General features: G+C 37.8%; 1 protein-coding gene and 1 long non-coding RNA gene across 2 annotated transcripts; both read right to left on the bottom strand.

The window, feature by feature from the left end:
* Nucleotides 1-2,458: 2,458 nt before the first annotated feature.
* ADH4 (alcohol dehydrogenase 4 (class II), pi polypeptide) lies at nucleotides 2,459-22,189 on the bottom strand. Its single transcript, XM_030313390.1, has 9 exons — nucleotides 22,090-22,189; nucleotides 20,429-20,530; nucleotides 19,235-19,376; nucleotides 17,719-17,806; nucleotides 15,130-15,361; nucleotides 10,968-11,228; nucleotides 7,094-7,229; nucleotides 6,232-6,370; nucleotides 2,459-3,244 (listed from the first exon to the last, which is right to left on the bottom strand). The coding sequence occupies exons 1-9, from the start codon at nucleotides 22,105-22,107 to the stop codon at nucleotides 3,220-3,222; spliced, it is 1,143 nt and encodes a 380-aa protein (XP_030169250.1). The 5' UTR covers nucleotides 22,108-22,189; the 3' UTR covers nucleotides 2,459-3,219.
* A 26,562-nt stretch (nucleotides 22,190-48,751) lies between these two features.
* LOC115511567 lies at nucleotides 48,752-50,296 on the bottom strand. Its single transcript, XR_003968102.1, has 3 exons — nucleotides 50,261-50,296; nucleotides 49,678-49,798; nucleotides 48,752-48,814 (listed from the first exon to the last, which is right to left on the bottom strand). It is a non-coding gene; the product is annotated as an uncharacterized LOC115511567 (long non-coding RNA).
* Between the last annotated feature and the right edge of the window lie 10,652 nt (nucleotides 50,297-60,948).

Here is a 60,948-nt window from a genome sequence, read left to right as displayed (position 1 = left end):
TTCTCAACAAGATACTAGCAAATTGAATTTACCAGTATATAAAAAGAATTATTCACCATGATCAATTGGGATTCATTCCTGGGCTGCAGGGCTGGTTCAACATTCACAAATCAATCATTGTGATACATCGCATTAAAACAAGAAAAGATAAGAACCATATGATCCTGTCAATTGATGCAGAAAAAGCATTTGACAAAATTCAGCATCCTTTCTTAATAAAAACCCTCGAGAGAGTCAGGATAGAAGGAACATACTTAAACATCATAAGAGCCATTTATGAAAAGCCCACAGCTAATATCCTCCTCAATGGGGAAAAACTGAGAGCTTTCCCCCTGAGATCAGGAACACGAAAGGGATGACCACTCTCACCACTGTTGTTTAACATAGTGTTGGAAGTTCTAGCATCAGCAATCAGACAACAAAAGGAAATCAAAGGCATCAAAATTGACAAAGATGAAGTCAAGCTTTCACTTTTTGCAGATGACATGATACTATACATGGAAAACCTGACAGATTCCATGAAAAGTCTGCTAGAACTGATACATGAATTCAGCAAAGTCACAGGATACAAAATTAATGTACAGAAATCAGTTGCATTCTTATACACTAATAAGCAACAGAAAGACAAATAAAGAAAATGATCCCATTCACAATTGCACTGAGAATCATAAAATACCTAGGAATAAACCTAACCAAATATGTAAAAGATCAGTATGCTGAAAACTATAGAAAGCTTATGAAGGAAATTGAAGAAGACACAAATAAATGGAAAAACACTCCATGCTCATGGATTGGAAGAATAAATATTGTTAAAATGTCAATACTACCCAAAGCTATCTACACATTCAATGCAATCCCTGTCAAAATTGCACTAGCATTTTTCTCGAGGCTAGAACAAGCAATCCTAAAATTCATATGGAACCACAAAAGGCCCTGAATAGCCAAAGTAATTTTGAAGAAGAAGACCAAAGCAGGAGGCATTGCAATCCCAGACTTTAGCCTCTACTACAAAGCTGTAATCACCATGACAGCATGGTATTGGCACAAAAACAGACACATAGACCAATGGAATAGAATAGAGAACCCAGAATTGGACCCACAAACGTATGGCCAACTAATCTTTGACAAAGCAGGAAAGAATATCCAATGAAAAAAAATACAGTCTCTTTAACAAATGGTTCTGGGAGAGCTGGACAGCAACATGCAGAAAAATGAAACTAGACCACTTTCTTACACCATTCACAAAAATAAACTCAAAATGGATAAAGGACCTGAATGTGAGACAGAAAACCATCAAAACCCTAGGGGAGAAAGCAGGAAAAAACCTCTCTGACCTCAGCCACAGCAATTTCTTACTTGACACATCTCCAAAGGCAAGGGAATTAAAAGCAAAAATGAATTACTGGGACCTTATGAAGATAAAAAGCTTATGCACTGCGAAGGAAACAATCAACAAAACTAAAAGGCAACCAACGGAATGGGAAAAGATATTTGCAAATGACATATGGGATAAAGGGCTAGTCTCCAGAATCTATAAAGAACGCACCAAACTCCACACCCGAAAAACAAATAATCCAGTGAAGAAATGGGCAGAAAACATGAATAGACAGTTCTCTAAAGAAGACATAGATGGCCAGCAGGCACATGAAAAGATGCTTAACGTCGCTCCTCATCAGGGAAATACAAATCAAAACCACACTCAGATATCACCTCACGCCAGTCAGAGTGGCCAAAATGAACAAATCAGGAGACTATAGATGCTTGTGAGGATGTGGAGTAATGGGAACCCTCTTGCACTGTTGGTGGGAATGCAAATTGGTGCAGCCACTCTGGAAAACAGTGTGGAGGTTCCTCAAAAAATTAAAAATAGACCTACCCTATGACTCCGCAATAGCACTGCTAGGAATTTACCCAAGGGATACAGAAGTACTGATGCATAGGGGTGCTTGTACCTCAATGTTTATAGCAGCACTTTCAACAATAGCCAAATTATGGAAAGGGGCTAAATGTCCATCAACTGATGAAAGGATCAAGAAATTGTGGTTTATATACACAATGGAATACTACATGGCAATGAGAAAGAATGAAATATGGCCTTTTATAGCAACGTGGATGGAACTGGAGAGTGTGATGCTAAGTGAAATAAGCCATACAGAGAAAGACAGACACCATATGTTTTCACTCTTATGTGGATCCTGAGAAACTTAACAGAAGACTATGGGGGACGGGAAGGACAAAAAAAAAGTTAGGGAGGGAGCCAAACCATAAGAGACTCTTCAAAACTGAGAATAAACTGACAGTTGATGGGGGGTGGGAAGGAGGGGAAAGTGGGTGATGGACATTGAGGAGGGCACCTTTTGGGATGAGCACTGGGTGTTGTATGGAAACCAATTTGACAATAAATTTCATATTAAAAAAATACTTAGTGCAAATTACAGATCATTAAACTCTAAAGCTCTAGATATTATATGTTTAATGATTATCAAAGATGAAAAGGGCATTTAATACAGATGGAAATTTGAGAGTGTACATGTGTTTTTGCTTTTTAAAAATCTTCATTTTAATATATCTATATTCATTTATATAGCTTCTGATATCCCACTATTGTGATTATAGTTCAGAGTGATAAAGTAGGACTAAGAGAAAAGAAATTAACAGATGTTAAAAAGGAAATTATTTAGTAGTTTATTAAAGAAGATTAGCTTGTAGCTTATTGAAACCCAGAAATTATGTGACAGCAATTTATATATATAACATATTTCAATGATGTATGTACCTTATGTATATGTATATAATAGTAATTTTTTCTAGTAAAAATTCTTTGATTATGGAAAATTTTAAACATATACAAAAGTACAGAGAACAGTATAATGAAACTTTGTATATTTATCACCCAACCTTAAAAATTATAATCATGTAGCCAATCTGGCTTTACTTCTTACCCTTCATTCCCCATTCCCACCTCTCCAGAATGAGTTTTAAGCAATTCTCATCATATAATTCTATTCATAAACACATCAGTTATCATAGTTGCTAAATAGGAAATATTAATGCATTTTATGGATACAAATGCCGTAAATATAACTATTTGATATTGAGATGTTAATTGTAAATAGTTGTTTAAATTCATGGCAATTCTTGGCTCATCGTTACAGGATATAAATTAACCAGACAGGTGCAGATTCAGTCAGATAGGATTCCAGTTTGTTCTTCGTGTCTTCAAAAGGTCAGGACTATTCGAATGCTGTTAATAATAATAAAACAATAGTCAGCATAGTTTTTATGGTAAATGTAACTAAAACCCACAAATAATTTCTGTATTTTCATCTCAGCATTTGGTTTTAATCTTTCTTTATAGACATCTACTTTGCTAAGCCTAATTGCTTTTATCTTGTCATCCTCTCTCATTCGTGGAATGAATAATACCTTGCAAATGGTGCTAGTAAGCTGGGAAAAGTTCGGAACTCTCACCTGACCCTGGATGAGGTCCATGCTACCGCATGGTAAGGTTGTAGTGAGGTTTCTGTGTTGGAATAGTCACTGCTTGTTGTGTTGGAGTGATGCTTTCTGAAAACCTAAATATTCTAAATCCTGGGTAATTCCTTCAACATGTAGAAGCAAAGAAGGAGATAATCCTTGGGGACCGAGAATTCCTTATGTTGGACCTTACTGCTGGAACTGTGGAAGCCCTGGCATTAGCAGTTTGCCATGCATAAATGTTTTCTTCACCCAGGGACTAGAGCTACATCTGTCTACCTGTGGAAGGAGAACCTCTGTGTCCTTTTACCAGGAGTCAAGGTCATTGCACCTTAAAAGACCAACTGGGCGTTGCGTTCCCTCTGCTTTCTTACTGCTATGTAGTTGGTATGGTAGGAGGGCCTATCCTCAGTTGTGCTTCCTACACCCACGTGGTAAGTGCCATCCTCTGTTTTCTCCATTGTCATCTTTCCATCTGTGTGGGCAGGAATGTGGTCTTCTCAGTGAGCTAGAGGCCAAGTAGGAAGCGTCATTCAAGTATCTACCCCTCAGCCTTTCATTCTACCACTGATTACTAGGCCTACTTTAAGAGTACAGGGGACTTGCCCAGCTATTAATAAAGTAAATCACCATTTTCCATTTGGCTGCCACTTAGCAACTCCCTATGGGTATATTCCGTGACTGAAAACTCTAGGGGAAAAGGGGCAATGGTGGAGGAGCTATGAGTTTTAGGTTCTAAGGCTCCAAACTCCAACCAAACTCCTTACTTAAGGACCACTCTTTATGGGGATACTGAGATTGTGTGAGATATTGCAGAGTTTATACACTAAGTTACTTTGTGTAGCCTAAGTAATTTTTTGTTTTTATTGAACTTCTTTTTGATATATTGCAACTAATATGTTTGCAGATTAGACAGTTCATGTCAGTAGAAATAATTTCTCAGGTTTCTTTCCCAGGAAGTAGCTTGGGTCCTCACACCATACACCTGTTTTCTTCTGCAACGTTTATTTTCTCCTTCAAACTCATGTCACTTAACTATAGGTCCTCCCTCCCCCCCTTCCCATTTTGTGATGTCTTCTCAGGTGCTTTTTTGTCCTGCATCTCCTCTATGAAAGAGTGGTCCTGGTGTTTTTGCCTATTGTTTCTATTGACCAAGGTTGTGCCTGATCATTTGAACCAAAATCATTGATCCTAGTCTCTCCTGCTCCCTAGCTGCTACAGATCCCCCAGTTGGGACATTTCTATAACTTAGTTCTCAGGGTCTATGCCAATGTCAATGCCAAGATAGCTAAAATTGTGGGTCAGAGACAGTGGACAAAGCATGAGGATAAGAGTTAGGGCATGCTTTAAGTTTCTTTAAGTGAGCCACTCACTGCTCACATATCCATGGTTTTCACTTGGTTCTGATAATGAAGGGCCTAGAGTGGGCATCTTTTGTTAATTGCAGAACATAATGATGCCAGACCCAGGGCTATATTGCACCAGAATGACCCGACATTATACTATGGAAACCTTTCTTACTAGGGAGCAGCCCCAACTGAGTTAACAATGGTTTTTGAAAGGGAAAATCTGTGTCAGTTTGTATCACCACTCTATGTTAAAATAGTGTATGGGAGTATACATTATGGGAATAGAGCAGGAAGCTTTTCTTTTCCCAGATGGCCACTATTTAATCTTTTAAGCACATCTAGTATGTGTGATGTTGTGGAAAGTGTCAGAAAACAAAGGGCTAGTATCTAAAATCTATAAAGAGCTCACCAAACTCCACACCCGAAAAACAAATAACCCAGTGAAGAAATGGGCAGAAAACATGAATAGACACTTCTCTAAAGAAGACGTCCAGATGGCCAACAGTCACATGAAAAGATGTTCAGCGTCGCTCCTTATCAGGGAAATACAAATCAAAACCACACTCAGGTATCACCTCACGCCAGTCAGAGTGGCCAAAATGAACACATCAGGAGACTATAGATGCTGGAGAGGATGTGGAGAAACGGGAACCCTCTTGCACTGTTGGTGGGAATGCAAATTGGTGCAGCCGCTCTGGAAAGCAGTGTGGAGGTTCCTCAGAAAATTAAAAATAGACCTACCCTATGACCCAGCAATAGCACTGCTAGGAATTTACCCAAGGGATACAGGAGTACTGATGCATAGGGGCACTTGTACCCCAATGTTCATAGCAGCACTCTCAACAATAGCCAAATTATGGAAAGAGCCTAAATGTCCATCAACTGATGAAAGGATAAAGAAATTGTGGTATATATACACAATGGAATACTACGTGGCAATGAGAAAAAATGAAATATGGCCTTTTGTAGCAACGTGGATGGAACTGGAGAGTGTAATGCTAAGTGAAATAAGCCATACAGAGAAAGACAGATACCATATGGTTTCACTCTTATGTGGATCCTGAGAAACTTAACAGGAACCCATGGGGGAGGGGAAGGAAAAAAAAAAAAAAAAGAGGTTAGAGTGGGAGAGAGCCAAAGCATAAGAGACTGTTAAAAACTGAGAACAAACTGAGGGTTGATGGGGGGTGGGAGGGAGGGGAGGGTGGGTGATGGGTATTGAGGAGGGCACCTTTTGGGATGAGCACTGGGTGTTGTATGGAAACCAATTTGTCAATAAATTTCATATATATAAAAAAAAAAAAAAGAAAGTGTCAGAAAAGACAAACTGATTGGTTCTTAACATGAAGTAAAGAGTCATCGTAAAGGTTTTTTGAACCACTTATCCCTCTGTTTGTTAACTTACCTTTTGCCTTGGTTCATTAGGTCAAATGCCTCATTGATTTTGTCAAAAGGCAGGGTATGGGTCACCAATATATCCAGATCAAATATCTTATTCTTGTAGTCAGTAACCAGCTTTGGAATAGAATCAATGCTTTTCCAACCTGTAATTTGGCCAGAATGCCACGTAAAGACATGGTTTTTGACAAGAAGTGGTTTAATCAGTTTGTTGAGTGAATGAAATTGCCAAGCCAGATTTGGGTTGCTTCAAATAGATTATCCCTCCCATCTTTGATTTTCTATACTTTTATTGATTTTTTTTTTTTTTTAATTTTTTTCAACGTTTTTATTTATTTTTGGGACAGAGAGAGACAGAGCATGAACGGGGGAGGGGCAGAGAGAGAGGGAGACAGAATCGGAAACAGGCTCCAGGCTCTGAGCCATCAGCCCAGAGCCCGACGCGGGGCTCGAACTCCCGGACCGCGAGATCGTGACCTGGCTGAAGTCGGACGCTTAACCGACTGCGCCACCCAGGCGCCCCTATACTTTTATTGATTTAAAAGTTTTTCTTAACAAGGAATGTTAAGATTAGTTTCTATTTCTAGATAAGGAATTATCTCAGTTTTGTCGAAGTTTACCTTTTGTTCCTCTTGTGTTGGTTAATTTTAATGCAAAATGAACTTAACTTTACAAATTGTAGTTATCCATTTATACAAATTCTGTTTATTCTCAAATAATTGCTAGAATAGCTTTTATGCAGTCTCTAGATATGTTATTAGGCACTCGATATTTAAACAATATATTTTTTCCTTTCCATTCAATATTTTCATTATAAGAATTTGAGTACTACTATGGAGATAATTAAAAGAGGGAAAAAAAAAACTGACCACCAAAGCATGTTCCATTTATGGTACGGCCCATTATGAGCTCCACTGGAGATATAGTCAATCCTCTAATTTCAGAGTCTACCCCGATGAAAGTACATGTTCCCCAACCTGCTGTTGTACAGTCCAGGGCTGCTCTCTGGAAGGTCAAAAAAAAGATTAGTTGAGTAAGTAGAAAACGTAGAACATGAACCCTAGTGTAGGTATGCACAATGCTTTAGGGAAAACGTATGCAACTCTGCATATAAGATAAGATTATTCAAGCTAAAATGATCATAGTATTGTTGATTGATACTTGGGGTGCCACTGTTCTGTTTCAGATAGAACATTCATTAAAATTTTGAGCGTTACCCAAAAAGATATTGAAAAGAAACAATATATTATTTTGTTTAATACCATAGTTATGGTGAACTGGAATGCGTATCATTGCCTGTCAAGAAAAGTAAACATGTGAAGTTAGGAAAGAACTCTAGAAGGTATTATAAACTCTTACCAAGTTTTCAGTGATCTGTTGTGGATATGTAGTAAAACATTTGCAGTTCTACATGCATAAAAACAATCTTTGAAGTCATGAAGAGAGGAATGAATAAGTATTTATTAGAGCCCAGGAAATGAGGTACACACCATAAACTTAGTAGATCCCAAAGTAAGATAATTAAAAAGTGCTACTTAAAACAGAGGACAAAACAGTTTCAACAGAATCTGACACTGGCTGCTGGTCATAAAACATTTCATCTCCTTCCCTACATTATTTAGCTCTCACAGTTAGGTAGAGTTATGTAACTAATTCTGGGTCATTGGCTATGGGCAGAAGTGATGTGTGTTATTTCATAGGCGAAACAGAACCTGCCAGCTCTTCCTTCTCCTGCTGTAACAACCAAGATGATCTTGTGGTGAGATTGTGAAGCTACAAATTTGAACTTGACTGAGCCTTGATTGCTGGCTGAATAACTACATGGAAGACAGTGGCCCAGGGGAGTTGCTTTGATATTCCCATGAGAGAGAGTTATGTTAACCTACTGCAAGTTTGGGGTTAAAAATGCCAAGGATTGAAAACATAAAGAAGTTTGAGAAAGGTATAAATTTGTGGGTGGCCATTCCATAAGAAGCCATATGGTAACTAGATGAACATTTACAATCCTTTGAGACTAATCTTAAGAAAAGTGTAAACTTTATTTTATATCCCTTGCCATAGTCAGTGCTCAACTTAATTCTGACCTGTTGGGGCAATTTTTACTTTCACAAAAGTCCCAATAGGAAGAACAGCTTTTTTCATCACTGATCACTGTGTGAAAGAAACAGTTTAAAGTACAGTAAATTCTCCCCCTCTCTCCATGTCTTACGAGTGATGGAAAATGCAATGACCTAGAACTTTTAGAATGTGTTTTGAAATTTTTATTTGACTACATATTTATTCTTTTGAGAATTCATAACATTTCTAAATAGCAACTCTTCTACTGTGTGGACTTTTTATTGGGAGGAAATACTTTTGTTTATGCTGTATGGAGAGATCTATGGAGAGGGGAAAATCCATAGGCACTATTTGTTACCTGAAGGTAGCTATTTACATTGACTCTTACTTACTATTTTATTAAAAAAAATTTTTTTCCCTGTTTGCCTTTTCTACGTTTCTGGAGCTTTGCTCCAAGCAAAGAATTAATTTCCCTAATGATGACTTAAGTAAAAATGAGCATTATATGCAGGTTTATTTAGAAGTCTCTGAGAGGTTTTGATGAGAATTACTTTTACTTTTCAAAACTTTATAATATTGTTAATTATTGTAACTTTCTGATTATTCTGTTGGGTTCTTAAGGCTGCTTTAGAGCACTAGTGGTCATTGAATTCAAGTTCACACCCATTGCTGGAATCTCCTCTACAACCAAGACATTTAGCTTTCCTTAGTAATGGAAACTTGGTGGATGGGTAGGTAGCTGATGTTTTGTGATTAAATAAATCCATCATTTATTTGGGTTCTCTGGTATAATTCTATTCCATAATTTAAAATAATAATAAAACCTGTCAAGTTTTAGTTCAGATGGTTCTCAACTTGAGTAATGTAAAAAATATTGGTATCTGGGCCTTAGACTCTTGAGACTATCCTGGAGTATGGTCCATTCATTGGTATTAAACAATGACAATAACAACTCCCCACGCGTTTCTAAAGTGTAGCCGGTGTTGAGAATCTCTATACTAGAAAGATAAAATCAATAGGCTGAATTTCAATGTTTGTAAAAAGTTTGAGCTATGGAAAGTGGAAGAATATTGTGGCACAATGCAAGTTGCAGATGCCAAGGACAACGTCTGAAGCATTGAACACAGGGGAGCACGTGCAGGATAAGGAGCCTTAATGCACGAATTTTCAGTAATAGCTGATATTTATTGAGTACTTATTACCTACCAGACCCTCCTTTAAGCAGTTACATTATCAATGAAGGCATTCTGAGAGGAGAGACCGAGGTAGGGAGCCTGATGCTCTCAGCACCTCTTCCCCATCTCCATTCTCTTCTGGGAAATGCATCAGTAGGGTAAGAACCAAGGGGAAGAACTGTTCAAAGCCTGCCACTGGGAGGCTGAAGTACAGAATTGTATTGTTTAAAAATTTTTTTTTTGTAAAAATCATTTTAAGAGAAAGAGAGGGAGAGAGAGAGAGCACATGTGTGTGTGTGAGTGGGAGACGGGCAGAGAGAGGGAGAGAGAGAATCCCAAGCAGGCTCCACACTGCTTTATTTTGAGTTTGGCCAGTGCCGAGTCCAATGTGGGTTGAAACTCACATGAGAGTGAGAAACTCTCAATTGGACCCGGAGTCCAATGTGGGGTTGAAACTCACATGAGTCATGAGATCATGACCTGGGCTAAAATCAAGAGTTGGGTGCTTAACTGACTGAGCCACCCAGGTGTCCCCAGAATTCTATTTTTTTTTATCATCTCCCTAGAGGAGGGTTTGGGAGCCATGTTGAATGAAGTCATAATTAAAAGGGCATAGTGTCATAGCTACTCCACAGATCTCACTCACGAAAAACACTCCATGGCAGATAGTTGGCGAATTTTTTTGTCATCTCATAAAACAAAACAAAACTCTGCTTAGTGTATTTGCACAAACGGGTATGAAGTGAACATTCACTGGAAGATGAGGCTGGGCATTCTGGCAGGCTAACTTCTCCATGTGTTGTCTGTGTGGTTGATTTACCCCACTTTCTCAAGTAGAATAGACAGGGCTGGCTTTGTGGGCCTGCAGCCAATGCAGTCGTTCAGGGCCCTGTGCCTAGAAGGGCCTGCAAATTATGTAGCTCGTCTTGAGAGAAGAAATCTGAATGATACAGAATTGTTTAGGAAAAAAAGATCTACTTTTTAATTTTGCAGTGTGTGTGTGTGCGTGTAATATATTGAAAATTTCACATATATGATTTGGATCTAATTGTGCAGCTCATTTACTGAAATCTGATGGACAGAACTCGATTGCTTGTAAATTGCTAACCTCTCTCTTCTCTGATTTTAGCTGGGAGTGGATACTTCCAGCTGTTAGGGGTGACACGTGTCCTTCTGTCCCCTTCCCTTCTCTAAATCTGCCTTTTCTGTTGTTTCTTTGTCATTTCTCATAGGCAGAATTATTTTAAAATTTTCATTTCTAAGTTTTTTCTTAACTTTTTGCTGAATTTCATGTGGAAGAATATACAAAAATATTAATCTATTAAGTAATACTTGTAATTAAATATTAATACATGCAATCTAATAGCTAATATTTTCTATATAAATATATAATATATACATATATGTATATAAAGTATACAAAGTAACTATATTGATACACACATTGCCAATGTTTATTAATGTTAATAAATAATAATTTATTATATACTATCATTAAAAATATACATACCATGGCTTCAGGTCCACCTGCACAATCAAGGGCAAAATCCACCCCTCCTTTGGTCATTTCAATGATGACCTCCTGGATGGGTTTATGTAGGTTTCTAGGATTGAGGCAGTCAGTGGCTCCGAGGGCTTTGGCCTTTGTAAACTTCTCGCTGTTGATGTCAATAGCTATAATTCTGGAAGCTCCTGCTACTTTACAACCCATTATAGCAGAAAGACCAACACCTCCTAGGCCAAAGATGGCACAAGTAGAACCAGGGGTGACCTGCAGGCAGGACAATTTATAAATTAACTTTTTAAAAAATTTATTTTTTAATTTTTTTAGAGAGAGTGCATGAGCTGGGAGAGGGGACAGAGAGAGAGAGAATGAATCCTAAGCAGGCTCCACACTCAGGATGGAGGCCAGTGAGGGGACTTGATCCTACGACTGTGAGATCATGACCTGAGCTGAAATCAAGAGTCAGACGCTCAGCTGACTGAGCCACCCAGGCACCCCTAAGTTAACTGTTAATGGAAGTGAACTTAACTTTTTTTTAAATGGAGAGAGTGAGGTGGGGGCAGGAACATATAAATAAAAGACTGTCTATCATAAAACTAAATGATACAGCCAATAGGGGAAATCTGCCAATATAAAAATGGATTACTCACTGGCTAAATTTGGAGAATCATTTGAATGCCATTAGAATGATCAGCTAATAGTAAGGAATAAGCCCAAGTGAAAATAATCCTCTTGTTTTCCTGTTCCCTTTTAGTGTTGTCAGCACAAAAATTTAAAACCCACACATTTTAAAGGGTTTATTATTTTCCTTTTTAAATAGATCATAAATAATTTATATTTTTAATGGGCCTTATTTGGTTGTATTAGTGTTATAGTCGGTTTTGAATGAGCACTAATGTTTCTCTAAGTGTGAATTAACTCACATCCCAAATCACCAATTAATTTGAAAGGCATGAAATACAAATTTCTTTTGGTTTTCCATATTTCCTTTTTGTTTTTTCTATATTGCATAATTTATGATCTACCTTGATTTGTTGATTTTGTATTTGTGTGCGTGTTTCTTCAAAAGACTGTAAGTTCTTTGAACTCATATTATCTTTCACATTGCTATTAAGAGTGTTCTATGTGTTGGGTCTTTAATAAATGTTCATTGCATCGAATGAAATAGAAACTGAATATACAAGATGATAAGGAAAGTTGCTGTATCTGGATTATGTTATTCTGTAGAGTGGTATAGTGGCAAAAAAAATACTACACAGATGCTTAATTAATATTTTCTAATGATGATGGGAAACTGTTAGAATTAAAGCATAAACAAAAGGGAAAGAGGAATCTGCCCAAGGGAAGTACTGATATATTCTAAATTGGAAACCAAACTATTAAGGAATAGAGAGAATGTATATCTCTTACTTTAATTTATGCATGATATTAGGCAGGCATACAGTGTTTGACTTTTGCTACTCAGGGGTAAATAAAATATATTTTTTACAAATATTCATAATGTTCTCTATACACAGTGTGATGTTTACAATGTTGTGGCACATGTTTAGTATATATCCAAATATATCTCCTTAAAGACTGTGTTTAAAAGTTTACCTCTAAGAGTCATTGAAAGTAGAAATGCATCTTCCTTATTGAGGCAATGTTATACACAGCTTCCAACAGTATAAATTGAATACACTATATTACTTGTGTTAAACAACTAGACTGCTGCGTGTAAAAGTGCCCTTGATTATGGTCCTGGGGGGAGTGGTCACTATAAACTACCCCGCCACAATTTGAAAATAGAATAATTCATAGTGGATGATTATCTATTTGCAGACAACACGGTTAAAAGACATTTTCATGCTTCCAAAGATCTCTGTGAAACGTGATTAATTTGGCAGTAAAGGATACAAGCTGATTAAAAAGAATTAGGACTGCTGGTAATGCTGGGTGCCAGTCTCCCACTAATTATACAAAGTTGTGTCATCGCTTTTCTTCCCAGAAGGAAATTAAACTTTATTAAAACTCTTGCCTTTTGGCTAGAATTAATGATATTTCACTTCCCTTAACTTGTTCCTATCAGATTCATTTCTCTTCTCTAAGCATCCTATGAGGTGGTTTAGGTGTTCCTCAACCGCGAGAACAGGTCCTGGAAATTTGGATTGGATTTAAAAGAAAATTGTAGCTGAATCTCTAGTGTTCATATCCCTGAAGAAAGACTAGAGTAGTAGAAGGTGACAGTCTTCATGGAGTCCAGACAGGAGAGAGTGGCCCAAAGAGCAATAATTCTGACAATACTAGGTACAGGAGAGTATGCCTTGACTGCCAAGGTTACACCTGCTTTTAACTTCCCTCAATTAACCCCCTTCCTCCAGGAGCCTTCAGAATGTAGTCTGACTTCACATATGATTTTTAATTTTTATTAATGAATGAATGAATAAATGAATGAATTTTTGGAGGGAGATAATACAGTGATAGCCAAAAGTAGCATTCCTGTCTGCTTGGTTGACATAATTCTCAGTGAAAAGTCTTCTCTTCATATTCTGCCTACTAGATCACCCTGTTATTTTGGTTAGGCTGAGTTTATTTCCTTGACACTCTAACACCTCTAGGTAACCTGACAAAAAGGACTATTTGGATTGCAAAGCTGAAAACCAAGCCTTATCAAGATTTTTAGGGGTTGGGCACCTGGGTGTCTCAGTCGTTAAACATCTGACTTCCGCTCAGGTCATAATCTCAAGATTTGTGAGTTTGAGCCCCACATTGGGTGAGCTGGAGCCCCGTATTAGGTGAGCATGAGCCCCACTTTGGGTGAGCCTTGATTCTCTCTTTCTCGCTACCCCCCCACCCCCCCACCGCTCCTCGTGGGGCTGCCCCTTGAGGATTCTCTCTCTCTCTCTGCCCCTCACTAACTTGCGCTTTCTCTCTCTCTTTCTTTCTTAAGAAAAAAAAAAAAAAGATTTTTAAGCGTTGCACTTGAATCTGGCTTTATTCACTCATTCATTCATTGAAAAATTATTAAGCTCCTACTCTGTGCTAGGCATAGGGCCTAGAGTGATTGTTCACATCACAATGAACAAGAGAGAGTTGTTGCCCTCAAGGAGTAAATAGTCTAATAGGGAGAAGAAATAAATGAGAAATTTCTCCATAGTGTGATAGGAAGGAAGACAGGGATAAGCACAGATACTTTTGGGAAAACTGGAAGGAATACCCAATGCATGCCCAAGAAGCTGAAGGGTTTCTGATAGGAGGTGGGAAAAAAATGGAGTCAGCCAGAAGAGGTAGGGGAGCTTTCCAGGCACTGTTGTTGGGAGCTGGGTGTGGAAAGCCCAGGAGACACGGTGATTAGAGCCTGGAGACTGAAGGTCAGGCCCGGGGGAACAGTGAGCCTGCAAAGGGAGAATTAGGGAGAATCACTAGCTCACTGAGGGAAAAGGGGAGTAATGAAAGGGGAATGAAATCTTCAGATTTGTTGTTTAAAAAGACCACTCTGGTTGCACTTTGCAGTTTGAACTCAAGGGATGAAGAGTGATGTCAAGGAGGTTTAAATAAAGGGGTTGTTTGAGGCATCCAAATGATAGTGACATCTCTCCAGTCTCTCATTAAAGTTTTGTGAAAGCTTCTAAATTCTAACATGGGATCCCAGGGATGCATCTTGCCACCATCGGGGCTGTCACTTGAGACATTCCCTTGGAGCCACAAATGGGCACGATGAGAAGCAGAGGTGAATTACCACAGTCTGAGGGAGAGAAATCTGCAGGGTCAAGGAGAAAGCAGAGGTGGCTATATGGAGATCGCTGGGAGTTTCTGTAGTTTCTGTTGCCTCTTGACTGGATCTGCTGTCCCAGGATGAACATTGCTATTTAGGGGACATATTTGAGCATGCTGTATTTAAGGCAGGGATGGTCTATAAAGTAGCATATCAGTATAGAGACAAGAAAGTAACCTCATCCAGGTGCTAACTATATGCCAGCTGCTGGGCTAGATATCTTATGTATGTAATATGATTTAATTATCCCCATAACTATTTGTAGGAAATATTAGTGTAGAGAGGTTAAAGAACTTGCCTACAGTCACAGAGGTAATAAATTACAGAGCTAGGACTTGAAGGTAACCAGCTGATTTATCACGCTATTTCCTAGTAAGTTCTATTTTATGCAACCTGGTGATTAAACACTTTTACCTTGGCAGTGTTGATTGCAGCTCCATAGCCAGTTGAAAACCCACATCCTAACAGACAAACTCTCTCTAAATTTGCATCATCATCAATTTTGGCAAGATTAATATCTGACACGACGGTGTACTGAGTGAAGGTGCTGGTTCCCATGAAATGGTAAATTGGTTTTCCTTTGCAGGTAAACCTGCTGGTTTTGTCTTGCATTAGTTCTTGATCAACAATAGGATTTTTGACTAGACTAGAAAATTACAAAAAAAAAAAAAAAAGACACAAAAAAGAGAATGTAAATGGACCTCTGATTACATTCCTGAAAAAATTCCTGGGCATTACATGTTTATTACGACAATTTTATGAGAGAAAAATTGAGAAAATGACTTGAGACTTTTCACATAAATATAATCAGAAGTAGTTTAAAGATGATAAACTTTAAAAAAAAATTTTTTTTTTCAACGTTTATTTATTTTTGGGACAGAGAGAGACAGAGCATGAACGGGGGAGGGGCAGAGAGAGAGGGAGACACAGAATCGGAAACAGGCTCCGGGCTCTGAGCCATCAGCCCAGAGCCTGACGCGGGGCTCGAACTCACGGACCGCGAGATCGTGACCTGGCTGAAGTCGGACGCTTAACCGACTGCGCCACCCAGGCGCCCCAAAGATGATAAACTTTTTATTGAATACTCTTTATGGGCCAGAAACTCTCTTAGGAGTTTACATGTATTAATTCTTAAAAAAATTGTAATGGAAAACTCAACTATATATGAAAGTAGAAAGTCTAGGTTGTTGCATATCTGTGCAACCATATCCCAGCTTCTGTAGTTATCAACTCATGGCTGATGTTCTGTCATCTATTACCTGCCACCCCTACCAGCACCCACTCTCCCTCATGGGACTATTTTGAATTAAACCCCAGACATTACTATTTCATCTGTAAATATTTTAGTATGTGTCTCAAAAAGATAGATTCTTTGGGGTACCTGGGTATCTTAGTCAGTTAAGCATCCAACTTCTGCTCAGGTCATGATCTCGCGGCTCATGAGTTTGAGCCCCAGATCGGGCTCTTTGCTGTCAGCTCGGAGCCTGGAGCCTCCTAAAGATTCTGTGTCTCCTTCTCTGTGCCCCCTACCTCCCATCTCTCTCTCAAAAAATAAATACACATTAAAAAACAAAGAGATTCTTTTAGGTTGACATATTGCATTTGGTTGATATGTCTGTTAAGTCTCTCTTACTTTATAGATGCTCACTTCTCTCCTTATTTTTTTCTTTACAATTTGTTGAAGAAACAGTCATTTGTTCTGTAGAGTTTTTCTCATTCTGGATTTTTCTGATTACATTCCTGTAATTAGGTTTAACATGTTTCTCCATGCTTGTATTTCCTCTAAACTAGTGTTTTCAATCTAACTGATTGTTTTAATTTGGTTTTATATTTTTGTAGGAATATTTCAAAGGCAGTGTTGTGTATTTTCATCTGGAGGCACATAATACTTTATTATCTCTCTTTTTGTGATGTTAGAAAGAACTTATGGTCATTGCCAAAATCCATTATTTCATTAAGAGTTCGCAAAAAGGTGTATTAATTCTTTAAATATCTACCACAACCCTGTAAAATAAGCATTATTATCATTCCCATTTTATAGACAAGGAAATTGAGTAATAGTGATTAGATGTAAGAGTAGTATAATTTTAGCTTCCAAAATAACTAGCTTCAATTAGTATTAAGGACAAATAGATTTTTCTGTAGTCTCATTAAAGAATAAGGTGATAAAGGGTTTGGACTCTGGAGTCCAACTGCTTATGTTCAAAATCTAGTTCTTTTTTTTAAAAAAATGTTTAATGTTTGTTTATTTCTGAGAGAGAGAGAGCGAGACAGAGTGTGAGTGGAGGAGGGGCAGAGAGAGAGAGGGAGACAGAATCTGAAGCAGGCTCCAGGCTCTGAGCTGTCAGCACAGAGCCTGACATGGGGCTCGAACTCACGAATCATGAAACCATAACCTGAGCCAAAGTCAGACACTCAACCAACTGATCCACTCAGGCACCCCTCAAAATCTAGTTCTAAGACTTTTATCTGTGTGGCCTTGGAATAAATTACTGAGCCTCATTTCATCCCTCTCTCTTCTGTGGAAATAGCTACTATTTTGATTTCGGCATTTATCATTCCAATAGTGTATTTATACTTTTACTACATGCATATGTAACCATAAATTATACTGTCTATGGTATTGTTTTGTATATGATATCTTACTAAATATATTTGTCAGCAACTTGCTTCTTTCCCTTAACATTATGTGAGATTATTCTCTGTTGTTGTATGTAGATCAAGTTTAGCCCTTTTCATTGTTATATAGTATTCCATTGTGTTACTACATAGCACTTTGTTAATCCGTTCTCTTATTGGTGGGCATTGGGCTATTTTTAATTGCTGTTATAAATAATGTTGTAGTGAACATTCTAGCATGTTTCTTTGGGTAATTTTGCAATAGTTTCTTGTATACACCAAGGACTAGAATTGGTGGATAGAAACTTCATCTACGTATTGCCAGTGTACTTCCCCAAATACGTATACCAATTCATATTCTTACTAATAGTGTATAGAGCTTACCTGAGTTTTGTACAGAAATTTGTGAGTGGACTCAGACAGAACTTGCATTTTCCACATTGAGCCATGTAGAGTGGAATTACTTTGTCACCTGGAAAGAAAGGCCATATGTTGGATGGTGCCTAAGATACAGCTTATAAATAGTTTCTACCAGATGTATCAGTGGAAAACACCATTCTTTATGGTATATATATGTTCAGCAGAAAGTATAGATGGCTACAATATTTTGTTGCTCTACAAGATTCCCCAAGTATTGAATATACTGTATTTTTAAAATTTTTAAAAATATTTATTTATTAATTTAATTTAATTTATTTTGCTGCTGGGCGCTTGGGGAACAAATCTGCATTGATACCACTAGCTGCAGAGTCCTGTCTGAGGCTATGCTGTCACTGAAACTCTCTGCATCATGACTATTACTTTTTTTTCTTAACATTTCTAAACATCTTGTATGGAGTAGAGCATCCTTATTAAAGGTGGACAACAACAGGCAGGATATGGAGATTAAACTTTACATCATTGCCATGTTTCACCATTTAGTTCACTTCAAATTCTATATTTTTCTATTTTTTTACTCAAATACAACTTACTTATGGCTTCTTTCCTCTGATGATCACAGCCCAATAATGATAATTAACATTTTTTCAACATTTAGTATGTGCTAGGCATCCTTCTGTTTACCCATATTATCTCATTTACTTCTCAGAACTGTCCTTTGAGATGGGTACCTTTTCTCTCCACTTTAGAAAACAGAAATCTGAGCTGTGTCACAAAAAAGTGACTTCACTGGTGGAGGTCACACAGCCAGTAAGTGGCAGAGCTAGGACTACATTGGCCAGAGCACTTCATGGATGCAAAGCTTATGGGAGCAATTTGTTTCTCTGATCTTGTTTGGAATGGAATCTAATATACTCCTATGTTTGGAGCATTCTCATTAAAGGAGGAAAGAATGATACAGTTCATCCCACTTGACAAGTGAGTATTACAGAGCCCATATTCCAGTATTTTGTGAATGTTATAAAATGGGAAGTAAAAAATTTCAGCCCATTGGCATGTTCCATTCACATATTATTTTTATGTTACAAAGTTTCAAAAAGGCACATAAGCTAATACTGACATATATAATATTTCTCACTTAGGCTGACTGTATATCCTCATTCTTTAAATTCTTTGTAATATTCAATTGGTTCTCTGTTTTATTTAGAGGAGGTTGTTATAAATTTTCTTTTGTGCCCCACTTTCTGGGTTGCTTCACAGGACCGTTTCTCAGTGCTACATGTGAATAAAGTGACCATATTATCCAGATTTTATCAGTTCTGATTTCAAATATTCTGCCCCATTGTTATCTGTGATAGATAAGGTATTTTAGTTTGTCTTTGGAAAAGATGGTTCCCATATATAAATAGAGACCAATATAATATACATCCCCTATATATAAATAGCATGCAAAAGCCAAGATTGTATCAGTCCCTGAAATATCCTGACATTTCCATTTAACTGGAATCAGGAAAAGACGTACCTGGTTTGAAACTGGTCACTCCTGGCCCAACACTTTCCACAATTCCTGCGCCCTCATGGCCAAGGATCACTGGGAAGAGGGCCTCTTTAAATTTAGGATTGATCGGATGGGCGTCAGTATGGCACAGGGCAGTGGCGATTATCTGCAAGGCAATCACAGACTTGAGTCCTGTTTCTGTCATTATGTCATTAGGGTTAGGATAATTTTAGGCCCAATGTCACCTTGACACTTTACAACATTCCTAGAGCTCAATAAAAGAGTTACATTTTGAGGGGGGGCACAATTAAAAATATCAGCATATATTCTTTTCCTCTAAATAACAAACCTTTGTTTTCTAACTTTCACTGTCACTGGAGAGTCATACAAAGAGATAGAATTGGCAATTACTGCCTCCAGGAGAGGAGAAATCAAAGGTAGTAGGGAAAATTAAACAAAATCTTCTAGGCAGAGGTAGTGGAGGGAACACAGGTTTCTAGGGCTGGCGCAAATTTTGTTGAAACTACATGAAAGGAAACAGAGGTAATAAAATCTTTATAGTTAAAAGAGGTATCAGATAAAGGAATGTCTCAATAGCTAACATATCCCTTACTATTCAAGATTCTCTTGACAAGGATGTCTTATTCATCCTCATGTATAAACCCATACTGTGGTAGTCCTCAGGAGAAGTGTATAAGCCGGGCCAGCTGGGGGGAAATGGAGAAGTTTTGCCAGCTTTCAGTCTGTGGTCTCTGCTCAGTGCAGTGTCTTTTCCCTGCTGACCCACGCCTGTCCCTCCTCTGGGCATTTTAGACCCTCATACTGCCCTGGACAGCACTTCAGGTCTTCCTTCTACCTTGTGTTGAACCAAATTTTCTATCTTTCTTTTAATATCACTTTGTAATACAGCAAAAGAAAGAAAGCAAAAAGAAAACCTAACTAATTCTAATCTCAAGTGAATTCCTTTGTCTGATTCTCAGGGCTAATGGTTAATGTAAAGATAGTTGAATTAAATTTTAAACCTGTTATTAATAACAACTGATATTTAATAATTTACCCCTCCTGGGATAATTCCTGTTTCTATCTGGACCTAAAAATGAAATTCTGCTACAGGTGACACTCCAGGTGCTCTCGGTCATGCCACATAGGCTTGACCCGAAGAAGCCAAACCTGCACTGAGTGTCTTCTCTGTATTATATAGGAAAAGTCTCCACTTACCTGGACGCGAACTTCATGAGCCTTGGGAGGAGCTACCTCGACCTCTTCTATGCAGAGGGGCTTGCCTGCTTCCCAGGCAATAGCTGCTTTGCATTTAATAACCTGAGAAAGAGGGATAGATGGGGAAAGACAGGGAGATTAATTGTGTAATTAATATGTAACTATATAAGATGTAATTAATTAATATTATATTTAAAAATTTAAATATATGTAACATTGAAAGAAGGTGGAGGGGAGCCTGGGTGGCTCAGTTGGTTAAGCATCCGGCTCTTGTTTTCAGCTCAGGTCATGATCCCAGGGTTGTGAGTTCGAGCTTTGTGTGGGTCTCTGCACTGACAGTGTGGAGACTGCTTGGGATTCTCTCTCTCCCTCCCTCCCCTGCTCACTCTCTCTCAAAATAAATAAATAAACTTAAAAAAAAAAGACATAAAGTGGAAGGAAACAAATCTATAATCTTTGTTTCTAATGCTATTATTATTTTTTTTTTAAAATTTTTTTTTCAACGTTTATTTATTTTTGGGACAGAGAGAGACAGAGCATGAAGGGGGGAGGGGCAGAGAGAGAGGGAGACACAGAATCGGAAACAGGCTCCAGGCTCCAAGCCATCAGCCCAGAGCCTGACGCGGGGCTCGAACTCCCGGACCGCGAGATCGTGACCTGGCTGAAGTCGGACGCTTAACTGACTGCGCCACCCAGGCGCCCCCTAATGCTATTATTTTTGCTTTTGGTATGCTTTTCCCAGTCTTTGACCACACAAATACATAATTTTTGATAGCTGTTTTGCAATTTTGAACATCTATATATATACATATATATGTATATATGTATATGTATATATATATATATATATACATATGTGAATCATATGTATATGTGTGTGTGTGTGTGTGTGTGTGTGTGTGTGTATATATAGTGTGTGTGTGTGTGTGTGTGTATATATATATATATATATATATATATATTTAAGTTTATTTTTTGGGAGAGAGAGAGCACGTGTGAATGGGGGAGAGACAGAGAGAGAGGGAGAGGAAAAATCCCAAGCAGGTTCCACACTGCCAGTGCAGAGCCCCATGTGGGGTTGATCCCACAAACCATGAAATCATGACGTGAGCCGAAATCGAGAGTCAGTTACCCAACCGACTGATCTACCCAGTCACCCCTTGAGTTTATGTTTTTGAATATCATTAGTCTTATTGCACATACAACATAAATTATAGAAAGTTTCAAAGTACAAATAAGAACAAAAGAAACAAATCTACCTATAATTTCATCGCTCATTTTATGATTTTGAGGTAAATTTTTTCAGTATTCCTAAATGGGATCATATTTTATATAACATTTTGTAATTATTTTTCTACTTATTAATATACTATAAATATTTTCTATATTTTTCTCTAGCTTTTTTTCTAACAAATGCAAATTGTATTTTGTTGTTACAGCATAGTTACTCAAATCTGTCTGTTTTTTGCCTTTGTAAATAATATTTAATTGACTACTCTTGTAGTAAGCATTTTGGCACATCCTCAGTAATTTCCTTAAATTTCTAGCAGTTCACTTAAATCCTTTTAAAATGCTGCTTTCTGAGAGTAATTCTGAAGGAAGCTTCTCTTAGCAAAATAATAAAAAGACAAACAAGAATAAGAAATAGTGTATTTGCTTACTTTGCCCTTGGTGCCCATTTTTCTCTGGCAAACTAGCCTTGGAAGTTTCTTTCTCACTTAAGAATCTCTTCCACTTCTATCCAGGGTGCTCAATGTCCTATAATGATCTGTCTGAATAAATACCATTCCTGCCCTGTTATTCTCCAATCACTTTCCTCTTTTGCTGCTGTGATACATAGCTCTGCCCATTTCTCATGTGATTTGTACTCTCATATTTTAGCTGCCAACTGCATTGCTCCCAGCTCTTATTTGAAGAAGGTTTTTGTTTACTTTTTTCCTTTTATTGCATAATATAAGATAGTAGAGAAAAGTTCATTAAGATTATACAGATGCATTAACACATAAAGGATATTTCTACTGCCCCAGAATCCTTCCTGTACCCAGGCTTCTCCTTTATAAGCCTTGTAATCATTCCCTTGCATTTTTAAAAAAATTTTAATGTTTATTTTCAAGAGAGAGACAGCATGTGAGTGGGGGAGGGACAGAGAGAGAAGGAGACACAGAATCTGAAGCAGGCTCCAGGCTCTGAGCTGATAGCTGATGTGGGGCTTGACCTCATGAACTGTGAGATCATGACCTGAGCCAAAGTCAGACACTTAACCGACTGAGCCACCCAGGTGCCCCAATTTCCTTGCATTTCTTTATGTTTTATGGTTCTCTCTGTAGTATAGTTTCGTTTTAGCTGTTAAAATCTTTATATGACATGTGATAATTGTTCCTGGAAACAAAGGTACAGTGAAATTGTATTAATTGTACCAGATGTGTCTATTTAGTAGGTTAAGGGTTTAGAATCAGTCTAAATTAAAGATAATTTTGTATTGATCAGTAAGAAAACAAAAAAACCACAAAAAAACAAACAAGAAAACATTTATATGAATGGAATCACAGTATATGTATTATTATTTTTTTTAATTTAAATTCAAGTTAGTCAACCTATAGTGTAATTTTAGCTTTAGGAGTAGAACCCAGTGATTCGTCTCTTACATACAACACCCAATGCTCATCCCCAAAAGTGACCTCCTTAATTCACATCACTCATTAAGCCATCCCCCCACCCACCTCTCCTCCAGTAACTCTTGGTTTGTTCTCTGTATTTAAGAGTCTCTTATGGTTTGCCTCCCTTTCTGTTTTTATCTTGTTTTTCCTTTCCTACAGTATATGTATTCTTTTCTGTCTTTTTTTCCTCTCAACTCCATGTTTGTGAGATTTATACACATTGGGCTATTTCATTATCATTCACTTTCCTTTTTGCTTTTTTTTTTTCCTTATAATTTGATTAATCATTGGTTGCATAAAAATTCTTTTAATGTATTGTTGTATATGTGCTTAAGTTTCCTTGGGGAAAATTTAGGATTAATATGCAGCCAGTACACACTATTAAGGTGATGCCAAATGTTAAAATAGAGAAATTTTTGTTCCAGTTGGTAGAAAACCACTGCTCCAAATTCCTAAATTTCCTTTTAACTCTGTTGTAGCCCTAAGGAGCCCTGTTTAGTCACTGCTGAGGAGCTACTCTCATGCCCCTCCAGATGTGTGAGCCCATCACCCAGCCCCCAAAGGTTCTGGGGTGTGTGTAGTAATCTTTGGACCCCGGTAGGCAAATACCTACTGCTCATGTGACACCCTGGAGCTGTTGACCTATCGTGCTGTAGGCCAGAACTCCCCTGAAGTCTCACTTGCTTGGCTGTTTGTGGGAAATGGAATGCTCCATATTGGCTGTTAAGTATTTTGACTAGGAGTGGAATTGCTGGGTCTTCAACTTTGATAGACAAAGTCAAAGAGTTTTACAAAGTGCATGTATAAGCAGCAATGAATCAGAGTTCCCATTGCTTCATATCCTTGCCTGTGCTTGGAATTGTTGGGACTTTAAAACTTTTGATAGCCTGTGGGTGTGAATGGTATATATTGTGTTTTAAATTTGTATTTCTCTGATTATTAATGACAATAATAAGCACCAGTGGTGTACCAGAGCCAGCTCATACTGATTTCTGGTCTGTTTATTCTATTAACTACTGAGAGATATTTAAAAGTTATTATTATGGGGGCACCTGGGTGGCTCAGTTGGTTAAGCATCTGACTTCGGTTCAAGTGATGATCTTGTGGTTCATGGGTTCAAGCCCTGTGTCGGGCTCTGTGCTGACAGCTCAGAGCCTAGAACCTCCGTTGGATTCTGTGTCTTTCTCTCTCTCTCTGCCCCTCCCTTGCTTGCACTCTCTCTCTTAAAAATAAACATTGAAAAATTTTTAAAGTTATTATTATGAATTTGTTCATTTCTTATAGTTATTTTCTTTTCACTTTACATATTTTGAGGCTTAATATTCGTGCATGTAAGTGTTCTGTGTTCTATGTGTTTTAAAAGGTTTAACAAGATATTTTACCATCTTTGTCAGTATTTTTAAAAATCTATGTCATTTCTTTTAATAGCTCCATAGTTTTCCAGTATCTCCTACAGACTTTAATATTTTATTGATTATTTAAGTTGTCCTATTACACTTTGTGGAAGTATAATTTGTGCTTCTTGTTTCCACTTTCTTACTACCCACATTTCCTTCCTAACTTACCTGGTTTCCATCTTTATATTATAATTGAAACTTGAAAGTTGTTAGTAGCCTCATTAAAAAAAAATGGCCTTAGAAATTCCTTTGTAGCGTAAAAATTTCTGGCCTTTCTTTTCATATTTTTATGACTTTTTCCCCTTTACTCCAAGCTGTAGACAAGAGTTTCTGTTTGCTCCTAGACCTATTTTAACAATGTTTACATTCACACAACAACCTTATTCTCATTTACAACTCCAGATGCCTTTCTTGGACTTCCCTATGGCACTAGCATCTCCATTCTTTTCTTTACTGTTCTGAAACCTCCCTTGACCTTTCTCTCTATATTGTTTACAAGTTCTGTATATTCTACCTGCCTTTCATTTCCTTCTTTCCATTTTTATTATTATACTGTAGATAAGCTTATTACTGCTTTAAAAAAATGTTTTTTTAATTGCAGTATAGTTGACATACAATTAGTTTCAGGTACACAGCATAGTGATTCAACATTTGTATGCTATGAGGTGCTCACCACAATTAGTGGAGTTACCATCTGTCACCATACAAAGTTATTACAATATTTTTCACAGTATCCCCTATGCTAAACTTTACATCCCCATGACATTTTTTTTTATAACTTGAAATTTATACCTCTTAATCTCCTTCACCTATTTTGCCTATCCACTCATTCCCCCCTTCCTCTGGCAATCACATTTGTTCTTTGTATTTATGAGTCTTTTTCTGTTTTGTTTGTTCATTTGTTTTGTTTTGTGGATTCTGTGTTAATTGAAATCATAGGTATTTGTCTTTCTCTTTTTTTTACTTACCATAATACTTTCCAGGCCCATCCATTTTGTCACAAATGGCAAGATTTCATTCCTTTTTATGGCCAAATAATATTCCATTGTGTATATATACCACATTTTATTTATGTATTTTTTCAAGGTATATCTCTCCATTTATTCTGTGTTAAATTTTTTTTTGTTTTAGGAGTGAAAATTAGTGATCAGTCAGTTAATATAACATCCAGTGCTCATTACAAGTGCCCTACTTAATAATCATTACCCATTTTTAGCCCATCCCCTGCCCACCTCCCCTCCCTCAACCCTCAGTTTGCTCTCTATAGTTAAGAGACCCTTATGGTTTTTTTCCCTCTCTCTTTTTACCTCCTTTCCCTATGTTCATCTGCTTTGTTTCTTAAATTCCACGTATGAGTAAAATCATATGGTATTTGTCTCTCTCTGACTTGTTTCACTTAGCATAATGCACTCTAGTTCCATCTGCGTCATTGTAAATGGCAAGACTTCATTGTTTTTGATGACTGAATGATGTTCCATTGTGTATATATACCACATCTTTCTTATCCATTTATCATTCAATAGACATTTGGGCTCTTTCCATAATTTGGCCGTTGTTGGTAATGCTGCTATAAACATTGGGGTACATGTGCCTCTTCTAATCAGTATTTTTGTATTCTTTGTGTTAATACCTAGTAGTGCAATTGCTAGAACTAGGATAGTTCTATTTATAACTTTTTGAGGGAACTTCACATTGTTTTCTAGAGCGGCTGCACCAATTTACATCCTACCAACAGTGTAAGAGAGTTCCCCTTTCTCTGCATCCTCACCAACATCTGTTGTTTCCTGTGTTGTTAGTTTTAGCCATTCTGACAGTTGTGAGGTGATATCTCATTGTAGTTTTGATTTGTATTTCCCTGATGATGAGTGATGTTGAGCATCTTTTGATGTGTCTGTTAGTCATCTGGATGTCTTTTTTGGAAAAATGTCTACTCATGTCTTCTTCCCATTTCTTAACTGCATTCTTTGTTTTTTGGGTGTTGAGTTTGATAAGTTCTTTATAGATTTTGGGTACTAACCTTTTATCTGATATGTCATTTGCAAATTTCTTCTCCCATTCCACAAGTTGTCTTTTACTTTTGTTGATTGTTTCCTTTGCTGTGCAGAAACTTTTTGTCTTGATGAAGTCTCAATAGCTAATTTTTGCTTTTGTTTTCCTTGCCTCAGGAAGTGTGTCTAGTAAGAAGTTGCTGCAGCCAAGGTCAAAGAGGTTGCTGCCTGTGTTCTTCTCCAGGATTTTTATGATTTCCTGTCTCACATTGAGGTCTTTCATCCATTTTGAATTTATTTTTGTGTATGGTGTAAGAAAGTGGGCCAGTTTCATTCTTTTGTATGTTGCTGTTCAGTTTTCCCAGCACCATTTGTTGAAGAGACTGTCTTTTTTCCATTGGATATTCTTTCCAGCTTTGTTGAAGATGAGTTCACCATATAGTTGTGGGTCCATCTTTCGGTTTTCTATTCTGTTCCATTGATCTATGTGTCTGTTTTTGTGCCAGTACCATATTGTCATGACTACAGCTTTGTAATATAGCTTGAAGTCCAGAATTGTGATGCCTCCAGCTTTGCTTTTCTTTTTCAACATTACTTTGGGTATTCGGGGTCTTTTCTGGTTCCACACAAATTTTAGAATTGTTTGTTCTAGCTCTGTGAAAAATGCTGGTATTATTTTGATAGGGATTGCATTAAATGTGTAGATTGTTTTGGGTAGTGTTAGCATTTTAACAATATTTGTTCTTCCAATCCGTGAACGTGGATTATTTTTCCATTTATTTTGTCTTCTTCAATTTCTGTTGTAAGTATTCTATAGTTTTCAGAATATAGATCTTTTACCTCTTTGGTTAGGTTTACTTCTAGGTATCTTATGGTTTTGGTGCAGTTGTAAATGGGATCGATTCCTTAATTTCTCTTTCTGCTGCTTCATTATTGGTGTGTAGAAATGCAACAGATTTCTGTATGTTGATTTTGTATCCTGTGACTTTCCTGAATTTGTGTATCAGTTCTAGCAATTTTTTCGTGGAGTCTTTAGGGATTTCTACATAGAGTATCATGCCATCTGTGAATAGTGAAGGTTTGACTTCTTCCGCACAGATTTGGATGTCTTTTATTTCTTTTTGTGGTGTGATTGCTGATGTTAGGACTTCTAGTACTATGTTAAATAATAATGGTGAGAGCGGACATCCCTGTCTTGTTCCTGACCTTAGGGGAGAGGCTCTCAGTTTTTCCACCTTTAGGATGTAGCTGTGGGTCTTTGTATATGGCCTTTGTGATGTTGAGGTATGTTCCCTCTATGCCTACTTTGTTGAGTGTTTTTATCAAGAATGGACACTGTACTTTGTCAGATGCTTTTTGTGCATCTATTGAGAGGATCATATGGTTCTTATCCTTTCTTGTGTTAATGTGATGCATCACATTGATCGATTTGTGAATATTGAACCACCCTTGCATCCCAGGTATAAATCCCACTTGACCATGATGAATAATTCTTTTAATGTACTGTTGGATTAAATTTGCTAATATTTTGTTGGGAATTTTTGCATCCATATTCATCAGGGATATTGTTCTGTAATTCTCCTTTTTAGTGGGATCTTTGTCTGGTTTGGGAATCAAGGTCATCCTGGCTCATAGAATGAGTTTGGAAGTTTTCCTTCCATTTCTGTATTTTGGAACAGTTTAAGAAGAGTAGGTATTAACTCTTCTTTAAGTGACTGGTAGAATTTCCCTGGGAAACCATCTGGCCCTGGACTTTTGTTTGCAGAAGATTTTTGATTACTGACTCAATTTCTTTGATGGTTATGGGTCTATTCAAATTATCTATTTCTTCAGTTTCAGTTTTGGTAGTTTGTATGTTTCTAGGGATCTATCCATTTCTTCCAGATTGCCCAGTTTGTTGGCATATAATTGCTCATAATATTCTCTTATTATTGTTTGTATTTCTGTGGTGTTGTGATCTCTCCTCTTTAATTCATGATTTTATTTATTTGGGTCCTTTCTATTTTCTTTTTGATAAGTCAGGCTACAGAGTTATCAATTTTATTGAAAATGTCAGAGGGGGTGCCTGGATAGCTCAGTCTGTTAAGTGACCGACTTTGGCTCAGGTCATGATCCTGCGGTTGGTGAGTTTGAGCTCTATGTTGGGCTCTGTGCTGACAGCTCAGAGCCTGGAGCCTGCTTTGGATTCTGTGTCTCCCTCTCTTGGCCCCTCCCCCACTCACTCTCTGTCTCTGTCTCTCTCAAAAATAAATAAACTCTAAAAAATTTTTTTTAAAAAATGTCAGAGAATCAGCTCCTAGTCTCATTGATCTGTTCTAGTGGCTTTTCTTTTGTTTCTGTTTCATTTATTTCTTCTCTAATCTTTATTATTTCCCTTTTTATGCTGGCTTTAGGCTCTATTTGCTGTTCCTTTTCTAACTCCTTTAGGTGTAAAGTTAGGTTGTGTATTTGAGACTTTTCTTGCTTCTTGAGATAGGCCTGTACTGCCAAATACTTCCCTCTTATGACCACTTTTGCTGTAGTTTGGGTGTTTGGACTGTCATGTTTTAATTTTCATTTGCTTCCAAGTATTTTTTCATTTCTTCTTTAATTGGTTAACCTATTCATTCTTTAGTAGGACATTCTTTATCTACCATGTACTTGTGGTGTTTCCAAATTTTTCTTTTGGTTGACTTCAAGTTTTATAGTGTTGTGGTTGGAAAATATACATGGTATGATCTCAGTCATTTTGTATGTGTTGGGGGCTGATTTGTGACCCAGAATATGATCTGTTCTAGAGAATGTTGCATGTGCATTTGAAAAGAATGTGTATTCTGCTGCTTTAGGATGAAATGTTCTGAATATATCTGTTAAGTCCATCTAGTCCAGTGTTATTCAAAGCCATTGTTTCCTCGTTGATCTTCTGCTTAAATTATCTGTCCATTTTGTAAGAGGGGTGTTGAAATCCCTTATTATTGTTGTTATTAATGTGTTCCTTTATAATTGCTATTAATTGATTTATATATCTAAGTGCTTTCAAGTTGGGGGCATAAATATAAATGTTGAGTCTTGTTGGATATATAATTTTATTATGATATAGTGCCCTTCTTCATCTCTTGTTACAATCTTTGGTTTAAAATCTAGTTTGTCTGATATAAGCCTGGCTACTCCAGCTTTCTTTTGACGTCCATTAGCATTATAAATGGTTCTTTATCCCCTCACTTTCTTTTTTTTAAAGTTTATTTATTTATTTAGAGTGTGTGTGTGTGTGTGTGTGTGTGTATGTGTGTGTGTGAGAGAGAGAGCAGGGGAAGGGGCAGAGAGAGAGGGAGTGAGAGAATCCCTAGCAGGCTCCATGCTGGCAGCACAGGGCTCAAACTCACAAACCATGAGATCATGACCTAAGCCAAAACCAAGGGTTGGATACTTAACTGATTGAGCCACCCAGGAGCCCTTCCATCCCCTTACTTTCAACCTGCATGTGTTAGGTAAAACAAGTTTCTTGTAGGCAGCATACAGATGTGTCTAGTTTTTTATCCATTGTGATACTCTATGTCTTTTGTTTGGAGCATTTAGTCCATTTACATTCAGAGTGATTATTGATTGATATGAATTTAGTGCCATTGTATTACCTATAAATTAAGTGTTTCTGGAGATTTTCTATGTTCCTTTCTAGTCTCTATTGCTTTTGATCTTTCCTACTCAAAGCATCCCCTTTAATATTTCTTGCAGGGCTGGTTCACTGGTCACAAACTCCTTTAGTTTTAGTTTGTCTGGGAAACTCTTTTTCTTTTTAATATATATATTTTTTAACATTTATTTATTTTTGAGAGACAGAGTGACATGGAGCACAAGTCAGGGAGAGGTAGGGAGAGGGGGGTACACAGAATCCAAAGCAGGCTCCAGGCTCCAAGCTGTCAGCACAGAGCCCGATGTGGGGCTCCAACTCATGGACCACGAGATCATGACCTGAGCTGAAGTCGGCTGCTAAACTGACTGAGCCACCCAGGTGCCCCATGTATGGGAAACTCTTTATTTTTCCTTCTATGCTGAATGACAGCCTGTTGGATAACGGTTGAATATTTCCTGCTACTTCCTTCTAGCCTGTCAAGTTTCTGCGAAAAGATCTGTTGCTAACTTTAGTTGTCTTCTCTTATAGGTTAGGGATTTCTTTTCCCTTGCTGCTTTCAGGATTCTTTCCTTATCTCTGTATTTTGCAAATTTTACTATGTTATTGTTGGTGTTGGCCCCCTTGTTGATTTTGATGGGAGTTCTCTGTGCCTCCAGGATTTGGACATGTTTCCTTCCCCAAATTAGGGAAGCTTTTTGTTTTTGTTTTTGTTTTTACTATAATTTGCTTAAATAAACCTGCCCCTCTCTTCTTCTGGGACTACTATGATACCAATGTTATTATGTTCGTGGATCTGCTGACTTCTCTAAGTCTACTTTTGTCATGCAGTATTTTTCCTTTGCTCTTCTTTTCAGCTCTATTAGTTTCCGTTAATTTATCTTCTATATCACTTACTCGTTCCTTTGCTTCTTCCTTTCTTGCAGTCATTATATTCAGTCAGTTTTGTATCTCAGTTATAGCAGTTTTTAATTTTGTGCTGACTAATTTTTAGGTCTTTTATCTCTCTGGTAAGGGACTCTCTGGTGTCTTCTGTGCTTTTCTCAAACGTAGCTAGTATTCTTATGATTGTTATTTTTAAATTCTGGCTCAAGCATATTATCTATATCTGTTTCGATTAGATCCCTGGCTGTGATCTTTTCTTGTTTTTTTCTTTTGGGATGAATTCTTCAATCTTGGTATTTTGCCTAGGTCTTGGTCTTCTCTTTGTTAGGAAAGCCTGTTATATTTCCTGCTCCTGAAGGTAATGGCTATATTAAGAAGAGACCATTTACTGACCAGGACCTGACACATCAGGAAGTGTTTGTGGTGTGTGCTGTGTGCACTCTGTTCTTGTGTTTTGGCTGCTCTTTCCTTCAGGTCAGTCCTTTGCAGAGTTTTTCCTTACCTGCAGTGCAGAGTGTTTGGACATTGTCTACTGTATGGCAAGTTTTAATTGGGTGTGTTTTGGTCTGCTTGTTAAAAGAGGCTAGATCTTCTTTTCTCTAGAGCTGAAACTTTGCAGCACTCTATGGTCAGTAGACCTGGTGCTTGAGGATGGGGGGAGGTTGTGCTGGTCTTCTGGGGGAGGGGCCACTGCTGCGGTAAGGTAAGGCACACTTACCCTAGTAACAAAGCACCTATAGAGTGCAGGAGGTGCAGGGCTTGGTGTAAGCAGCTCAGGCCTCCACTATGGGTGCTGTGCTGCTCACTCAAGTCAGTCTCTGCTGAGCGACTGGGGGTAAAAATGGCATCGGCTGGCTCTGTCTTCCCTGGAGAGGAGAATTCATATCTGCCACTGTCTGGGAAGTCCTCCCAGAAGAACGAACAATCTCCTCTCGTTTGTCCTAGCCTTCCCTCATATCCCTGCCTTTACCCTGTCTGTGTCCAGACCGTCTGCCCACCTGTCAGCCCAGTGGTCCTCTGGCACACTGGCTGGGTTTCAAAACTCCAAATTTTAGGTACCTGGTGCGGTACAGACCTGTGCTGGTTCTCTGGGGGAGTCTCACTGTGCTGTGACTGGTGCTGGTTTGACTCAGAAGGACAGTCACATGAACACACAGGGGCTTGGATTTATGGTAAAGTGCAGCAAAAAGCCAGCATCCAGGTTAGCTGCCCTCAGCAGCTGCCTCTGCTCCTATGCTAATGAATGGGGCAGCTCAAATGGCACCTGATGGCTCTTTTGTCCCTGGAGAGGCAGTGCCAGTTCTCCCAAATGCACTCCAAGAAAGGGAAGTGTCTCTCCCTGTGTGACCCAGGGGATCCTCAGACCACGCTTTCTTCTCCCAGACCTCCTCCCTCCTCCACAGGAACACCTTTACACCTGCCAGCCTCCACCTGACATTGGCACAGACTTCTAAAACTTCAGGCTTTGAGCTCTGCTACTTATTAAAGGGGCGCCTGGGTGGCGCAGTCGGTTAAGTGTCCGACTTCAGCCAGGTCACGATCTCGCGGTCCGTGAGTTCGAGCCCCGCGTCGGGCTCTGGGCTGATGGCTCAGAGCCTGGAGCCTGTTTCCGATTCTGTGTCTCCCTCTCTCTCTTCCCCTCCCCCGTTCATGCTCTGTCTCTCTCTGTCCCAAAAATAAATAAACGTTGAAAAAAAAAATATTAAAAAAAAAAAAAAAACTTACAGCCCCTCTTTTTTCTCCATCAGTGGTTTTGGGGAAGTGTTTTTCTTGTGCAATGCCCTGTGCCCTGCTGTCTCACTTTTTCTTTCCTCTCTTGCTGATTAGGGCTTCCTCCCCTCTGAAGTACCTGTGATTCTTTTCTTCCCCAAATCATGTCTCTGTACCTTCTACCTTCCATGATGTGGCCTCTTCTCTCCCTCTAGTTGTGTAGTTTGTTCTTTCAGTCCTCAGATTGGTTTCCTGGGTATTCAGAATGATTTGATATTTATCTGCTGTGTTCAAGGGATAAGGCAAGCATAAAGTCTTCATACTACTCCCCCATCTTAATTCCTTGTATCTCTTCTTATTACTTCTTGCTTGTACTATCCCAATAGCCTTCCTACTGATTTTCCTATTTGCAGATCTCCCTTTGCCAGTCCATGTTTCAAAATGTTGCTAGACCAGTATTCATAATAGTTTTTGTCATGTCATTGTCTTATTCTAAAACCATCAAGAAACTATCTAATTCTTACAGATTAAGTATAAAACTCTCACTCCGGGGCACCTGGGTGGCTCAGTCGGTTGAGCGTCTGACTTTGGCTCAGGTCATGATCTCACAGTCCATGAGTTCGAGCCCCGCGCTGGGCTCTGTGCTGACAGCTCAGAGCCTGGAGCCTGTTTCAGATTCTGTGTCTCCCTCTCTCTCTGACCCTCCCCCATTCATGCTCTGTCTCTCTCTGTCTCAAAAATAAATAAACGTTAAAAAACAACAAAAAACAAAAACCTCTCACTCTGGCATTCGAGGCCATTTACCTACAAGCCAACCTATATTTTACAGTTTACCTTCCAGGTTTCCCAATTTGTATTCTTGTCTCAATCCAAAATAGACCTTTCTTTGATGCCATGTGTGTCCTTCTGCCTCTGTGCTTTGGTTCACACTGTTTGCCCTGATTAGAAAACCTACTTCTGTCATCTGTGGCTACAAAACTTTAATATATTTTTAAAGTCTACATCCAGACCCACATCTTGCCTTTTTTTAGTCCTTCTCTTTGGGTACGATTTTTTTCCCTCTTTGAATCCCCTCAACACTCACTGTATTTACACATCTTGCTTTGCTCACACATAGCTAGCTACTTGAAGCAAATATTATTCTCTTGTGTTCTGTTATCTGTGTTCCTTTTTGACACCTCCCACTGCCTTCTTAACTGTAAACATTGCATTTTACTTACATTTCAAATCCTGCAAAGTATACTTCAGAGACTGGAAAGTTCTAGGTGCTTAATAAATGATGATCAAATTGAATATTTATTTTGGATATACAATAGCCATTAACGTACTTATTAGTCTTCTTTCTGCCTTTCTGTTTGTGTTGCATGTTGATGAGCTTTGAAGATAGGGACTTTTATTTTCTTTAAAAATCAAAAGAACCTGTTTTTTGAGGAAGCTGGAGAATGGTAAATTCCTGGGCTTTTGAATGTGAGGGCTTCTTATTTAATGTTAAAAAAAAAGAAAGGTCATGGATTCTTCTTGAGAGAATGGTTTTACCTATTCTGACCTTTGATTTTTAGGCTTGTTCTCAAAGTTCCCAGTGTTGTATACATTATATACATTTAAAAGTATAATTTCCCTCCTATTACATTGGTATATATATAATAATTTTAAAATAATAATTTATTAATCTCAACATGATTACCCAAATAGCTTATTTGGGACCTATGAATTCATTGTGTTTCTACACAAATTAGATCTTTCTCTTTATTTATTTATTTTTTCCTGATTCTAATTATACATTTCCTTGATTCTAAAGCACTTTTTTTACAAGATAAAATTTCTTTTTTTTTAAATTAAAAAAAGTATTTATTTATTTTGCAAGAGAGAGAGAGAGAGAAAGAGAGAGAGACATTGAAAGCAGGGAAGGGCAGAGATCTGAAGCAGGTTCTAGGCCCTAAGCTGTCAGCACAGAGCCCAACATGGGGCTTGAACTCATGAGCCGTGAGATCATGACCCGAGCCAAAGTTGGATGCTCATCCAACTGAGCCAGCCAGGTGCTTCTACAAGATAAAGTTTCTGGTATCAGTTGCTTCTTACCACCAATAGCATATCATCATTTAATTGGTAGTATTTTTCTTTCTTAAAGTGGTATATAAAATTACAGTGGATCTTAAAATTGATGGTATTTTTAAGCTCTGATAAAATAGGTAGTTGTAAAAACATGTAGATTTTAATTCCTTAAGTTTTCAACCATTTGTGTTTCTATTCACTTGACCATAATTGTAGTTCATTTCTTCCCTATTTCTTTCTTATTGAGATAAAATTTACTTAACTTAAAATTCACCATTTTAACCATTTTTAAGTGTATAATTTAGTGGTTGTTGAATATATTCACAATATTATGCAACTGTCACCAATAGTAATTTCATAATATTTCTATCACCCCAAGAAGAAACCCCATACATTTTAATTTCCCCCTCTGCCTATTCTCTGGCAACCACTAATCTACTTCCTGTCTCTATGGATTTACCTATTCTAGACATTTCATTTAAATGGAATCATACATTATATGGCCTTTTGTGCTGGCTTCTTTCACTTATCATAACATTTTCAAGGTCCATCCATATTGTAGCATATTTCAGTGCCTTATTCTTTTTTACTGCCAAATAATATTTCTATTGTATAAGTATACCACAATTTATCATTTTTCAGTTGATGGATACTTGGATTGTTTCTACTTTTTGGCTATTATGAATAATGCTACTATAAACATTCACATACATATTTTTGTGTGGAACATATATTTTTAATTTTCTTATGTGTATATCTAGAAATGTAATTGCTTAAGTTATGGTAACTCTGTGTTTAACTTTTGAGGAACTGCCAAACTGTTTGACAGAATGAATGTACCATTTTACATTTCTACCAACAGTGAATGAGGGTTCGAATTTCTCTGCTTTTCATCAACACTTGCTATTCTCCTTTCATTATAGCCATCCTAGAGGATGTGAACTGGTTCCTAACTATCTCTTAAATGGTGTTTCCCACATAACTTTCTCATTGACCTTTTGGTTTGTTTCCATTTGATTCCATTCAAACCCCACTGTAGGAATAGATTACTATAGGGAAATAGATTTCTATAGGGAAATAGATTTCTATATAATTTCCTATTAAAAATTTTTCAGTAGTTCCACAACAAATCTGTCAAATTAGGTATGACTTTGTTATCCTAGAACTCAAAAGACTTTAAATATATGTCTCTATAAATTTTTTGTGCTATTATTTCACTCCTTCACTGGTGGTACTTTGTTTCAACAAAACTGGAAAATTCACTATCACTTGAACATCTCTTATACTGTCTTTTTTTAAATTTTTTTTTAATGTTTATTTTCGACACAGAGAGAGACAGAGCATGAGTGGGGGAGGGGCAGAGAGAGAGGGAGACACAGAATTCGAAGCAGGCTCCAGGCTCTGAGCTGTCAGCACAGAGCCCGAGGCAGGGCTCGAACTCACAGACCGTGAGATCATGACCTGAGCTGAAGTCAGATGCTCAGCCGACTGAGCCACCCAGGTGCCCCCTGTCTTTTGTTAATTTTGTTTCCTATACCTCCACTTCTGCAGGTGGAATTACTACTTTCTTTCTTTCTTTCTTTTTTAAATGTTTATTTATTTATTTTGAGAGGAGAGAGAGAGAGAGGAAGAGAGAAAATCCCAAGCAGGCTCTGCACTGTCAGTGTGGACCCTGATGCGGGGTTCAATCTCATGAACTGTAAGATCATGACCTGAGCCGAGACCAAGTCACTTAACTGAGCCACACAGGCACCCCTGGAATTTCTACTTTTCACTAAAGTTTCATCTCAGAAATCTTCTTCCAAATGAAACTTCTGATTCTTCCATCCTTACACGATTTTCCCTCTTGTGAGCATCCAGAGAAATTGATATATTTTTTAATATTGTCCATCTTACTCTGCCTTTTATTATGAAAGATGGTGTTCTTTTCCTGACCTTCTTCTTTGGGTACAAAGACTTACTCATCTTGTGTCTCTGCAGTTTCTTGCAAATGTAAAATATTTGATAATTAAGCAATTTGACTTTGACATCATTCAATGATTTTACAGAATTAGATGAATCTTCTTCAAGTATAGTGTGCTGTGTGGCATTGTGCATTTGAGTTGTGTATTAGGGAAAGGAGAAAGAACTTGCCTTTAGTCTAATTGGAGAAACAGTGCTGAAAATATGAAATCTACAGAAGTATGTATCAGTGAATCTAATAACTTAAAGCTTGCCTTGAAGGGTGGAATCATGCTGGTGGATTGGAAAAGTAGTAGGTGGAATAAGAGCAGATTCCTGGAAGTTGACCTGGGACTGTAATTTAAAGGACAGTATTATTTGGAAGCACAGTATAGGGAAGACAGTTTCTCCAGTAAATCCAGTAACTCAAATTAAATTACATGTTTGGTAAATACCTTATTAATTGCTTTAATTATTTTCACCTGTATGTTTTCAACATCTGTTAAGTGGCCTAGAAATTCAATGATCTATGTTGTTAAATGACCTTTGTTTTCTTGTAAGGATTTTACCAAGCAAACAGGCCTGAGGTGATGATTTATAAAAACATTTCAGTTTATGCCAACAAGAAGGTACTAAATTCAGATACTGAAGTGATAATAACCAGATCACAGAGCATTTGCTGGTGATGAAAGAAGTTTTGTCATGAAATGTGGCCTTGCCTGAAGGCAGTAAATCTGGCTAAAATGTGCCTATTTGAGTGGTATTTCCCTCTGATTCTCTTCCCAGGAGGACATGAAGAGGAATGTGAAGGTGCTGTCCCAACCCCAGACCACTCTTGGTCTGTACTTTTGTAGTTATTCTTACAATGTTAAAATATTAAGGCTATTTAATAAAAAGAAAGATACTTCTAATCTGAGATAGTTTGGGTTAAGACTTTAGAAGAATTACCACCTGAGATCAATGTGTTTTAAAAAGTACAGTAACTATTGCATTTTGTTTCTTGATTTGTGAGAGGAAGGGAGGTAGTAGAATGGAATAATTAGGTGTTAATATCTGTTACTGAGAAAATTGGTGCAGTTTTATGTCTTGTGTATTTGTGTATTGCTGAGATGGTTACTCTTACATTTAAATTTATAGAATTCACCTTTTTTTCATTTTAGAGAAAGAGAGAGAGAGAGAGAGGGAGGGCGCGTGAACAGGGGAGGTGCAGAGGGAGAGAGAGAGAATCTCAAGCAGGTTCCACCCTCAGCACAGAGCCTGATGTGTGGGGCTCGATCCCATGACCCTGGGATCATGACCTGGGCCGAAATCAAGAGTCAGACTCTCAACCGACTGAGCCACCCAGACGCCCCTATATAATTATATAATTCACCTTTTTATGATTAATCTTTTTAAAGCATATATTTCAGAATACAGACTAATATATTCATATAGCATGTCATAAACATCTGGCCCATGATTTTATTGTTAATTTTGAAGTTCCAAAAAACAAGAAAAAAAATTTTAAATCCAAGATAATGTAGTTCTGAGAGAAGAGGCATAATAAGTTAAACTCATAGGTGTCTGCACACTATGATACTAATCAGTTCATTTATAATAGGAGATATACCGAGCCTGTCAGAAATGTGTGACTGATCCTTGCAAAGGCCACATCTTTATTTATCGGTAGGTCCATTTCTGAAACTTAAATTTGAATTCAGAGTTGAGGCAATTCAGTTGGCTATTGGGAAACCTAAAGAAAGTTGGGGATATTTTATTTAGACTAAGGCGAGGGGCTAAATTATTCAAGACATTTTTAACAGGAAATGATAGAAATCCCTGACCCAAAACTAGCTTAAACAATATCATTATGGCTTTAATTAGATTTTCAGAGCTAGGGCTGGCTCTTGAGTTGTTTAATTGAGTGGGTCAATGATGTCAGTAAGAACTAAGATTTTATCTTTTTCTATGCTCTGTTGTCACTGTTGAATTCATCAAGGGCTGCTTCCCCTTGTGATTAGAATCCCTAATTGGTACTACATGCTTCCTTGTTCATTTGAAGTTGGGAGAGAGGTGAGAGGGAGTGTTTTGAATTCGATTACTAGGTTTGAAATTCCAGAAAAAGAAGTGCCATCTCACTCAATTCCAGAAAAAAGAAATGTCACAGAGTAAGATGGTTCTGAAAAACCAACCAACCAACTAACCAACCAACCTAATGAAACTCGTGGGGGATTGTAAACTGACTGGGCCAATTCAAGTCACATGCCCATAGGCCAATAACCGTTGTCTGGGAGAATGTTAAAAGTTGCTGTTAGGCTTAATTATCTGGGGGAAAGAATACTGGGGAGTGAACTAGTATTACAATAAACCTGAAAGAATGCTCTTTTTTCTTTTCTTTTTTTTAAATGCTTATTTATTTTGAGAAAGAGAACCAGAGCACATGCATATGCAAGCAGGGAAGGGGCAGAGAGAGAGGGAGAGAGAGAATCCCAAGCAGGCTCTGTGCTGTTAGTGCAGGGCACAACACAGGGGTGGATCCCATGAATTGTGAGATCATGACCTCAGCCGAAATCAAGAGTCTGAGGCTTAACCAACTGAGTCACCCAGATGCCCCTCTTTTTTTCTTTGCTCTAGAGATTTACTTAAACAAAATTAATGGCTTAAAGTCAGAACAACCTCTCCCATGAATAGGCATAGGTAAATAAATATTGGAACCTTCTACTTTTGTTCATGTTCATGTTCTGTGTGTTTGTTTCATGTATGTATCAATTACTACATGATTCATAAAGCTAGTAGATTGAGTAAGGGTACTTTATCAGTGTCATTGGTTCAACTCCTGTGTGTTAGATTTTCTCTGTACCAGGATTTTATTTTATTTATTTATTTTTTAAACGTTTTTATTTATTTTTGAGGCAGAGAGAGACAGAGCATGAATGGGGGAGGGTCAGAGAGAGAGGGAGACACAGAATCCGAAACAGGCTCTAGGCTCTGAGCGGTCAGCACAGAGCCTGACGCAGGGCTTGAACTCACAGACCGCGAGATCATGACCCAAGCTGAAGTCGGACGCTTAACTGACTGAGCCACCCAGGTGCCCCTCTGTACCAGGATTTTAGATCAAACTGCTATATTGCTAATGTTTGTCTTTAGCATTACAGAGAAGATTGGTTGATATTGATAGGTAAGTGTAAATATATTATTGTTAATTAAGTGGATATCACCTTAAACAGATAAAGGGCTACTGGGAGTGTACTTTATTTCATAGTGCAAAGGGGGTAGCATTACTTGGGATTGTTTGGTTGCAGTATCTCATTTGAGCTATTAACCAGAGATTTATTTATGAATACATCGGGTTGTATCATGGAATCCAAAAGCAAAGAGGCAAAACAGCTCAGGAAGGAGCTGGAACTAGGCACTAGACTTTTACCAGAACTCCTCCATTTCTCTTCTCTGCTGCTTTCTGTGCCTCCTCATTCCTCTTACTGTAGACTGGCTTTTGTTTTGATCTGTGTTCATGTAGTTTAAATTTTGACTACTATTTCCCCAGTTCACATTTTACTAGGCCAGACTCTTAGGAATAGGATGAATCAAAATGCTTTCTTCAGTCTATATTTCAAATTCCCAGGGAGTTCTGTGACTACATGTGGTCCCATCAACAAAGATGACTCTTAGGATCTTATATGTTTAAAAATTTTTTTGTTTTGTTTTGAGAGAGAGAGAAAGAGAGCATGAACAGGGGAGGGGGAGAGAGAGGGAGAGAATCCCGAGCAGGCTCCATGCTGTCAGTACAGAGTCTGATGCAGGGCTCAAACCCACGAACCGTGGTATCATGACCTGAGCCTAAATCAAAAGTTGGACACTTAACCGACTGAGCCACCCAAGCACCCCTTAGGATCTTATAGACTTAAGGAAGAGGCAAATCTTAGTGAAGAACTGAGCTAGACAGATAATTCCATAGATATCATATTGAGTTGACTTATGGAAAATTGCTCAAGAAATTTTCATTTCTATATTTATATGTGGGTAAGATTTCCCTTTCTACATAAAATCAATGACTCCTTTTCTTTTGTAGGGGAAAGTACTGGACTAAGAGTCAGGAGACTTTGAATCAAGTTCTGACCCAACCATTTTTATTATGTAATATTAAGCAAGAATGGTTATTTCTCTGCCTAGATTTCATCATCTTTAAAGTGAAAGACTTGAACTAGAGTCTTTTTAATATCCTTCCCAGCTCTAAGGTGGTATAATGTAAGCTACTATGTTGGGGGAAGAAATGTTTCATCTGGTAGAACCAACAAAGTGTAATCCCAAATTCTGGGTTTGGTATTACAAAGTTTTTTACTTTGTGATATTTCTGTTGTTTTTCACCATTTCAAACTGGAAAGAACATTTACATATTTATAATATAGTTAACATATCTACTCTTGCCATATTTTTAAACATTAGACATTTTATTTTATTCCTTTTATAATTTCATTTCAGAATCCAGAAATGTATACCATTAGTGTCTTTAAATACAAATCTTTTTGTTCTTGTTCTTTTTTTATTTATTATTTCCTGTTATGAAGTTAGTTTCATTTTTGCCTTAGGTATAGCTTATAAATTGATTTTTTAGAAATGATCCCTAAGACCCATGCAAAGTTTGGAGTTCAGAAAATAGTCCTAAGAAATTCCAGTGGGGGAATGGCATTCAATAAGGGACCACCTATGCAAGGTCTAGATTAATTGGTAAGGATCACTGTAAAGCAGAAATTTGGTACCTTTGAAATCACCTAATCTAATCTACTTTTTATAGATTATTACAGAGTTACTCAATGGTCCCATAAAACACTTGTGATTACATGTAATAACTACTTTAGTTAAATTCTCTCCATTTTGAGGATTGAGTTCTTTTTGAAATTTTGCTTGAGGTAACAATGCCTTTGGTTCACTTTTTTATTTTGAAAGACATTTTTAAGTTATAGAAAAATTGCCAAAGTATCAAGGCCATGAAATTTAAGGAAAGAATGAGGAGCTATTCCAGTCCAGAGGACTAAAAAGATATAGCTAAATGTGGCTTGTGATCCTGAATTGGATCCTTTGGTTCTAAGAACATTATTGGGGCAATTAATGTAATTTGACTGAGGAATAGATGATAGGAAAGTATTAATATGAATGCCCTGATTTTGGTGTTTGTACCATGAGAATGTCTTTGTATAAAATATGCATTAAAGCAATTGGGGATAATGGGATACTACGTTGTCAACTTATTCTCAAATAGTTCAGGTAGATAAATTCTTTGTTCTGTACGTGCCACTTTTCTGTAAGTTTGGGTTATTTAAAAATATAAATTTTTTTTTAAAATATGAAGAAAAAATCTACACCCATACTCTAGTTTTAATCATTTTCCAATAATTTCCTTTATAGGATATTCCCATCCCCTCCCCCCCCCCCCCCAAGAGTTCAAGATCCATTCCAGGATCATGGGTTGCATTTAGTTGTCGTATCTCATTTGTTTCCTTTAATTCTGAACAGTTTCTTAGGCTTTCTTTATCTTTCACGAATTGGCATTTTTGAAGAACCACATGCCAGGAATTCTTGTCCGAAGTTCTCTTAAAATTTTGAATATGAGGCTAGCAGACTTCTGATCTTTCATGTTTTTTAAGAAATAAAAATATTTTGATGAGTCAGTGAAAGCACACACATCATTTTCTTGGGATGCCTTCATTTTCTTTTTTTTTTTTTTAATTTTTTTTTTTTCAACGTTTATTTATTTTTGGGACAGAGAGAGACAGAGCATGAACGGGGGAGGAGCAGAGAGAGAGGGAGACACAGAATCGGAAACAGGCTCCAGGCTCTGAGCCATCAGCCCAGAGCCCGACGCGGGGCTCGAACTCACGGACCGCGAGATCGTGACCTGGCTGAAGTCGGACGCTTAACCGACTGCGCCACCCAGGCGCCCCAAGGGATGCCTTCATTTTCTAATAACTCTCTGTTGTAATTAGCTCTTGTAAAAGAAAAAAAAAATCATTCATGACACTTGTTAAAGGCAGTAAAGAAGACTTGCAATGGGGGCTTTGCAGCAGGGGAGAGAGATTGGGCTCACCTCTGAATATGACAAAGACAAGTGGAGATTTATAGCCAAGGAGCAAGGTGGGGGTCAGTGGAAGGAAAATTACTCAGAGCAAACATTAAGACCAGGGAGATTCATGCTGGCCTGGCTCAACAGGATCCTGTAGACAACGGTGATAAGATGGTGAGGTTGAGGAAAGAGGAATTAGATCAGATTGTCAAAGGTGTTTTTGTTTTTGTTTTTCTAAAATGATCCAGCAGGATTCTTGCTAAAACTGGACTAAGAAGGCCAAGGACAGAGCCCAAGGTCAGAGCCTACTTGGGAAGAGGGCTCAGTGGAGCCTGACTCGGGTTTGGTCAAAGAGTCTTTATCACTCCTTGGTAAGGAATTATAACTTTTTGCTTCAGATGCAGCTTCCATAGATGCATTGATACACATCCATTTAGGCAAGTACATACTTATGTAACAGGAAGAAAAAGTGTTACTTTAGAATCTGCCTATATATAGTTGGTGATAATTGGCCAAGGAAAAGTAAAAGGCTCACTCAGGTGCAGAAAAAATGCCTTCATGGTCATGGGTGGTCCTGTAAGGCAGGGCTTCTGGTCAGAGAATAGATGGAAGAGGTGTAGACAAAGAATAATTATATTTGTGTAAGTAATAAAAATAGAAATAAAAAATAGGTGGATTTTAAGACTTATGCTAATATAATTCTTCTGCTTGTGGGTGCAACAGAAGTACCAGGATTTGAAGAGTGTAGAGAAGGGCAAGAATAGGCTTGGATGAGATCTGAGTGAGAAGAGAAACAGCCCATGGAAATTCCCAAGCATGGGGATGGCCAGAGAACATGGGGGCAGCAGCATCTAACATTAAATTGCACGTTGTCTGTTCATGCCCCACTGCACTATAATGTATCTTTCCTGAGTCATCAGCAAAGTCTGCTTTCCCCCAGGGCCTTGGGGTGGTGGTGCTTTCAGAAATACGGGAAGAGGGAAAGTATAGCATGTGGTAAAGTGGCACAGATGACGGTAGGTTTAGGAGGACAGCTGACCCATGGGATGATTAAAAAAAAAAAATCAGCAGGAGCAGGAATGCAGACCACATGAATGTAAGCCCAGAAATAGAAAGTGTGGAAGGGGGTATGCATACCAGTGATTGTTGTGGGGTCCCCAGGCACTGTTTTTGCAGGGAGGATAGTGAACAAAAGGTGGGGACACACGTGCATGACAAATGTTTGGATTACTGATAAAATCAAAAGTTTTTTTCCTACAAGAGAAGTTTTTTGTTTTTATTTTGAAATAAATCTTGTCATGACTTTAAGCCATATATATGTGTGTGTATATATATATATATATATATATATATATATATATATATATGTATTAAATGGTTGTTATATGTTAAAATAGTTGCCTCATATTAAGAGACACTCTTGCAGGTAGGCTATCAAAGTTAGGCCTATGTTGTGCAAACAGTTGGGTAATTAATAAGAGGCATGTCTATAGAAACAAAATGTTTGGAGCAAAGTATAAATGTAGTGTTTGAGTCCTGAGTGCTGCCAGTGAGATTTCTAGATGTCAAGCTTAAAGCATCCTTGGGTGGAGTGGGAGCAGGCAGGGGTAACCTGATGGATTTTTGTCGTTAGTAGTTCAAATGTCTCTGGTGATCCTTTTGAGTGACCCATAGAGCAGCAGGCACAATTATTGTGTGGACATGGGCCATGGTGGCAGTTTCTCTGAAGATTACCTCAAAGTGCCTAGCATCAGTTTTCAGGGCTGTAGGAAAAAGAGCACTTTGAGTTCTCAATGATTTCAAGTCAAGAGAATTGGAGAAAATTGGAAACTTCAGTTTGGAGGGTTATAGCCAGATATTTAAGGAAACCAGAAGAATTCAGGATCTGGCCTAGTTTTATAGGCAAACAACAAACACTCAAAGACAATTAATCAGAACTAGAATTTAACATCCATAAAGTGTGTTACTGAAACATAATCTTTTTCTCCAGAATCACCCTCCTTCCCATCAGAGATAGCCAAATTAAGACCAATTTATTGTTTGTGAAACAAATCTAGTTTTAATAAACTTGGTTAATTATTTACATAAGCACAGCAAAATACTGACTGACCATATAGGTTTTTAAAAAATCTGCTTTGCTGAAATTTTTATAGGGGATTTCAGATTGAACTTTTCATAGCCTCTCAAGGCCAGAAGCCAAACCAAATATTTGCCATCAAACTCACTTGCAGGATCTGTAGATTAGGGTGAGTTCCTCTCTTTCTGAGGTGCCCCAAATAGCCTGAGGTTCCTGCACCTGCCAGGAAGTTACATTTTTTTTAATTCACCTGGTAAGGCTGCTGGGAACTTTGTAAGGAAGTTATCAGGCCAGAATTTCCAAAGGGCTTCATTGGTTCCGTGAAGTCAACTTTAGTTCTTTAAAGCTGTCTGATCATATCTGAGTCTATGCCTGTCTCTTTCAAATAGGACATTCCAGTCAAAGCCTTAGTAAAATAACCAGTGTTAGAAGAAGAGATTCTTATCGAGCTTCTGCAAATAATTATAATTGCCATGACAGAAAAAATGCTCACTGAGAGTTTTTTTAATTCTAGAGGGTTCAGATAAAGGGGAAAAGATAAATGTTTTAATTTGTTTACAAAGCCTTTTTAAAATCAGTTTTTTATAAGTTGTAGATATCTTAAGTTTTTTTAATGTTTATTGTTAGAGAGAGTGCACACACACACATGTGCAGGCGTGCACACACACATGCACATGTGTACGAGTTTGGGAGGGGCAGGGGGAGAGAGAGACACACACAGAAATCCAAATAGGTTCCAGACTCTGCTGTCAGCATAGAGCCCGACGTGGGGCTTAAACCCACAAACTGTGAGATCATGACCCAAGCCAAAGTCAGACACTCAACTGATTGAGCCACCCAGGCACCCATTAAGTTGTAGATATCTTAAGGGAAAAAGTTTCCTTAAATCTTGAAGAGCAAACATTAGACAACCAGCAATGTTTCAGATAAAAGTCATAAAAACTATAATTATCCTCCTCAATTCATTTAGTCCAATGTTATTTATTCTTCTTTTGTTTGAATGCAGTTTTTCCATTAGTTCCAGAAACTTTTTAGTTTAGTTTTGTGATCTTAAACATATCAGAAACTTTAATTTGTCAAAAGTACTTTTCATGAATCTCCTTGAGGCTGAAACACATTCATAAGAGCATCAGAGGGAAACAGTAACCATAAGTGGCAAAAGACTGAAAATGGCCATGGTTAAATACCTGATGAGAATTCATTTTAATACAGTTGACAAGAATATTTGTTTATTTTTATGACATACAACATTTTAATAATTAGGATTTCAAGTGATAGCATTATACAAGAACATATTAAAACTTTAGGCATGGGATGTCTGGGTGGCTCAGTTGGTTGAAGGTCTGACTCTTGGTTTCGGCTCAGGTCATGATCTCACTGTTCATGAGTTTGAGCACTGTGTTGGGCTTGACAGTGTGGAGCCTGCTTGGGATTCTCTCTCTCCCTCTCTCTCTGTCCCTCCTCTGCTTGCTCTATCAAAATAAATAAACCTAGAACAATTTAAAAAAATGGAAAACTTTAGGCATTTTATATACTTTTCTTTTTTTAAGATCTTATTTTTTAAATAACCTCCACACCCAACATGGGGCTTGAACTCACAACCTTGAAACCAAGAGTTGCATGCTTTACTGACTGAGTCAGCCAGGTACCCCAGGAATTTTTTAATACTTTCTAGTACAGTTATAGCATTCATTCATACAATATAACCTAAGAAGGTTTATCATCCCTTATCTGATGATGCTTCCCATGTAGTTTAACATAGCAAATAAACAAGCCTAATTAGTCAAAAAGACTTAATTCATTATGTGAATATTTGGGAAGTCTGTACAATCAGAATTTTATTTTATTATTTTTTTATTTTATTTTTTTTTATTTTTTTTATTAAAATTTTTTATTTATTTTTGGGATAGAGAGAGACAGAGCATGAACGGGGGAGGGGCAGAGAGAGAGGGAGACACAGAATCGGAAACAGGCTCCAGGCTCTGAGCCATCAGCCCAGAGCCCGACGCGGGGCTCGAACTCACAGACCGCGAGATCGTGACCTGGCTGAAGTTGGACGCTTAACCGACTGCGCCACCCAGGCGCCCCATACAATCAGAATTTTAAAGCACATGCCTCAATAGGATCACAGATCATTACAAAACTTAAAACTTAATTATCTGTTTAACCAGTGTGTTCATAAGAGATTCTAAAGGCAAATACAAAAGATTATACAGTTGTTAGAAAAACTTAGCTCTTTTAATATTGAGAAGATAAAACCATCTTAAGTAATTGAAGACCTCATAAGGAAAAAACATAAAAACTGATTCCCTAGATAAAGAAATGCCTTTGTTCATGATTTTTTATCAAGAGCAGACAAACAATCCAAGAAAACTTTGTCTTTTTAACAGTGAGAAACTGAAGTCTACTCTTATACCAGTGTACTTTTAAAACTTCATTACAGTCTTAGGCCTGTCTACATATAACATTCTTTTCTAAAGATTCCCCTTTATAAACCTACTACAACTTTCCATTTTCATTTAGATTTTGTCCTAAATTTTCCCTCTCTAAATAACCAGTCTCACTTCAGGATGAAATCACTTTTTTTTTCTGCAATAAAGATGTATTTTCATGTCTTATACCTTTCTTATATCTCTCTTGCTTTCCTACATGCAGAGTTGCTTTCCTTATCATTTCTAGCAGTCTCAATTACATTCATCAGAATTTTAACTTTTAGAGACTTAAGTCTCCAGTGAAAACTAAGTAGTAGCCAGTTGTGAACTGTCTCTTATATCAGAATTCTTTATATTGGCAAATTCATAACTTCTAGAAACATGTTTTTTCATAGTGTAACTTTAAATAACATATAAAACATGTTTCTAATAGACCCAGGTATCTTGAGTTTCTCTGTAAGGCAAATGCAGAGAAACTTGTGTTTAGTAATTGTTTTAGTATTTTATCTTATTTGGAAAAGACTTAGATATTTGATGAATTTAATCCAATTTATCATTTAACCTAGCAAAACTTAAAAGTTTCAGGTTACTAAAGGTTTGAAAGATGTTAAAAGTTCACCTATAAACCTTTTTATTTATTGAAACTATTTGCTCTTTAACAATTACCATGAAAAGTTCATGACACAGAAAAAATTAACCATCATTTTAAGTCATTTTTGTTGACAAATTGCAACAGAGATAACATGAGCTTATTTGACCTATAGTAAACCTTGACAGAATAAACATTATATATTTAATTCTAATAAGTCTAAAGACATGTCTATTTTAATTAAACCAACAACCTTGACTTTTAATTTACCAAAGATTATCCCAGAGCATGTGAACTTGAAAGATATTTGGGTTAATTTTTATCATTTTGAGTTTTATTTATTTATTTTTCAAAGTGTATTTATTTTGAGCGAGTATGCACCTGTGAGTGGGGGAGGGGCAGAGAGAGAGGGAGAGAGACAATCCCAAGCAGGTTCTGTGCTGTCACCATGGAGACTGACGTGGGGCTTGAATCCACGAACTGTGAGATCATGACCCGAGCCAAAACCAAGAGTTGAATGCTTAACCCACTAAGCCATCCAGGTGCCCCTCTTTTTGAGTTTTAGAGTGCCCAGTTTTTACAAGTACTTGCCTTTAAACCAGTTAAATAAAGCTCCTTTACAAATTAATTTTAGCAATACCATCTGGAGGTAGAGAAAATACCTCATATTTATAGGACATATGGGCACATATACAAACAAAACTAGCCTTTGTTTCACTAATATTTGTGGAGAGGATATTAAAGGTTCAAATTCTAAATATCTCTCTTCTACAAAACAAATTTAATTATAGGATGGCATTATAATTTATGGATTCATTAATTAGTCATTTCCTACTTTCCAATTAGAACACAGCTGGATTTGTCCAAATATGCCAAAAGCTGCAACGACAAAAAACTAAATCAAGCCCCAGAATACCTTTGTGAGCCTTGGTTCCTTACCAAAAGTTGGGGGCTCATCAGCTGACCCAAACAGCTTCCGAATTTCTGGTTGCTTAGTCTTATAACGGGCTTTCTCTAATTGTGTGCACAAGAAAACATATTCAGACATGTCAAAGAGAATCATAGGAGTTTGTTACTGTTATAATTCTGGTTTGGTATTTAAATTATTAACTAAATTAAAAATAATTATTTAGTGGGAAGAAACTAGCCGTTATTGAATGCATAGTGAATATTAGGCACTTTGTTACTGATTTCATCCTCTCTTACAGCCCTGTAAGGTAGATAATATGTTTCCTGTTAACAAGGTTCATACTATCTGATTCTAAACAATTATTAGCTAAGAGAGCAGGGATTTGATTTGAAGTCTGTTTGAATCCAAAGTTCATGTTTGTTTGTTTGTTTCTTTCTTTCTTCCAGGTAAGCCGCTGCTCTGTAAAGTTTCAGGTTGTTTGATAAAATTTGGGCTCTGTAGTTTCCCTTCTCTTACCATTACCTGTAAATAGAATTGTGACTTCTAGGATACTGTCCCTTTTACTTTCATTGTTGTTAAGTTAGTAAACATTATATAGCATTAATAGGTCCCAGTTAGAAAAAGGAGATTGTTTTTACATCTTTAGATGAGTGTCTGTAAGATAATTCATAATAACATATAATAATTTTCACATTGGGATACCGGGCAAATGTAACTCTTGTTTTTCAGATTTTAGCTTAAGCATCCCTTGTTCCGAGTTGCCCTCCCATACCCCTCAGATTGGGTGAGGGCCCCTTGTGTTACGCTCTCAGAACACCCTCCACTCTTCCTTCACGGCACTTTGAACCTCCACTTTTAAATTTAGTGGTGTTTAGTTGTACCTCTTTATCATCTCATGTTTTCTCTAGGATGAATATAGTGTGTAGGATTTAAATGGACTTACTGTAATTCTGTAACATCGACTTACCATGCAAGCTCTAGCTGCATCTCAGGTTATGGCAGGGGCACATGCGCGGAATGAACCTGAACTGCTCTGAAGTAGAGTCCACATATGTCTTTTTCTTCCAGAGAAAACAAAGGTCAGAGTCCTGAAGAAACCACAGAAGGAGATACTGAGTTGTTAAACATTACATACATTTTGTTGAATGTTAATGAAATACAAAATGAGAATTATAGCTCAAGCTATATGTCCTGCTAATGTTAATGAGCAAAGCATGGTTGCCAAACCAAATAACAAAAACCTAAAAAAATCACAGAACATACCACAAAAGACAATAAATGTTATATTTTCTAAAAGACTCAGCACAAATACAAACCTTATATGCAGGCCTATTATAAATACACATTGCTGTGTTAGTATTTATAGCTCACCTTAGTATTTAAAACTTGACTTCCAATCTAGAATAGATTCATTCTGTTCTGTTCATTTTGGCCAATTATCTTCTTTAAAATATTTATCACAATTTGTAATTATGTATTTATGTGTGAGTTTACATGTTTAATGTCTGTCTCCTTGAGACTGTAAGCCCTACAAAGGTAAAAGACCATACCTGATTTGCTCAAATCATGCACGGGCTGCCATCCATGCCTGCCAGACAGTTCTTACATAGACAATTTGTTTCTTGAACGTTGAATGGCTAGGCTTAGCACTACCTGTAACCTGAGCCATCTTTAAATAGGGAAGGGTCAAATTTGGCCTTTGTACCATGAGTGTTAATAACGTTAAAAAGATAAACAAGATAAATTTCTTGTTAAAAATTCTTTCCTGTTAAAAACTTACAGTTTTAGATCTGTATAGAGTCATTATATACTTTACAGATCCACGGCCAATTCTGGGTTTAATTTGTGAGACTGCCAGAAACTCCCAAAGGCTGGCTCCATGCATTAAGACAAGTAATTGAAGAGAATGTCTGCTGGATTGGTGAAGATAATTGCCACTGGAAACATTATTTTTTTACAGAGGGATGGTACAGTCCAGAGGATTTGAATCTGTCTGGAAAATACTTATGAGGTGCCTTAAGACTTGTAGATTTTAGGTAAGAGCATGTTAGAGTGTCTTAAAGACTTAAATTTTTAATTATTTGTTTTTAAAAATTACATAAATGGTACATCTTTGTTGTAAACATGAGTTGGGGTGGTTTCAATCCACCATTTACCAGGTAAGTTACTGTATGTAATTTATCTTTTGATTATGGCCTTTATACTCTTCAAGTGTTCTCTTCCTGATATGTGTGTTATCTCAGTTTATCTCTGGCACTCTAGCTATCAGAATATCATGAGAAAAATCAGGATGCTGGAAAGAACACATTTACAAAAATATCCTTAGTTTTTGCGGTCATCAGGGTGTTCATGGCAAACAGTGGCTGAAAACTTGAAAATGTCAAGGAGCTGCTTAGAAGATTTCCTGACGAAGAGCTGTGTGGCGCTGTGTCCTTCCAGTAGTCACTAGCACTTTTACTTTCCCTCCTTAGTTTTAGCATCTTCTCCCTTTGGCAAACTGCCTGGATGGAGATGCCACTGCTTCCTGGTCCTAAGTCAGTCCACTGGCCCCAACTTGTCTAGCTACTCTCTTTTCCGGGATGCTCCCTGGGCCATGGAGCGTGCACACGGAGCACTAGCTGACAATGCCCAGGGGCCAAGCCATGCCATTTAATGTGTCTTCCATTCAGTTTGGAGCAAGTTGCTGGGTTAGGATAGTGTTTCTCAAGTTACCCATAGTGAAGGATGACTTTCGTTTATATTTTCAGTCTATTGTAGACTGGTACTTTTTTATAAAAAAAATTTAAAAATCAATTGTTAGAAAAATAAAATAGGAAATAAAGACAAAGACAAGAATAGCCCTAATTTTTATTTTTTTATTTTATTAAAATTTTTTTAAATGTTTTTTTAGAGAGAGAGAGAGAGAGAGGCAGAGGCAGAGCATGAGCACGGGAGGGGTGGGGAGAGAAGGAGACACAGAATATGAAGCAGGCTCCAGGCTCTGAGTTGTCAGCACAGAGCCTGACACATGGGGCTCGAACCCACGAACCACGAGATCATGACCTGAGCCGAAGTAGGATGCTTAACGGACTGAGCCACCCAGGTGCCCCAAGAATAAGCCCTAATTTTTATTATTAGATTCAAAAGACCTAAAAGTATTCTGCCAGTGTGCTACAGAAGCTTCAAAATGTTTACTCTCAGTTTTGGTATTTACTTGGTCATGGGCTGATAGCAAAGAATACCTGGGCCTGTACTGGTCCACTGTCCACACTTTGAGTAGCTGATTTGGGCTTTTGCTCTGGAACCCTCGCCACATATTTTTGGAAAGTGTTTTGTATTTGGAGACCTTACTTGTGTTCCTACTGTATGTATTCATGTGTTTATGTATGTGTGTGTGTGCATGGTAGTTCTAGTTATGCTCTTACCTACTACTTTCTTTTTGATGTGATTACTTCAGTTTAAGTGGAACTTCCAGCAACATTTTCCAATGGCATGGCACTTCTCCTACAAAATTCTTTGGGAACGCCAAGGGCCTATCACATGCTGTACCTCTAATTGCTCATGCCTGGGCATAGCCTTTTCTTTCTTTCTTTTTTTAAAATTTTATCAAGTTTTTAATTTTAATTCAAGTATAGTTATCATACAATGTTATGTTAGTTTCAAGTGAATAATATAGTGATTCAACAATTCTATGTATTTATCAGTGCTCATCATGGTTATGTGTACTTTTAATCCCCATGAGCTATTTCACCCATCTCCCTACCCAATTCCTTTCTAGTAGCCATCAATTTGTTCTCTATAGTTAAGAGTTTGTTTCTTGGTTTGTCTCTCTCTCTTTCTTCCCCCTTGTTCATTTGTTTTGTTTAATTCCACATATGAGTGAAAACATATGGTATTTGTCTTTCTGACTGACTTCGCTTAGCATTATATTCTCTAGCCATCCATGTTGTTGCAAATGGCAAGATTTCACTCTTCTCTATGACTGAATAATATTTCATTGTATATATGTACCACATCTTCTTTATCCATCATCTATCAATGGATACTTGTGATGCTTCCATAATTTGGCTATTAAAAAATAGCTGCAATAAACATAGAGGCGCATATATACTTTTGAATTAGCATTTTTATATTCTTTGGATAAATACCCAGTAGTGTGATGACTGGATCATAAGGTAGTTCTATTTTTAACTTTTTGAGGAAACTCCATACTGTTTTCCACAGTGGCTGCACCAGTTTGCATTACCACAGACAGTGCAAGAGGGTTCCTTTTTCTCCATGTCCTCACCAACACTTATTTCTTGTGGTGTGGATTTTAGCCATTATGACAGGTGTGAGGTGATATCTCATTGTAGTTTTGATTTGTATTTTCTTGATGGTGAATGATGTTGAGCACCTTTTCATGTGTCTGTTGATCATCTGGATGTCTTTGGAGAAAAGTCAGTTCATGTCTTCTGCCAGTTTTTTTTTTAATGTTTATTTATTTATTTATTTAGAGGGAGCATATGCACACTAGTGGGGGAGGGGCAGAGAGAGAGGGAGAGAGAGAATCTCAAGAACGCTCCTCTCTGCCAGCACAGAGCGTGATGTGGGGCTTGAACCCATGAACTGTGAGATCATGACCTGAGCCAAAATCAAGAGTCAGGCGTTTAACTGACTGAGCCATCCAGGTGCCCCATGTCTTCTGCCAGTTTTAATTGGAATATTGCTTTTTGGGTGTTGAGTTGTATAAGTTCTTTATATATTTTTGATACTTGGGCATACGCTTTATCTGATAGAAAGTGGCCTCCTGCTTACAAACCCAAAGGGAAGTGACTAGAATATCTCTAGATACACACAAAAATGTACGAGGATTACAAGTGTGTAACACATGGTGGGCAGGTTGTTGGCATCTGTCTTGTGTACTGTTTGTTCCCCCAGTGTAAAAGTCATTAAATTATTTTGTCTCAACTCCAACCTCCCTTGTATGCTTGGCTGTGTGATGCTGGGGCTCTTGTAAACCACAGCTCTGTGTTATTCTCTGCCAATAGGTGGCACTGGGGTTGTGGAGGAGAAGAGACTGGGAGGGAGGAGAGGAGACTGATATGCCCAGTGAGTTTCCTGTTTTATTCTTGGATGTTTGCATTTCCTATGACCATCACCCCAGCGTCATTTCTTCACCCCAGTAGCAGCAGGGCCCTCTCATAGCAGCAGCTTAATTCAGTTAGAAGTTATTCCAGTCCTTGCAAAAGTAGCCCGTGGTGGACCCTCAGCGACCCAGCTAGCCTGAGCACCCTCCTCGGAGGTCTGAGTTTCAGGTCTGCTGGGCCCATCTCTCCATTTTTAATAATTACAACATTGTCTTTTTGTTCTCTCCATCCTATTTTGTTCTCTCAATAAGTTGCAGTTTATTGCAATTGCTACCTTTATTACAGTGTAGTTTTCTCTTCTTGCCTTTTTAGTTACCTAGTAACCAACCTTATTGCTACCTAACAATTTCTTTCTTTATGAACTGGTGTGGTTTTTGTCTCTAGACTGAATCCTGACTGAAGCATAGCCAAGAACAAAGGCAATGACCTTTGACTGTTTAAATGTGTATGCTTTGGATATGCCCAATAGCACACATTTGAATTTGAGCTTGAGCTAAGTTTGGTGTCATAGAAGACAATAAAATAGAGAAACTGGTTTTGGTATTCCTGAACCTCTCTTAGTGCCTGAGAGATAAAATGGCAATGACAATTATAAGAACTGTGGGTTTAGTTGGGTTTTGTTAAGTGTCATTAATATATTGAAGGAAAAACAAAACAAGCTTGAATTAACCAATCACCAACTAACAGCATGACTGAAAACCATGAAACTTAAAAAAATGTTTTTTTAACATTTATTATTGAGAGACAGAGTGATACAGAGCATGAGCAGGGGAGGGGCTGAGAGATGGGGAGACACAGAATCTGAAGCAGGCTGCAGGCTCTGAGCTGTCAGCACAGCTGGGCTGGAACTCACAAACTGCAAGATCATGACCTGAGCCAAAGTCAGACGCCTAACCGACAGAGCCACCCAGGTGCCGCAGAAAACCACAAAACTTCTATGACATCTTTGAATTTTCCCTTCATCTCCTCTGGTTACTTTGGCTGTAACCAGAGGACAGATTAGGCTAAATATCAGGTCTAGGATTTGATTATTAGCTAAATTGCAGATAAGTTTTCATGTATAGTTCCTCCTTTAACCTCCCAACACTAAAATCAGGGCCCTGGTCAGGAAGGGATGAAATCTTAAAACCGTATGGGGAGTGTCTTCTAAACTTTGAACCATAAAATTATGCTGAACCTAGAAGCCTAAAGAAGTGGTCAGTCCCCACTGCTATAGGATAGCAGGCTCTCCCTGCCTGGAGACCACAAGGAGCCTCACTAAGGTAAATGCTCATACAATGATACTTACCTTCCTTCCCTTCATGACTTCCTGGCCAATAAATAAGTTCAAGTCTCAGCTTGGCTAGGAAAACAATTCACCCAAACAACCACAAGACATAGTTCACATGTGCCGGCAAGACCTGGAAAAACATGCTGAAAATAAATCATAAGCATCCTGGACCAAGGGAGCAGAATATAAGAAGCAATTGAGGGTAGGGTTGAATTTAGTTTAGAATGTGTAAAAAGTGTCCTAATTGGATACTGTAAAGATTGTTGGGTTTAACTGAGATAGATAATGTAAAATGGCAAAAATAAATAAGGGGGGCGGGGCAGGGAAACAGGGATCAGGGAAACAGTGCAATCTATGAAAATATCCATCAGGTCATGATCTCATGGTTCGTGGGTTCGAGCCCTGTGTCAAGCTCTGTGCTGACAGCTCAGAGCCTGGAGCCTGCTTTGGATTCTGTGTCTCCCTCTCTCTCTGCCCCTCCTCCGCTCACGCTCTGTCTCTGTCTTTTAAAAATGAGTAAATGTTGAAAAACATTAAAAGAAAAGAAAGTAGGGAAGATGACACAAAGAAGGGAAGGCTGCCAATAAAGAGGATATTTTTTATTGTGATAAAATATACATGCTATAGAATTTCAGGTATATAGTTCAGTGGCATTAAGTACATTCACATTGTACTTATATTCACGTCACCACTATCTATCTCCAGAACTTTTCCCCGCTTTCCAAATTGAAATTCCCTATCCTTTGAACACTGCCTATTCCTCCCTCCTCCCAGGCCTTGTCAACGACCATTCTACTTTCACTCTATAATTTGACTTCTCTAAGGTACCTCATATGAGTGGACTAATTATTGTACTTTTATGTCTGGCTTATTTCACTTAGAATAATGTCTTCAAGGCTCATCCATGTTGTAGCATGTGTCAGGGTTTCCTTCATTTTTAAGGCTGAATAATATTCCACTGTAGGTGTGTATCATATTTTGTGTATCCATTTATCTGTCAGTGGACACTTGGGTTGCTTCTACATTTTGGCTACTGCCAATAATGCTGCCATGAACATGGATGTAAGAATGCATTTTTTAATTTTTTATATGAATTATTTTTTTAATGTCTGTTTTTGAGAGAGACAGAGAGAGAGGGAGGGGGAGAGAGAGAGGGAGACACAGAATCTGAAGTAAGCTCTAGGCTCTGAGCAGTCAGCACAGAGCCCGATGTGGGGCTCAAACTCATGAATTGCGAGATCATGACCTGAGCTGAAGTCGGACACTTAACCAAGTGAGCCACTGAGGCACCCCTAGAGTGCATTTTTTTAAAATGTATTTTAGAGAGAGAGAAAGATAGAGCAACCACAAGTGGGAGGGAGGGGTAGTGGGTGAGAGAGAGAGAGAGAGAGAGAGAGAGAGAGAGAGAGAGAGACAGAGCATCCCAAGCAGTCTTCATACCCAATGGGGGGCTCAATCCCCTGACCCTGGCATCATGACCTGAGCCAAAAGCCAAGAGATACTCAACTGAACTACCCAAGAGCCCCAAGAGTGCATTTTTAAAGCCAGTTATCAAAATGGGCAACTGGAGTTTGATCCCATAGGGGTACTTTGCGGAATGTGTATTTTATAGAAACTTGTATTAGTCATTATTTAAAGGCTTCTTGGGAGGTATAAATTCTCTGGAGCTTCTGGTCTGTGTAACCCAGAATAGAAGAGACTGTCCTTTCCCTATTGCATATTCTTGCCTCCTCTGTTGTAAATTATTTGACCATATAAGCATGGGTTTACTTCTGAGCACTCTATTTTATTCCATTGATCTCTGTGTCTGTTTTAGTGCCAATACTGTATTTTTTTTGATTACTATGGTTTTGTACTATTGTTTGAAATCAAGGAGTGTGATACCTCTGGCTTTGTTCTTTCTCAAGATTGTTTTACCATTTTGGGATCTTTTATGGTTTTATACAAATTTCAGAACTATTCTAGTTCTGTGAAAAAATGCCATCGGAGTTTGCATAGGTATTTCATTGAATCTGTATATTCCTTTGGGTCCTATGGACATTTTATTAATTTTCTCAATCCATGAACATGGAATATCTTGCCATTTTGTGTTTTCTTCCATTTATTTCATCAATGTGTATAGTTTTCAGTTGTCATATCTTTTATCTCTTTGTTTAAATTTACTGCTAGGTATTTTATCCTTTTTGATGTAATTGTAAATATGATAGTTATCTTGATTTCTCTTTTTGGTAGTTCATTATTAGTGTATAGAAACACAATTGATTTTTGTATCTTAATTTTGTATCTTGTAACTTCACTGAATTTAATTATTAGTTCTAACAGTTTTTTGGTAGAATTTTTAGGGTTTTCTATACTTGGTATCAATCATGTTATCTACATATAGATGACCGTTTAACTTCTTCCTTTCTGATTTGGATGTCTTTTTATTTCTTTTTCTTGCCATAATTGCTGTGGCTAAGTCTTCCAATACTATGTTGAATAAAAGTGTAAATAATTGTCTTGTTTCTGATCTTAGAGGAATAGGATTCATCTTTTCATTGTTGAGTATGATAGTAGCTGTGGGTTTGTAATAGTCTTTATTATGTTGAAATACGTTCTCTTTATATTCACTTTATTGAGAGTTTTTAATCATAAATGGAAGTTGAAATTTGTCAAATGCTTTTTCTGCATCTATGAGGCGATCCTGTTATTATTATCTTTCATTTTGTTAATGGGATATATCACATCAATTGATTTGCAGATGTGGAAACATCCTTGCATTCCTGGAATTAATCCCACTTGATCGTGGTGTGTGGTCCTTTTAATCATTATTGAATTCAGTTTGCTAATGTTTTGTTGAGGATTTTTGTAGCTGTGTTCATTTTTCTTCTTTTGTATTGTCCTACTGGCCTAGTAAAATGAATTTGGAAGCTTTCCTTCATCTTTATTTTTTTGAAAGTGTTTGAGAATGTTAATTCTTTAAATGTTTTTTAGAATTCACCAATGAAATTTTCTGGTCCTGGACTTTTTGTTGGGAAGTTTTTTTTTTTTTTTTATATGATGAAATTTATTGACAAATTGGTTTCCATACAACACCCAGTGCTCATCCCAAAAGGTGCCCTCCTCAATACCCATCACCCACCCTCCCCTCCCTCCCACCCCCCATCAACCCTCAGTTTGTTCTCAGTTTTTAACAGTCTCTTATGCTTTGGCTCTCTCCCACTCTAACCTCTTTTTTTTTTTTCCTTCCCCTCCCCCATGGGTTCCTGTTAAGTTTCTCAGGATCCACATAAGAGTGAAACCATATGGTATCTGTCTTTCTCTGTATGGCTTATTTCACTTAGCATTACACTCTCCAGTTCCATCCACGTTGCTACAAAGGGCCATATTTCATTTTTTCTCATTGCCACATAGTATTCCATTGTGTATATAAACCACAATTTCTTTATCCATTCATCAGTTGATGGACATTTAGGCTCTTTCCATAATTTGGCTATTGTTGACAGTGCTGCTATAAACATTGGGGTACAAGTGCCCCTATGCATCAGTACTCCTGTATCCCTTGGGTAAATTCCTAGCAGTGCTATTGCTGGGTCATAGGGTAGGTCTATTTTTAATTTTCTGAGGAACCTCCACACTGCTTTCCAGAGCGGCTGCACCAATTTGCATTCCCACCAACAGTGCAAGAGGGTTCCCGTTTCTCCACATCCTCTCCAGCATCTATAGTCTCCTGATGTGTTCATTTTGGCCACTCTGACTGGCGTGAGGTGATACCTGAGTGTGGTTTTGATTTGTATTTCCCTGATAAGGAGCGATGCTGAACATCTTTTCATGTGCCTGTTGGCCATCTGGATGTCTTCTTTAGAGAAGTGTCTATTCATGTTGTCTGCCCATTTCTTCACTGGGTTATTTGTTTTTCGGGTGTGGAGTTTGGTGAGCTCTTTATAGATTTTAGATACTAGCCCTTTGTCCGATATGTCATTTGCAAATATCTTTTCCCATTCCGTTGGTTGCCTTTTAGTTTTGTTGGTTGTTTCCTTTGCTGTGCAGAAGCTTTTTATCTTCATAAGGTCCCAGTAATTCACTTTTGCTTTTAATTCCCTTGCCTTTGGGGATGTGTCGAGTAAGAGATTGCTACGGCTGAGGTCAGAGAGGTCTTTTCCTGCTTTCTCCTCTAAGGTTTTGATGGTTTCCTGTCTCACATTTAGGTCCTTTATCCATTTTGAGTTTATTTTTGTAAATGGTGTGAGAAAGTGGTCTAGTTTCAACCTTCTGCATGTTGCTGTCCAGTTCTCCCAGCACCATTTGTTAAAGAGGCTGTCTTTTTTCCATTGGATGTTCTTTCCTGCTTTGTCAAAGATTAGTTGGCCATACGTTTGTGGGTCTAGTTCTGGGGTTTCTATTCTATTCCATTGGTCTGTGTGTCTGTTTTTGTGCCAATACCATGCTGTCTTGATGATTACAGCTTTGTAGTAGAGGCTAAAGTCTGGGATTGTGATGCCTCCTGCTTTGGTCTTCTTCTTCAAAATTCCTTTGGCTATTCGGGGCCTTTTGTGGTTCCATATGAATTTTAGGATTGCTTGTTCTAATTTCGAGAAGAATGCTGGTGCAATTTTGATTGGGATTGCATTGAATGTGTAGATAGCTTTGGGTAGTATTGACATTTTGACAATATTTATTTTTCCAATCCATGAGCAGGGAATGTCTTTCCATTTCTTTAAGTCTTCTTCAATTACCTTCATAAGCTTTCTATAGTTTTCAGCATACAGATCCTTTACATCTTTGGTTAGATTTATTCCTAGGTATTTTATGCTTCTTGGTGCAATTGTGAATGGGATCATTATCTTTATTTGTCTTTCTGTTGCTTCATTGTTAGTGTATAAGAATGCAACTGATTTCTGGACATTGATTTTGTATCCTGCAACTTTGCTGAATTCATGTATCAGTTCTAGCAGACTTTTGGTGGAGTCTATCGGATTTTCCATGTATAATATCATGTCATCTGCAAAAAGCGAAAGCTTGACTTCATCTTTGCCAATTTTGATGCCTTTGATTTCCTTTTGTTGTCTGATTGCTGATGCTAGAACTTCCAGCACTATGTTAAACAACAGCGGTGAGAGTGGGCATCCCTGTCGTGTTCCTGATCTCAGGGAAAAAGCTCTCAGTTTTTCCCCGTTGAGGATGATGTTAGCTGTGGGCTTTTCATAAATGGCTTTTATGATCTTTAAGTATGTTCCTTCTATGCCGACTTTCTCAAGGGTTTTTATTAAGAAAGGGTGCTGGATTTTGTCAAAGGCCTTTTCTGCATCGATTGACAGGATCATATGGTTCTTCTCTTTTTTTTTGTTAATGTGATGTATCACGTTGATTGATTTGCGAATGTTGAACCAGCCCTGCATCCCAGGAATGAATCCCACTTGATCATGGTGAATAATTCTTTTTATAGGCTGTTGAATTCGATTTGCTAGTATCTTATTGAGAATTTTTGCATCCATATTCATCAGGGATATTGGCCTGTAGTTCTCTTTTTTTACTGGGTCTCTGTCTGGTTTAGGAATCAAAGTAATACTGGCTTCATAGAATGAGTCTGGAAGTTTTCCTTCCCTTTCTATTTCTTGGAATAGCTTGAGAAGGATAGGTATTATCTCTGCTTTAAACGTCTGGTAGAACTCCCCTGGGAAGCCATGTGGTCCTGGACTCTTATTTGTTGGGAGATTTTTGATAACCGATTCAATTTCTTCGCTGGTTATGGGTCTGTTCAAGCTTTCTATTTCCTCCTGATTGAGTTTTGGAAGAGTGTGGGTGTTCAGGAATGTGTCCATTTCTTCCAGGTTGTCCAATTTGTTGGCATATAATTTTTCATAGTATTCCCTGATAATTG

The sequence above is a fragment of the Lynx canadensis genome, chromosome B1 (genome assembly GCF_007474595.2).
Source record: "Lynx canadensis isolate LIC74 chromosome B1, mLynCan4.pri.v2, whole genome shotgun sequence".
Lineage (NCBI taxonomy): Eukaryota > Metazoa > Chordata > Mammalia > Carnivora > Felidae > Lynx > Lynx canadensis.
The sequence above is the reverse complement of the archived record's forward strand: the minus strand, read 5'-3'. Positions and strand labels throughout refer to the sequence as shown.

Excerpts from the sequence above, each read along its gene's own strand:
- ADH4 (XM_030313390.1), bottom strand. Across the intron at positions 17,807-19,234 it reads AGTGACCAGTTTCAAACCAG|GTGACAAAGTAATTCCACTC; the intron begins GTACGTCTTTTC and ends CTTTCTTTCCAG. Across the intron at positions 7,230-10,967 it reads CAGGTGGACCTGAAGCCATG|AGAGCAGCCCTGGACTGTAC; the intron begins GTATGTATATTT and ends TTGACCTTCCAG.